The sequence below is a fragment of the Olea europaea genome, chromosome 10 (genome assembly GCF_002742605.1).
Source record: "Olea europaea var. sylvestris chromosome 10, O_europaea_v1, whole genome shotgun sequence".
NCBI classification, from domain to species: Eukaryota; Viridiplantae; Streptophyta; class Magnoliopsida; order Lamiales; family Oleaceae; genus Olea; species Olea europaea.
The window spans coordinates 2955763-3027851 of NC_036246.1; the positions used below are offsets into that span (position 1 = coordinate 2955763).

Here is a 72089-nt window from a genome sequence, read left to right on the forward strand (position 1 = left end):
AAAAATTTGTTCACGAGCTATTGAATCAAGTGATGGGTCACATGTCAAATGAATAGGTTACAGGTCATGGATTCAAGAGATTTGATCAAAAACCATTGGCTTAGGACATGTCACATATTTAAGAGATTTGGTCTCGAGCCATTGGTTCAAGTTACAGGTTATATGTCAAAGTGCATAGGTCACATGTCACAGATTTAGTAGATCTGATCAAAGTCGGTGATTTCTTTGACCTCGGCTATTCGAATTGGTCACAAATTCAGTTAAACAGATTTCAACGTTAAGAATTGAAATTATTTGCTTTGATAAGTACTTTGTAAATTATATCAGGGGATTGTTTTTCAATTTTCAATTTTCAATTTTAAAAAATTGTTTTAAATTGTGTTTCTCCCTCTATCTATACTGATTGAGTCAGTGATGCTCATGTTCGTAGCTGAAGAAGTCGCTGGTGAGGTAGATGTCAACGGACGGATGTCGATGACTGTAAGAGGGATGGCAACGGGCGAGCGCATGAGTGTGGAGGTGGTGTTGGTAAATTAATTTAATTTGATAATATTATTGTTTAAAATTAAAATAGAATACCTGACTTTTGCGTTTTTAAAGTTAATGTTTGGAAATTGATTTGATGCATACTTAATACCTTATGATTTTTTTCCATTAGTAATACCAAGTCCAACTCGTTTATCTAATATGCCCAAAGTTTAATATTCAAATATAGGACTACATAAGCCCACAAGCCCAATTTCAAATTATAGCCCGAACCCATTTCGTAATTTGCACGTGTAGTACAATTCGTAAGACCCAGGCCCAATTCATTAATTCTCTGTGTTTTGTACCCGAGAGCTTTAGAACATCGCAGTTAATCTCATCTCAAAAATCAGTTTTGTCACTTCAATAAATAAGTTTGTCCAATACGTGACAATCAGGGCATGTTCGGTGTACATAATCGAGGACAGACCGACAGTACAATACACAAATTTTAGCTTCATTTTCTTTCATAATTCCATCTCATATTGTCTAATCGTGTTCCACCTTATCGATTCTCTTAACTGTTAATTGTAGACAACTCTTTCTTTTATACACACATACATATCAACTCTTTCTGGACAAAAAATATGAAATTGGGACTCCATAGATTTGACATTTACCTGAAAAAAATGTACATGTACCTAAAGGATTGCTCCCTCCATACTCGATGCCTAACATGAGAGCACATGATAAAATATTAAGCATGGTTTAGGCACAACACAATCTTCTGTGTTCTGGCTTTCTTCTTTCTCGATTACGGAAGGAGTTCCCACACGTTACATTTGAGAGAAATTACAGGCCAAAATGCCAGTCGAGAGTGGCCTTTAGTATGAGATTTTAGCTTCTTTTTGATTTTTGTGGACTCAAGTACCAAACAGTAACATACTGTTACTCTTGTTGCGATAAGGGATTTTAGCTCAGTAGCTCCCAATGGAGAGTCTTAGTTCTATATCAACTTTTAAAATAAATACAAAAAAATTATTTGTGCATTTAATTAAAAAGCTAGTTAATTAATTTAGGCCTTTTCTTTACCTGCGGTCTTCTTGAATTTTCTTGGTTTCCTTACCAGTCATTTCCTTATGAGCCAAACCCTTGTCTGAAAACAGCTAGTAAAAATATTTCAAACTTGGATTAATTAATGTATAATAATTGTTGATAATAAATGTTATTTACTTCTGTCTTGAATTATACAGACACACTGCATGGTAATTTCGAAAATAATAATAATAATGCAATAGAAAAATCATACATGTCTTAATTTTCTTTGTGAGGGAAGAAATCAACAATGAAATAGAAGAATCAGACAATTCTAAAGAATGCAAGCCGAAGAACAGACTAATATTTTCTAATGAATCGAAAACCAACTGCACATCATTTTAACGTTACAAAATCATCATAGGATGTTCATCAAACATAGTATTAAAATCATACAACAATTCAATATGCATAAACAAACAAAACAAATAATTCAAAGGCCTAATTTTGATCACAGTACCTGATCATCACACACAGAGACGAAAACGAACAAAAATACAAACATAAACTCGAACACTGATAATTAATCTATGAGTTATTTGTAGAAGAACAGTCACAGACTACTTCATTTTGTACCTCCCTGCGGTGGAAGCTCCGGTGGCAACCACAGGCGGCGCAAGTGAGTGCACCCTCGGTTCCTTCCCCGCCACAAGGCATGAATTCTCGGCAGCCGTCGACGGCATATCCTCCAACACTCGCTGCGTGATTTTTTTGACACTCTGCATATCTCACAGTCCTAGAAGTAAGCGACGAATTCACTGAATAACTTGAAGAGTCGTTCCTCTTCAGCACAACTTGAAGCTTTTTCATCGCTTTTGATCAGAAGATTACTGACACTTTTGAAGAAATTACAGTACGAAAATTCAAATTTTCAGACGAGAAGGATGTGAAGAGGAAAGAGGAAGAGGGCTAGGTTATTTTTGGTGCCGAGAGAAACCCTAACCCTAGAAGGCATATTTATACAGCTAGCCACTGAACCTTTATTAGTGGTTAATACTCGAATATTAACTTTTCAAAGCGCCGCTATATTTAAATCATGCTACAATTAATGGTTAGATTGGCCAAATTTAGGTTATGTTATTGTGTCCCTTCAATTATCCTAGAGATTTGAATTCTCGACCTTTATACATTTTGATATTATGTAACTTTAAACTGTTACAAGGTAATTTCTGAACTTTTGATAAAATTGAAATGGTACAAAGACGATTAACATGGATTTTGCGCAAGGATGATATTGGAGGAAGTTTTTTATTTGGACTAATTGGTTTCATTTATATAGAATGACCGTGTAATTACTTCCTATAGAACCTAATATTCTTATGTGGCCCTAAACTAATTAAGGGTCCATTCGACAAGATTTTCAAAAAGTCAAGAGCTACTTCTTAGATTTTTCTGAAATGATTTTTGGAAGAAGTTGGAATAAAGTAACTTTATAAAGAAGTTCCTCTACTAGAAGCAGAAATAAAAGCAAAAACTTCGTCAAAAGGGCCCCAAGTTAAAGTGCTAAAGGATGGTTAATTATGGGGGATGAACGTGGATTCGATAGTTGAACCTTCCAAGTTTGTGTGGACAAAGTCAAAGGTCTCTTTGTTTATTTACATGCAAATAGTTTTAACTGATGTCAGTCATTATAAATAATATTGATAGGTTTACACTTTCAAACACACACACCACTAAGCTAAGAGAGTAATGCATTTTTTATAAGAATTAAATTAACGAACAATTAGTGTCAATAAATCTTAATTAGCAGTAAAAAGGAGACATCTCAACAGGGAATTATTAATTATAATTAATACATAATCACTCCTTCAGCATCAGTAATTCCTAATTCCATTCTAATTGATTGCCTGGTTTTACATCTCAATTTCTACGGTAGGATTATTTCTAAATTCAATTTTAAGCTCCTGTTTGGTTTTCATTCTTTCTCCATTAAAATGAAAAATATGACCGTTATCCATCACATTAAACTATCAAATTTGAATTTCTATCTCTTGTGTGGGTCCATAACGGCTATATTTTTCATTTTCATTCTTACAAAAATGAGAGACAAACACCCTCTAAGAGTAGAATTCCGTGGAAAAAGTGTAATCTTCATTTGATAAACGTGTTGTACTTCTTAACTAAAAATAAAATTAATTTGTGTATTAGTAACTTTCATGAATATTTGATCATTATTTTATGAATATTTCGTACAAAAACGGGAAATATTAAAACACCCGTGACCAGCCCTTTTTTCTGCCTACTTTTAAAAAGATTTAGGTAAAGAAATGTGGAAGATTCTCCCTCTTATTTACGATAAATTATTTAACTAAAAAAGTACTACTGCACAAATGATATAAGAAATTATGCTATTTAGAAAGAACGACAAGTTAATCAAATTGAGATCCCAATTTTTTTTTTTTTTTCTATATACCTCGTTCCTTATTATTTTATTTTTCTAAACGTTAATAAAAGTTGATATTATCCAAAGGGCCTAACATGGATGTCGAAGAAATATTCCCTATAAAGGGGGAATATAAATTAGGCATTTGGTTTGGTAACGTGGTGACGTGGCTAGACTTTTTGTATGTTTGTTGTATAAAAGCCTTTTTGCTTCTATACTTGTGCTGCCCAATAGTTTGGTCTAAAATGTTTTGGTCCATCCATCACTTCTTACCAAACTCAAGTTGCTATCACCAACTAAAAGAACTTATGTCATGTACCACGAAGGCTGATCTACAAGACAATCTATTTAGTGACTAAGTTCAGCAATTCAGGGATAATGCTTTCGAAAATTGTGAATCGAGTTAGAAATTGATCGATCTTTAGCTAAGAAACTGTGTAGTGAAAAGTAGGAGATAAACACGATCAAGAACATGGTAGAATTACATAGATTTACAGGAGATCCCAGAGAGATGCAAGGAGTTAGTATTTGGAAGAGAGACATAGGTGAATGAACAATATGAAACAGAACCACATATGAGTTTATAATACAAGAGGGAAAAAAAAAACATATTTTACAATTGACAATTATAGCACAATGACATTTTGTCCTCGTTTGGAGTAGTTAAAAATCGGACTGTTAGTAGATTTTGGTAAAAGTTAATGAAATGTAAGGTTAAAAAATTGATAAAAAATTACGAATCCCATAAAATGTGGTTGAAAATGAGTTTGATGAAAATGAATCTTAGAAATGAGGGCCAAAACAAGGGCTTTATCTATTTCAACCATATATTTTTATCAATTCATATTTTTTTTTTCATAAATAAAAATCTACTAAAATTTAATTTTAATTGAATTTGATTCCTTGTTCATAACATATTCGTATTATTTATGTGTAAATTATTGTAACAGTCATAATTACATAAATCTTTAACTTTTCATGCTCTACTTTTTGATGACTCGAGTTGAAGTATTTTGCCTCAATAATATTTAAACAATTATCTTAACCTTTTATCAAGTTAAATTACTAAGTATTTTGTATCTTCAGCAAAATTTTGAGTTCAACGGTTAAAAGTAAAATATCTATGCAACGAGAGACTTCATGAATCATGATAATGGCTTTTGAACATTTTTCTAGTCAACAAAAGGGCAAGGCAACTGAAGGAGGTAGCAAACATAATTATGTTGGAGAAATGGAAGCTGTCAAATGCTTAATATTCACAATTTGTTAACATAAATAGTATTTCAATATAAATTAGTAAGTAATAAGTATCAATTAAATTACTCAATCTAACTATATATATACATTACAATTAGTTTTACAATCAAAATAAGTCAAGCTGATTAACTCGAAATACTTTAAGACCCTTTTGTTTAGATAAAAATTCGATAAAAATTTAAGTTAAAATCAATGATTATTTTTGCCAAACGTTTCATCGACAGTTTTTATAAACTTCTTAACCACACTATATTTTTAGCTAAACCAAACAGGGGCTACTAGTATTCTTGATACGTATAACATAATACACAATAAGCCCTAGTTTGTTTAAGCTAAAAATTAAATCCGTAGCACATTTTGATAAAAATGGTGAATTGCGTAGTTGTGAAGTTGATAAAAATTGTGGATCTTATAAAATGTGTGATTGAAAATAAATTTGGGAAAAAATAAGATTTAAAACATGGAAGCCAAACTGGCGTAAATAAGACTCAAATTAGTTTTTCTGTATTATTGAGCTAGCTTACATTCTACCTTCCAAATAAGTCGCAAGAGTATGTTATATATAATATTTGATATGACTAGAGAGTACGAAAATAATTCTTTATCATATTTTTAATATTGTTCAACACTATCTAATCTAGCCTATCAAACAAGTCTCGAAAGTACTCATTGCAATTAAGTGTTTTTTATTTTCTTTTAAATGCTCTTTAATCTAGCTTATCCATCAAGTCGCAGGATTACTCATTAGGATTAAGTGGAATCAAGTAGTTAGTAAGGACTGATGAGGGGTTGATGGAGACGTAAAGATAGGGATGACTGTGCTTTGAGGGAGATAATGAAAGATGAAGCACTTTGCTTCTTACCAACCCGACCCATCTTTTTTGATGCTTAATAAATCTTGGGGCCATTAATAGAGCATCTTAGGCTTCTAACCAAGCTTTTTCTTGCTCTTTTGGTTTGTGGAGATAATGGGCATTAATAATACCCATAACAAGGTGATACTTATATATAGTCTTATTTATCAAAAATAGAAAGTGGTATGTTAAAGAGGAAAGTTGGCATTGATTGATGAAACGGGCAATTAGGAATCTTATCTTGAATATTTAATGCTCATATAGTACTACGTACAAATATTGGGTTCATGTCATTAAAACAGTGTGACGGGTCCATTATGTAAGCTAATTAGTATAGAGGTGTAAAAAGGGATCCGGACATGTCATGAACAAGTCAAGATGATACTTTATTGTCTTAATTGTGGAAATTAGGACATAGATATGTTTATTTTAATGAGGAAAGTTGATGTTAATTGATGAGATGGGTGACTAGGAATCTAATCTTGAATATTTAACGTCATATAGTACCGTGTACGAATATCAAATTCATTTCATTAAAACAGTGTAAAGGGTGTCAGCTAACTAGTGTAGAGGTGTAAAAGGGGATACAGTCGTGTCATGAACTGGTCGTACTAAGTCTAGTTATAGAAAGTCTTGGTTGGTCGGCCATGACAATGACATGAACCAATGGGTAATGTCGAGCAAATTGAAAGACGACACTTCATTTTATGCATTCTGAGTATGAGGGTAAAAAACAAGGTAATTTTGAAATTGCAATCAAAGTTAGATTTGCTAGATTGGTAAAGACCGGGAGAAGTAGTCGATATGACAAATTTATGAACTTATCTTTGTCCAGCATAATCCAATACAAATACAATAAACATGTCTCAAAAATTTCACTAAAATAAATTCATTTTACAAATTTCTCTTGTTGAAAACATTCAAATTTATCAAATCTATTCACATAGTATATTGAAACGAAGATGAGTCCTAACTCTTGGTCTGACATTCAATGACGTTAGGGTACTCAACTTCAATAAGAGAAGGGTACAAATAATGCGGGTAGATGGACATTTAACCAAAGAACACAATCTTTGCTACCTATACCTCAGTTCTCTTCTTTCATTCCCATATCTCACATGTCCAAATATTTTCCACAAGTTTTTGGTTTTTGCTCCAATTATACTTCTTTGTTGAAACTTAAAGCAGCTTCAAGAGATTATTAAATGCAAAACACTTCACTTCTTTTATTATTGTAATTATATTTGAGTAAATTAACTATTGACATCTGTGAATATATGTACTAATAAAAAAAAAAAGAAAAAAACCATAAATGATAATTGGAAAAATGAAATAAAGAGCTAAAAATCAAGAGCCCATTGAAATGTGTTACTCCTCATACATAAAGCTCCCAATGGAAGCCACGTGAGGCACTACGTGCAAACATCTAGTAGTCAATCAAGTCAAAATAAAGAAAAGGCAAGAGTTGCTCTACAGCCGAAGCGCTATCTCTAATCGGGGTTCTTTTGCCAAAGCACCTCCTCCTTCATTCGAATCTCTATGCATCCGAAGTCCCCTCTTCAAGCTGAAGCACTCGCTGCCTTTGAAGCTAATATGAAGAGTATCTTTAGGATTGATTAATGTAATGTTTTTTAATAAGTGTCTAACATGTCAGTCTAGGAGTGTAAGGCGATTGACCTCTTGCCAATGTAATTACTGTACGACAGAGTGATGTGAAATTACGGTTAATTAGATGAAATCATGTGGATTTGATCCAACGGTGACCACGTCGACCTCAACTCTATAAATAGTAACTTTTGTGACATGAAAAGAAATTGGTAAACATATATACAAACTTTATATGCATAATATCACATTTAACTTCCCTTCTTGATCATTTGATATTAGTTTGCTCAAGTTTGTATCCATCTTGTACTGGCGATAGCGTATAAGATTGTTTGTTTGCTTATAACTGTTTTTGATCTTTGTCGATGTTCGAACACTTGCGTCTCACGTTATAAAATATCTTCCATGTCCACTATCGCCGTTTAATACTAATCGTATCTCCGATCAAAACGTGCCGAAATTTACTTGCGTGGACACGAGTGAACTTGACAACTGTTGACCACGTGGCCATTGCAAAAAATGGGGGCAACAAAATATATTTAAACAAAATTATTCTTTAAATTTATATATTATTTTATCATGTACAGTATGTTTTTTATAGATTTAAAAAGACTTAAAAATGCTCTTAGTGCATGATAATAAACTATCAATTTTATTAAAGTTCGTTGGAGTGCTTTTCTCCATCTAATCAACAATTTTCACATTTTATCATAATAATTTCACTATTATATATCGTAAAGTTGTTTTTGTGTTATAATATTAAGTGAAAAAAATTCTTTCGGAATTATTTCAATATCAAAAAAAAAAAAAAAACCTTTGTTAGGCCATTTCCAACCTTGTACTAAAAATTGAGATAAGTTTTGCACCATTTTGCATTAAATCTTGTACAAAATTGAAAATTTCCTGTAACCCAATATATCAAAAGTTACACCAAATAAATAATGTTTCATCATTTTCTCCATTCTTTTTTTCATTCTTAACAATTTATTTATCTCAGAAAATTATTTATTTATTTATTTAATATGACATAAATTACTAAATAAATAATTATTTTAACGAAAAAAATTGAATTCATTAATAAATTAAAAAAATGTATTACAATTAATATAAATACTACAACTACGAAACTATTAAATCATAATTTTAAAATAGAGTTTAATATGTTTGAATCTCGATGTCACGATATATTACGAAGTCTAATTAATATTGTCATTAGATTCTCGAAATTCATATATTTATCCCAAAAATGATCTATTAATGAATTTTGAAATGTACTGTGAGTATCTTCATCTTTGATTTGTCTATGACGAGTAAGAAATTCTTGGAAGCGATGAATTTCATCTCAATTTTAAATAATCATGGTTGTTACATTTTAAAACTTCTTTTCTTTGAATTCATTCCTTAATTATTATTAATTACATGATTAAAATTTATTACAAACGTACCTAATAATAATAATAATAATAATAATTTATCGTATAACAAAAAAGGACACAAATACCTTAACAAATATTTGATGCAAAATGAAAAAGAAGGCAAAAAGGACATTAACCATTTTGTTGCAAAATAATGCAAATGAATAGAGTTGGGTTGCAAATAAATAGTGTTGGGTTGGAATTGTCTGTACAAAATTTTTGTGGCAAAATGGTAAAATATAGTGTTTTGATGCAACGGTTGAAATTGCCTCAAGTAAAACAGGGAGTTTTGTCTATTCCTATTATTCTTTCTATATTTCCTCGACCAATGATTATATTTTATTAGAACTAAATTTTTTCTTCATGAGTAATATTTTAAATAAATTCATTTACTATACACAATGAAGTTATTCTCAATACAAAACTGAAGGCGCATGATTTTATCTTAAATTTTTTTTTGAAATAATAAATGAAGTAATTAATTTAAAATAACAACATGATTTGCACATTATAATTCGAACAAAAATAATAAATTTAGTGAGGCAAATAACAGTCTGTTTGAAATGAATTTATAAATGATTTAATTTAAAAATAAATAGAAATAAAATGATGAATAAGTGAATAATACATATAAGTTTTGTGAAATATATGGTCAAAAATAAAATTTAATCAATTTATAAATGATTTATAAAGGGAGTTATTATGTAGATCCACCATTTTTATATATACATACATTTTAAAAATGATAATTATATTGTATTTTAAATCCTTCTAAATTTTTTCACGAATATTTCTTTTCATTAAATTCTATTGGATCTTTTTAGAAATTGTGTTTAACTAAAACCCTAATAATCATGAAATATTCTATTCGACTAAAATAAAAAAAAATGAGCAGATTTCTAAGTGTTAGCACTAATCATTAATTACATGCTTAAATTCTGTATCAAATTTGACATGGCATAAACTAACGACCCGCAACGGAGAAGATGCAAAGTAAAGCAAGATCAAGGAACAAAATTTGAAAATGGAAAAGGAGAAAAGAACAGATAAATAGAGGGAGGTAACTACTTTGGAGGACAGAGATAAAAAAGGGAATATATGGAAAAGTAAAAACGGATGATGCAAAGAACTTGTTACTTTTCCTTAATTCATGACAATTAACATACTAATGGCAATCCCAAATGGATAAATCTGCTTGTACAGTCCACCTCGAACTGTACAAGCTTACATCCCATCACAGCTCGCCAATTTTTCGTCATTTTTTATTGAGTGTGGACCCTCCGAACTGTGAGGAGAGTGTCAACCGAGCTGTCAAACTAATTGTTTGTGCAGCTCGGTTGATCCCAAATAGAGTCAGACAGAATAAACATTATTTTATGATTTAGAATAATGTCTAAAGAGGAGAAAAGAAAGAAACTCATACGGCACCACCAGCTATCGGAGTCGGACCAACTGATTTAGAAAGAGACATAGCAACATATTCAAGGGAGTCCTAGGTTAGCCACATGAGCTACAATTTACATACGTTTTGTGATATATAAGAGCTAATCTATGATTTTTGGTTTGATATTTGATTGCAGTCGTGATATCCGTGACAAAGGAGGGTGTGAAATTATCGACAATAGGTTACATTGGGATTGCAAACGTTGTTTGTCGTCAAAATATAGCGAGGGATGAATATTGTAATTTTTTAAAATTTTGAAATTATATTAGGGATGTATTTAAAGTGTGATGAATAATGAATTTAATAAGGACAATATTAGAATGTGACGTGGATGAAAATAATATTTTTTTTCAAAATTTTAATATTTTTATAAGGATAGATATTGAATGGGGTGAATATATAAAAATCATAGATGTAAATAAGGGCCCCAAGTTATAACAATCAAAATGATAAACATGGTTTGGTGTATTAATAAAGAAAAAAAAGATACTTGGATCATTTGGGCCTTATATAATGGGCTTCAAAGTATGAAACCCATATTCTTCCTGTTTAAGTAGTTTGGGCTTCAAATGGCATAGTAAATCAATTAACATTTTTATTTTTGATAATGGGAAAATTTCATAAGTACGAGATTAATTATGACATATTTCAAAATTAAGAAAACAGATTTCAAACTTCAAAAATCAGATTTTTATTAAAATTTATTTATGATTTAATTAATTAATTTATTATATTTATATCACATATCTATACAATTTGATCACAAATGAACAATTTAATTAGTCACTTATTATTTTTTGGTCACAAATTAGAAATTTTATGTTACAAATTATTTTACGATCATAATTCAAAAATTTTGTAGGTCACAGTTTGTTCATCAATTATAAATAAAAAATTAATTAGTTACGGATTAATTTTTAGTCATGACTTATCAAATTATTGGTCACAACTTATTTTTTGGTCACAAATCAAAATTTTATAGGTCATATATTATTTTTTGATCATGAATAATTTTTTTATAAATCACGGATCACAAATATTATATATCACAACTTATTAGACAGTCATAACTTATTAATTTTTTAGGTTATATATTATTTCTTGGTCACAATTTATCATTTTCATTGATCACATATTTTTTATTGGTCACAAATTAACCAATTCACTGGTTACAATCAACCAAACAATTTGTGACAATCACTAACACTTACGACCACCACTTCAACATTACCTCCAATAGCACCACCACCACCGTCACCGCCAAAACCACCGCCACATTGGTCACAAATTAACCAGTTTATTGGTCACAACTTTCAGTCAACCAATAAAATCATCACATACACCCACACCACACCCCATCCCGCCACCAACCACCAGCGACACCGCCCACCGCCGCCGCCACCACCACCACCACTGTCAACATCACCATCACTACATCACCAATAGCACCCACGCCCCATGCCACCACTCCAAAGCACCGCACCACCGCCAACGACCATATCGTGTCACCAATGTCATTCCCACACACAAATCACCCACCACAAAAACCACCACTGTCGACCACCGCTAAGTAGATCGAATAAAAAACAAAAATTGTAGATTCGGGCACCCACCATCGCAAGATCTACCAAAAAATAAAAAAACTGTAAAATCTACCAACAAAACTGCCAACACCCCACAATCACCATCGCCTCACTACCGTCATCGCCACTTCTAACACCAAATAAAATCGCCGCCACCAACAACAAACAAAATCACCAAACGCCTCTACCAAATTTGTCGAATCTGAGCATCGCTGCCAAGCACCACTTACAACATTGCTAATCGCAACGAACGACGTTTCATAACTACGGGTGTCGCAAAGCGCCTCTATGTGCGATTTTATTGGAGATAACAACGCTGCTTGGTGGTGGCTTTGGCAGTCGGAGAGGGAAATGGTGGAAATATGGAGAGGATAGAGAAAAAGGGTAGAAGAAAGTAAGAGGAGAGTCGTAAGAAGGTTGGATCGTCGCCGGAGAAAAGAGCGAGTGATGGAGAGGGAGACGAGCAAGGGAGAGGGAAGAGATGGGTCACTGGTAGTGAGGACTGGATAGTGGATAGGGTTTTTATTTTTTTGGTATTTAGTTTATTTAAATAATTAATAAAAAATCTTGTTTTTGAAATATCATTTAGGAATTTTGAATAATTAAAGTATGATTTTGCGTAATTTCCACTTTGATAATTATATTCACAAAATAATTTTTATTTGTTGTGCAATATTTTCATTATACTTAAGGTTCTCAATATTTTCCATTGTAATAACTACGTTCCTAACTTTTTTATCGTGGCGGGGTTCATGTTCACCTTTCAACCTTTACAGGCTAAAAGCTTGACATACCTCACATGTTAGCATTTAAGGCAATATTGCAAGTTTCCAAAGCAAAGTTTCTATCCACATACTATTTTTGAATAATGCTCTGAGTACAAGACACTATTCATACTGGCCTCTCCCTGTTGAAGGTAGGTCGACGGGTCCGACCAGCATTAAAAACAAAAAAGATTCGCACGGACCCTGCTCTAAGTCTGTCCTGACAGAGGCTCACTCGAAGCTGGATTGTACTTTTTTTTTTACAAAATTTCCTGTACAATTTTGACGGGAAATCGTAGCTATTTAATCCAATAAATGCAGAAAGGTGAATGATCAGCCACCTTTTAATGGGTCAGTTCATTGCCACGTGGTTCCATTCCATCTTTCATCAATTGATTAAGAAAATAGATATTTTAAGCGAAAAAAAATAAATAAATTCAAACTTTGCTGTAAAATTGAACTATTGAAGCTTTACATGTGTACGTAGAATTTAACTATCAACTCGAACAAATATCATTATCTAATGAGCTGTAAATTTCAAGATCTATATAGTAAATAAGCGCCTCTACTAACACGAGTGAGGTTGCAGAAGTGGACCTCAATCCAATAGAAGAACAATTGCGTAAAAAAAGAAACTTTCGAGCGAGCGCATTCAATTCTAAAGTCGTTTCATAAACGATTTCTTGTTCAGCTACTGAAAGATAGAGATGAGGCATTGTAATTGAGTCAAGATAAATTGAAAGTAGAAAATGATATGATTGATCGATAATTGAAAACATTGCGACGTTAGTCAAAATTCAATTTTGGCTATTGGAAATAATGGGAAATAAATAAGAATTAGGCTTTGTTTGTCTACCATTTTTTCATATTCTACCACATTATTTTTTAGTACTCATTTTCAACCACACATTTTTCATTAAAATAATGTTACACGTACATAAAATTTTTTTCGTTCTTTTTCAATTACACATTTCAATATCAATCACTATTTCATAATACATTACTCACAAATAATGAGGCACAAACAAGCACTTATAATGAAGTTCATAACACTTCCCGAATAGCATTCATTATAAATAATGGCGAATGAAATTATTAGACTGGGACTAAACAGTAAAAATTGCTTAATGTGAGGGCCTAGAACAAAAAATAAAAAATAAAACCATTCTAAAATAAATCCAGACTTTCATCAAATACGCATTCCTTCCATTGGTCATCAAGTAGCAGATTTTCCAGAGTTGACAAATGGGTCGGACCCAGTGCAGTCGGGTCAAGTTTGCTTTCCCCATGGAGAAAACCAGCTTCAGGAGAACCGGTTCCGGAAAATTCAATTTCAGAGTTTGAAGAATCAAATGATGCGGATCCAAACCAGAATAGTGATTCAGATAACGTATTTCCACTTTTTCTCTCGGTGCATGGACTAGGAATGGATTCACGAGCGCTGCAATCGACTGAATTTTGAGTAATTGAAGATTTTGGTCTATTTATCGCCCATTGTTTAAGTAATCTGGCAATATTTTCAGTGCTGGACGCATATGTAAATTCTTTTCCAGATTTTGTATCAGGCGGTTTGAATTCTGGGATTAATTCAGTGAAATTGCTTGTATTTTGATATGATAATGCATCATGGAGTGCTTGTTTTGCCATGTTGATATCTGTTTGTAGCTTCATTTCCCATTGACCTCTCGTAATTGAGTGAGCTTCGAAGTTTGAAGATGGAAGATTTTTTACCTTCTTCTTCAAATGTGTATTCCAATAGTTTTTTATGTCATTATCTGTTCGTTCCGGGAGATAAGAAGCTATGGAAGCCCATCTGCAATTAGATTCACACTCTTTTAGCCATTGTTGTTGGACTGATGCTACTTGTGCATATTAGTTTATATATAGATGAGGAGGGTGGAGAAGTAAGTTTTTTATTTTATTTTTGTTTTTATTAATAAAATTTGGTCGAAGAAATTCTGACATAATCATATCTTACTATATCACGTGTATGTAAACCTATTATTATATACATGCAGCACAATCAACAGATTTAGGGCTTCTGAAAATGCAAAAATTGTTTCTGACATTAATAAGCTATTATTGAATATATTCAGATAATTTTTTGAAAAGTGTTTTGTCCAACTAGAAGACTTTTAAAGAAAGCTAACTTTAAGGTTTCATTTAGCATGACTTTTACTTTTACTTTATGTAGAAAAACTTTTGAAAGAAGTTATTTTAATTTTTATATGAAAATTACTTTTTAAAAGAGTTTTTTATTTCATAAGTACTTTTAGATGAAATTACATTGAATCAATTTCTTTTAAAAGTTATTTTGACTAGAAGCTTTTCATAAAATTAGTCAAACAGGTCTAAAAGCAACTTTTGATTGCCAAAAGCTTTTTTTGACTTTTCAAAAGCCATATCAAATGAGCACTTAGCTTCCTCGAAAAATTATTTTACAAAAAACAGAAGTAATAATAGAAGCTCTATCAAGCGATACGTATAACGATGAGAGGGGATGAGAATATACTTGTTGCCCAAAAGAGCTTGAAGCTGAATGATAATCTTCTCTTCATGTACAGTGAAATTCCCCCTTTTGATCCCTGGCCGAAGATAATTAGCCCATCTTAGCCTGCAACTCTTACTGCATCTACGCAAACCTGAAAAAACGAACATCGATCACTTGACACCGTCTAGCTAACTAATTAACATTGTTTTTCAGAAAATCGAGGAAATTGTATAACCTGCATTTGTAGGTACAGCCCTCCAATTTCCAGGACCATGTTCTTTAACATAAGACACCAATTTTATGTCTTCTTCAGGAGTCCACGGCCCTTTCTTCACACCAACTTTATCATAACAAGGTGGTCTGCCCATATCTACTTCTCCTTTGTACTTTTGCTCAAAACGTCCAGGTCAAAATATTTATATATATGGCTGAGATTGGAATTAGTGGTGATGGTCTGGGATTGTTTGATCTTCATATATAGAGAATGAATTGAAGAGACAATAATTGACCTAGAGGAAATTATGTAAAAGTTGACAGCAAAATTAATGCTTTTCTCAGCCATGGACTCACTAAAGTCAGCTCCATCTGTCTTTTGCCTCAGCAAAACCGCGTTTCATTCAATGTGCTTTGCCTCTTGTATATTGAAAACCCTAATTTAGGCTTACTATAGTATTCTTTACATCTGTTTTATTTTTATTATTATTTTCTAATATCTATATCTATTCTATCCATTTTATTATAAAGCTCACACTTGGTAAGATAATGCAATTTAACTTCAAGAATAAGATTGCTTAATAATATTTCTTCTGACACTTTGCTCTTGTCCATTGCCCTTTCCACACGCACAGTATTTTTCGACATTTGACTAACTTGAACGTCAGAGAGTCCATGACTGTCTTCTCAACCGTCAGAGAAGTTCAGGTGCTCCTAACATTTTTCCAAGTATGCAAGAACTTAACAAGTTGACACGAATGAATTTGGGATCTCTTGACCATGTGTTCCTGTCCGATTCCTAAGTTAACTCGTATGTTTCATGTCCTTGTTCTTTGTATTCAAATGTATATGAGCAAACTTTATAAATCAGATTCCATTTTGAAAAAATCGTTTGTTATCTTCAATTCCCTCTAAAGTTGTTAAGAGTTCCAGCACAAAAAATAAAATAATAATAATAATATTTAGATGAAAAAAGAAAAAAAAATTGAAATTTGAAATCCAAAAAGAAATTCGATATTCTTCATGTAAAGTGCAACAAACAATAACTTTAGTCACAATTAGAATTAAAAAGTCAAGACTCTGTGGTCAGGAGATGGAGGCTGATCAGAGCAAGAAATGGCTAATAAATAGTCTCACGTTGCATTTTTCTCTTCAAAAATTCAGCATGTGAGAGCAATAAATGGGAAATTATGAGATGGGACCATCTACCCTTTTCACTTTTCTTTTTCATCGCACTATACTTATATACCATCTTTATATATAATTACTCCAATTTATAATTAGGAGTATATATCTATAAATTATGAGGTAAGAATTGCTGTAAGATACGTAATAATTATTATATCTATAAATTTGTATGTGTTTTTTTATATTAATTGTTTGTGCAAGATAGTTTGCATTTGTTTATTAATTTTATATGGTTTATATTAGGTGAAATGTATAGAAAATGAAGCATGTTTGGGATGTTCAATTACTATAACCATATCCGATAAGTGTTCCATTTCATGCAACGACGAGCCTATTCACTTCGACTAACGTGAAAAAGCTTTTGGTAATTTGGCCAAGCTGGAAAACTTATGTAGATTCATTGATGCATGTGTTTTATTTAACACTGTTCAATTCATGTTATATATCGAATGTAGCGCTAAGGGGTCTTATTTTTAGATATTTACTTAAAGTCGCATAATATAAACTTTTAATATTACCCAAAATATCCAACAGCTTTTGTGTTTAGATACAATATGTTTACCTTTGACGATTTTCATACTGTCGAGATGAGTATGTATCTCATCAGCCATTATTTCAACTTGTCACAATGGTATTTCAGATGTTCAACTACTACTAAAATTCCACACAATGAGAACAAAATGGGGAGTGTAGGGTTTGCCCCGTTTATTATTGTTATTTTATTTTATTTTTTAAATTTCGAGTTATGCTATTATTAGGGAATAAAATACAAATTCTAAATAGGTTTTTAATGAATGAATTGTTTAGAAATAAAATTATTTTTAATTTTTTTTCTCTTCACGAGGTGGGTTTTTTATGTCATCACTATCCAAAGCCAATTAATCCGCGGAAAAAACTAAAATTCCCGGTGGGCTTAAAGACCCATTTTCTATTAAGCTCACTACCGCTTAGTCCAGAAAATCCACTTTTGCAAAATTAAATTAAAAAAAAAATGTCATTCCACCTAATTGGGCTCCTTGTAAAAAACTATCGATCTGATGTCAATGTTTTTTATGCTACTTTTCTGTAATTAATATTTTTCTTGTACTTTTTTTTTTCTTTGTAAGTTGCTACATGTACACAGCCGTGTGTATAAGGGTGTTCAAAATGGACACCCGGTGCCCCCTATTGGAGGGTGTGCCTAGCCCACCGGCGCCCTTTCCAATAGGGGCCACCGTGTGTTCAAAAATGGACACCCAACAAAAATAATCCTTCGAAATTATATATAAAGATTGGAAAAATAAAACAATAGTTGGTTTAGAGGGGGTCAATCAATTAACAAGCACTAAAAGTAAAAACCATCAATTTATTTAATTGATACGTGTCACAAATATTGGGGGAAGTAATTAAGGGGCATCGTCCTTGTGTCCAAACCTATGAATAATGCTGGGCCTAAAATATACTGTTTGATGTAGCACCGGGTCCGGATCCTGGTCTATTAGAGGTTCAAAAATTTATGTACCACAAATTATTAATTACATTGATATCAGCCTCCTCCGGTCCCCTATCCCTAATACTGTGCAACAATATAATTACAACCAAGAAGAAACAAATAAAAGAAAATAATATGAGAAAAATGAAAATTAGGAACCCACTTTGCCAAAACATTAATTTAGGTGACTATATTTGACAAGTTAAATTAAAAAATAATGCTATTTGCAGTCGTTCACTACAGCAATCGCTCTACGTGACATACACATGACATGTGGTTATTTAATACATTAATGAATAAAAAAATTACCACATTAATGTATCAAATAATCACCTGCCATGTATATGTCACGTAAGACGACTGCGACAGTAAGCGACTACGAATAACATTACTCTAAATTAAATGAGTAATGTAATGCGTGTGTGATAACAAAAGAAATTTATTAAGATTTATGATTTGACAACCTTGAAAATCTAGGATTAAAAATCTTAATCCTCCGAAAACATTGATTTGCAATATTGCACACGTTTTTTAATTAAGCCTTTTAATTATAACAAGATTGTTAAATGGACCAAGTCAAGTTGGCTCGCGACCCACCAATTTATTTTCTTAATTGAAAATTGCACTTTTCACTTCCCCAAAAAAAATATATCACAAACTAAATTGTAAAAAAAAAAAAAAAAATCAACATGAAAAATTATATTTTTTTAAAAGATTAATGAAGTTGTAAAAAATATGAGCCACTTAAGAGTAATTGACGTGCGACTCACACAAGTTTTTTGCTATTCGATAGCAAGAAACACCCCATTTGTCACCCCCAATCATGCACCAAACGTGGTAAACCTACTCAAGAACATTACACATCGCTAATAACTTATGCATGTAGTGAGTGAATAAGATACAAAAGATAAAGGAGGATAAGCAAAATTCATACTATTAATCTTGTTCTAAGCATTTATATTATCTCCATCATCGAGAATAACATGTTAAAAGATTTATTCGAAACAACACAATACATCCTTAACACTCGTTTATTTAGCTAATTACTCTCACGAATAGTTTTCTTTCTTTTTCAATTAAAAATAATTAATTAGGAAATTCGCATATAATAGTGGGACCATTCCATATTCTCCCCCAAAATTTCTCACACTCAATTATCTCGAGTTGACGTACAATTTCATTATAATGTTATAATTACTTATCTGGAAAGAATTGTAAACTTTCGATTTCATTTCATTTTCACCCTTCCGGCAGAACAAATAGACCTCTCAACTGATAATTCTGATAGACTCACCCCGGACCTCTCTGTGATTTTACACGTAAAAATATATATATTATTTGTGCATGGTTTTATGTAATAGAGAAGAGGATACCTAGGCTCTAAGCAATGAGGCTAATTAGCTTTGGTCCGGTCGCTGACAGGTACCTATCTCCCCTTGAAACTCTCCATTTAGGTCGGATTTCAATTTCTTCCGAGTCAGTTTATCATTAATCGATCTGTTTACAGGTGAAAGGTCCAATCCGAGTTTGAAATATTCAAAGAAGCCATAAATTCTTCAACTGCCCTGTTGCCCTGTTCTCTGTTTCTTGCTTCCAACTGAATTTTTTCAGGCCGATAAAAATTAATGGATATGCCCAAAAGGTGTCTGTGTTTGCTCACTTCTTCAGTTTTATGAACATGGGTTCTTCTGTTATTCAGTTCCTGGTCCATAAACTAGTTTCTATTTTACATGCTCTGTTGAGTTTCATCTCCACAGTAATCTTCAGGTACGTATATTTTTAATTTAAGAAGATTCCTTTTCTTAAAGAAATTCTGGGTTTATCTGTTTTACATTCAAATTTTATTTGCTTACAGGCTGCCAAAAGATGGGAGTTCTGTAAAGGGTAATGTAAATTATTACAATGTGAAAGGAAAAAAAAATGTTTCAGAAACAGAGTCTAAATCGGAAAAAGATCCTGCCGAGTTTAGAGGTGTTGAAAATGAGGTTGAGGAAGAGAAATCAGAGGGCTTTCTGAATTTCAAGTTTCCAACTTTTGAAGATTTTGGTAGAAGCAAGAAAGAAACGAGTAATTTATTTAATTCTGAATTGGTTCCTTTTGTAGATGAAGAGGCAATTTTTACAGCGAAGGAAATTAGGAATAAAGACAGATATCAGGATTGTTATGAAAATGATGAAATTATTGTTGATGAGTGTTTGCATGAGAAAACCTCGGAGAAAGTTCATAATGAATCGGCTGATATTCTTGTGGAAGGAAATGAAAATAATGTTGATGAGAGAATTGAATTTTCTGTAGAGGAAGAACGAGTGGTTGAAGAGGAAAACTATTTTGGAAGTGCTCGTGGATTTTTGGATGAAGGCCAATCCCATTTGGAGAAAAATTCCGTGGTTATTGATTCTGATTCTGAATCAACGAGTTTTGAGCACATTCGTGATGTCATGAATAGCTCAGCTTATTCATACAGCGAGGGCTTCCTTTCGGATGGAGAGTTTGATTTTGATGCTTCGATGGATACTGATGGTGAAAAGGAGAATTTGGATTCAGAAGGTGAATTGTCAAATGAACTTGATGGTGAAGACATTGATGTAATGGAAGATCTTAGGAAATTAGGAGAGGATAATTTACAGAATCGAGATAGGTTAACCTCAAATTTTCTGTCTGAGAGCGATTTTATTGTAGATTCAGAGAAGAAAACAATGGAGCAATTTGTGGATAAAAATGGTGCAGATGATTTTGAAAACCAGAAGTCAAAAGATTCATCAAAATCGAACTCTGAGGATGCAAACAAATTAGAGTCATTGTGGGAACATCAAGAATTGATTGAGCAGTTGAAAATGGAACTTAGAAAGGTTAGGGCCACAGGGTTGCCCACCATTTTAGAAGAATCCGAGTCTCCTAAGATGATGGATGACTTGAAACCATGGAAAATTGACGAGAAATTCCAGCTTGAAGATTGCATCGATGAGCTTCACAAATTCTCCAAGTGCTACAGAGAAAGGATGCGAAAATTTGATATCTTGAATTACCAGAAGATGTATGCAATAGGTCAGTCATGTATTCGATTTATTCATCATCTTTCATTTACGACTTTGGAACACTTCTTCGTTCTTTATCTCGATTAAATTTGTAGATAATGATGCTTTTATTCTTTTTGTCTGTATATTAATTATCATATTTTTACTTGTTAAGAACCATAATCCATGGACATGAATGAAGCAACCTACTTTTAATACTTTAGGCGTTGAAGATAGGACCACAGTATCTGTTAGTTGGGTTCTGCAGAAACAGGAATAACATGAACCTTCGCTGGTACGAGGCATTAAAAGCATTTTTCCTAACACTACTAGATAACACGGGACGAGTTTTTAACTTCATACTTTTCTTTCATACAATCCGTGTTATCCAGTCCAACATATTAAATACTATATAAAAACACGGTGGACGACAGAACATACTGAGGTGTGGCTGAGAAGGAGAATTCATAGTTTGTTGCATTAAAATTCTTGTCCAAATGTTATGTTGTCCCATTGAATTCCTTCTTTAAATTCTTTACCAAACTCTCATATTTCCAAGACATAACAGAATTTATCCCAATTTGCAATAACTCTTGAGTTTTTAGGTCAGCTGCTCCTCGAGTCCCTAAAGTTTTTGAACTGTCCTATTGCAATTGTATTCACAGGTTTTTTGCAGCTAAAGGATCCTCTTCAGTCAATTTCAAGGCGCAGACCATCAGTTCCAATGCTCAAATCCCTTTTTCCGTTTAATCTTTCGCTATTCAAGCATGGAAGCCGTGACAGTGATCCAATGCAGAATTTCTTTAAAGAATTGCGCGGTGATCTTGAAGTGGTATATGTTGGACAGATGTGTCTTTCTTGGGAATTCTTACATTGGCAGTATGAAAAGGCCTTAGACTTATGGGATTCCGATCCTCGTGGAATCCATCGCTATAATGAAGTTGCTGGTGAATTTCAGCAGTTTCAAGTGCTCATGCAAAGATTTATTGAAGACGAACCTTTCCAAGGGCCAAGAGTTGAAAACTACATCAAGAGTCGATGTGTCCTTCGAACTCTTCTTCAAGTTCCTGTCATAAAAGGTGAATTTTCATCAAATTCACAACCCGAGTAATCTTACAAGATGAACTATTTCGTCCTCAAAAACTAAAAGCACTGATTTACGTAATTTGGCTACTTGCAGTGGATAGCTTCAGAGACAAAAAGAAGGCAAGAAAGAAAGACAGAGACGAATACATTATCACGACTGACATGCTGGTGGAGATTGTAGAAGAGTCGATACGAATATTTTGGCGATTTGTTCGAGCTGATAGGGGTTGCGCCAGTACAAGTGCAAAGGAAACACCTGTGCTTCACAATCCTGAAGACCTTGAGCTTTTGATGGAAGTCAGAAAGACACTTCAAAAGGTTGCTTCATGAGACTAAATTGATGAATCTTGTTTAAATTATAAACTTTCTAGTAATTTTCTCTTGATAAATGCAGAAAGAGAGAAAGCTCAAAGACATTTTGAGAAGTGAAAACTGTATACTGAGGAGAATCCGACGTTATAGAGATGATGATTCAGACCAAGTGCTCTTTTTTTTCGCTCAAGTCGATGTGAAATTGGTGTCTAGAGTTTTACGTATGTCGAGAATAAGCAAAGACCAGTTGATCTGGTGTCGTAACAAGCTAACTAGAATTAGTCTTTCGAACAGGAAAATAAATGTGCAACCCTCGTTTTTGCTTTTCCCATGTTAATGCTAGTAGTTATTTTCTAATCCTAGCTCGAGAAATCTTATATGGTTCTATCGATCTTGAAATTTTTGTTAGTAGTTTTGTATTTGAATAGAAAATTATCCGTTCATTTTGTCTTGATGTTTCATATTTTTTATTGTTATTCGCTCACTTGATTCTTGATTTCACTCGGCAATTGTACCTATATTTACAAGTATGAAACAAGATTACAATGTTTTATCCTAAAAACCACCCTCAACATATGTCGTCTAATCAAATGATAAAATTCTCATCCTTCAAAATTTACCATTATCTAGTAAGTGGTAATTCAAGTCCAATTTCCGTTTTTATTATTATGATGATGAAAAAAATTCATTTATTCTCTTTTCCTTAATAAAAAAATTCTAAATTTTAAAAGTGTCATTGGAAATGTACTCTGAAAAAGAATGTTTGAAATCTAATATAGAAGGAGGGCAATGGATCGAGCAAGCATTTTTCTTTTTTTTTTTTCTTTTTTTCCTTTTTTTGGTCGTTTTTTAAAATTAATAAAATAAATAAAAAAATTAATCGATTCACGAGCTCAAGACAAGCCGCCACGACTGATGAATCAAAATACTTTCAAGTCCAGCTCTTGCTCGGCCAATAACTTAAATAAGATCTCGAAGCAAATCTAAGCCCATCTTTGACAATTATTATTTGAAAACTCTTTTTTCTCTTTACTCATATTTAACAACACATTCATATAATAAAATATTCTACACCTAAACTCTTTTTTTGTTTTTTTAAGGCACACATCCTCCTAAAAATCACTATTCAAAATAGTATTTTGACCAAATAAGATCATCTCCAATATACTCTCTAGTCTCTATTAAGAGCCTATTATATAATTTAGAGAACATCTATAAGTTTAGAAAGTAAAAATTTTGAAGTAGTCCAACATACACTTTATATCTAACACTAAATTTTACTACTCCCAAAAAATATTTATCATTTTTCTCTATATTTTACTTTAACTAATTTTCTTTAGATTATTTTATTATTTTCTTACATTGAAAATTGAAATTTTTTGAATGCATTTAATTATAAAAGTATTTCCAAGTGACTCTTTAAATATGAGTCAAACGACTCAAACCCACTCTCTTTAATTAAACACACTCAAAGTGTTTCAATTTTCTATATAGGAAAATAATAAAATAATTTAGAGAAATGCTAGTTTAAAAAAAAAAAGATAAAGAAAAATAATAAATATTTTTTGTGAGTAGTAAAATTAAGTGTTAAATATAAAAAGTTTGTTAGAATACTTCAAAATCTTAACTCTATAAATTTATAGATGCTATTTAAATGATAGAATATACTCTTTAAAACTATAGAATCTTGAAGATGCTCTTAAATTTTGAATTTAAATAGTTTTTTGGAGCATTAAAGAATCTATTGTAGATGCTTTAAGGTCATCAAACAAGCCAAATTTTAATTTGTTGAGAATATTTTCAACCACTTCACAAATTGATTTTTCTAAAATTCGTCTAATCTTAATTATGCTATATTCTTGTTAATGTATTGCCAGTCTTTGTGATATATTACTTCTATCATTAGCCATAGATTTCTGCGTGAATTCTCTTCAGGAAAATATAGCTGCACCCTATTGGTAAGACTTTGAGAAGTCAAAAGCTCCTTATGAAATTAGGAAGATGCTTTTGAACCTGTTTAGATAATATTTTGAAAGTATTTTGTGTGGTTAAAAGAGCTTTTAGAAGATAATCCCTAGTCGGAATTACTAGATGGTCTATCTCATGAGCCTGGGAATAATAAAGAAAGAACGACGTGAAGGTAAAGTGAATAAAGAAACTAAATTGATCCTTTGTATTTGTTTTGATTGTGAAATATGTAATGCTTTTTCCAATGTACAAAAATTCATGGAAACAAATGTAAATACTCAAAGAGGACCATTCCTTGCCTATATAAGTGCTATCCATAACTCACAAATGGAACAAGGAAGGCAAAATGCCCCTGCCCCATCCTTGACCTGGGGCACCAACAAAATGGGTGAATCACTCCCCAATTCAAGGCAAGGCAAGGCATGGCATGGCAGGGAAGGGCATTTTTCCATCGCTAGAACAGAAAAGTATTAAATTATGTATCATTTGTACTTTTAAATTGTTTTGCACAACATCCACAGGATATGTCGCGGCAGAATGTATCGTTTCTCCAAAGCACCACATTCACAACTACAACATGAACCATCAGTACATAATCATCATTATTTATTATCCACTCAATTAACTTTTGAGATAAAGATAAGTAGAATGAAATTACAGAGCAATACTCAACCTTTCAACACCCTATAGGTAAGCAAAAATGATAGAGCTATATGGCTATAGATGCCTGGACATAGAAAATAAGAATAGCATGATTAAAACATACAGTGGTGTGCCAAAAGTAAACCAGTCTTTTCAGATATACGCTGCCCGATCATTCCTAAGAATCTACCAAGAGGCATGCATTTAGATCATAAGTTGATGCCAGAAACCACAGTATAAAGACGTGAATAAAAATAATAATAATAATTCTAATATCAAGCTTCAGCTGAAACTAAATTAATCAGTCATATACGAAAAATACACCACGTTCTGTGCACCACATTCACACATCATTTTTGCATACATTCAATAAACATCAATAGCATCAAAACTTATTATTATAAGAACCATAACAAAAGAACATGGATTTACAGAGAGCAGATACCAACTATAGCGAAGACCATCCGTGGTAATAAATACTGACAAAATTTTGGGAGGAGAAATATTCAGTTTTAACCCAGAAAATAATCGTAGTTGATACTTGATGATGTCCAACACCAGGAAGAGAAAACAATGTCATATATCTAATAACCACTTACATGGTACAAAGATGTCGATACCAAAGTTTCATAGGGCTCATTAAGAGTAATCACACCTCCAACTCCAAGCTGCTTCAGCCGAGGCACATCCTTTGGAAATGGAACAGCTCCCAACAAGAGAAACTGCATAAACATAATGAATTCAACATATTAAGAATCCACTCTTCATTAAAACTTATTGTAGAAATGAGAAGCAATCGAACCCTTTTCCTCACATCTATAGCATAGTCCAGCAAACAAGGTTATAGCCAGATTAAGAAGCATATCCAAATATCCACTATAAACTCAACTTGTACTTACTTGCAAGATCCAAAAATAATTCCACAGTATATTAATCCTTTTCAAATTATAGATCAAAAGTGGTAGCTTTGTTAAGACGATATGTTAAATTTACTTGACATCCACATTGGGTGCCACTGAGTTTGACAATGAGGGTGTGTTATATTAATACTAAAAAAAAAGTGTTTTTTTTTTCAAAACATTTCTTCCACAAGCAGTTGTTTGAGTTCAACATATTCAAAGGACAATCTAATTTATGTTAACCTTACCCCTTTCATCTTGAAAGAAATGTGTTTACAAGTTTTCCTTTCTGTGCTTAAAAAAAATAAAATGCATTTACGTTTTTCCACCATCCACTAAATCGCAACTTAGATGAGTGAAATTTGATTCCAGGAAAGTATATCACATGCTAATAGGCTTACTATTCTGCCTTCCATACTATATTGATGTTCTTGCAAACAATTGACACTCACAGAAAACATAAAAAATTAAAAATTCCCCATTAATAAGTGTAGTATAAAAAAGAGTTAATTGTTCCAATGGTCACTAAACTTATGTATATGTTTTCAATTACTCGCTAAAGTTTAAGATGTTGAGTTTTGACCACTAAACTTTGAAAAATGTTGGTTGTTACTAACTAGTATAACATTTGTTTGAAACCTCTTAACGAAATTGGTGACGTGATTAACGGAATGCACATGGAGCACCTCGTCACATCATTAAAACATTGAGATGGTCGAATTTTGATACCTATACTTTGGAAAACGTTTTCAATTGCTCACTAAACTTTTAAAAATGTCTTTCATTGCTCACTAAACTCTAAGGTAGTCACTTTGAAAAATGTCTTCTGTTGCTTACAATAATTTGGATTCAATTAAAATTCGTTGTTAAAATTTGGATTTAATTTAATTCTAACGACAAATCTAACCCTGTTCGAAAGAAATTAAACTTAATTTTTTATCAAACTCAAAGTCAATAATTAATTTTAACCACATATTTCATAGGACCTATGATAAAACTTTAATCTTGATTGTATATTCAATAATGAGTTACAATACAGCAATAATTTTTTACAGAAGAATCATATGCTCTATATATACAAAGATTGCAAAACTATTATAGGAAGGCAATATTGTTTTAGGGAAGCTAGCTAGAATTGTGGCCATGAGATTAGTGACTGATGCAGGGCTTGATTTTTGTGATTGACTGGTTGTTATACCCTTGAATCTCGCCTAATTATCTTTGTTATGATCTGTTGCTTGATTTGTGGCATGATCTTTGATACGCCCCCACAAGATAAGGTTGCCATCCGCAAGTCCAATCGTGGTTCTTAGTTGGTCCGTTTGTTGCTTTGGCAAAGGATTTGTGAGAAGATCTGCAAGCTGATCTTGGGCATTTACATGATGAACTTTCAGCATACCTTTTAGAACTATATCTCTAACAAAATGCAAATCTATTTGAATATGCTTCATCCAGGAATGTTGAACAGGGTTAACGCTGAGTTTCAGCGTTGTACCCAAGTTGCCATAAAGCAATTTTGGTGGGGAAGAAATGTTTAAGCTAAGTTCCTAAAACAACGACAATAATCAAATGGTTTCTGATATTGCAGTTGCTAGAGCTCTATACTTCGCTTCAGTAGATGATTTTGCAATGGCTCGTTGTTTTTTGAGCTCCAGGAGGTCAGATTTTGATCGAGAAAGCATATGCAGGCAGATGTAGAACTTCCATCATCATAGTTCTCGGCCCAATCAACATCGGCATAGGTGGTTATGGTTGAGCTTGAGCCTTTACGTATGTGAATGCCATGATAAATTGTTTATTTCAAGTATCTTAGATTAACTTAGAACCAAGTCACTACTTAGTTCATGGTTTATGATTGAACTTAATTGAGACATTTCTCAACGTCAATCATCTTCAGTGTCTAAGTATCAATTGAAGATTACTCTGTCATTTTGCATCGGTATAGTTGTTTGGAAGTCTCATATCCTTCCACACATGATTATTATCATACAACTCTTTGTAATGAAAAATTATGTGTTAACATCTATACTCTCAAGTTGCATTTGTAACTCAGTGACATAGTTGCAAGCATCCCATGCGTGCAATACTGTCTCATCACTGTGTTTACTACAGTAGCCACCTCTTCTTTAATCGAGTCATCAGCAGGTGTCTCTGGAAAGGGCTATTCAAGGACGTGACCAATTTTCTCATGCATGAGAACAATTTTCAAATTGCGGTGTCAATTAAGAAAATATAGTTTAGTTGTTGGCATCTAGTATGCCATTCAGATACATATGGTTACTCACGATTCAATAAATATAAATGACGAAAAAGGAAAGAATAATATATAAAATGCATCAATTAATTTAACATGGACTTTTATTAAATTGATTATGCTCCCACTGTTTAAATAAAATTTATGACCCTCTTACATAAATCTATGGAGTTCGAACTTGACTCCCAGTGGGCTGGGATCCCATCTATTATATTAAGACCTCGAGTGTACTCAACAAACCTTGGTATAACATTTGGGTAGATACTATTATCAATTGTATCTCCATACAACTCCCAGATCATTAAACTGACAACTCTTTGTTTTCACACATCTTATGTGTTAGCTTAATACGCCTCTAAAATTTATCTCCTTGAGGGTACTCAACAAAAGATAAATTTTAGTTACGTCAAACCCGTCATTCAGAAATATCAAATATTTCATAGTGTCAAACATATCCCTAATGGATCAGCTTTGAGTGTACTCAACAAGTTAAGACGATTTGAGACTTTGATTTTTCACTATAATGATGGAAGACGATTATAAATGTGACCTAATATTTTATGGAGGGATTTTGCATTTAAAGGTCTCATTGTAACAATAATATATATTTTATTATGCATCTACTATGCAAATAAATATATATAACATAATATAATAGTGTGGATGATAATGAACTTTTACTATTTAGTCTTCTCGAGCCATAAGAAAAATTAGTTGGTCAATTTCTAGGGGGTATGGCATTGAACAGTATCAATGCGCCATCTCCATGATCTCCTCCTCTTCTTGTTCCTTCAATTAGTCCAATTGCAACATGTATCCTATACTAGTTGGCACGTGGGTCTAAATGAAATTAGACTCGCAGGCCCATAGCAACAATAATAATAACAATGATAACGGGCTCGCAGGCCCAAAACAAGTAAGAGCTCTCAGGCCCAGAAAACAACAAGAATAAAAATTAACCATTCAACACATCCATATGATCGAGTCCATAATCGTCCACTAATAATACATTCATCACATAAATGTATACCTATATAATATCTAATATTATATGTAAATAAGTTTCAAGTTTCTAGCAATTAAGTCGTCTAAACTCTTTTAGACAAAAGGATCGGAACAATTAAATAATTAATTAATCACATTAACCAATTATTTAATTAGCAGGCATATTTAATTAAAATCTAATTTTAATTAAATATCAAATTAGAGTCCAACTCTAATTCAACAATTATATGGCGAGATTATCCAATTAAAATCAAATTTTAATTAAAAATCAAATTAGAGTCAAACTCTAATTCACAATTTAAGGCGGTGGAATTTAATTAAAATCAAATTTTAATTAAATAACAAAATTAGAGTCTAACTCTAATTCCAATAATTAAGGGCGAATTAGTTTAATTAAAATCAAATTTTAATTAAATAACAAAATTAGAGTCTAACTCTAATTCCAATAATTAAGGGCGAATTAGTTTAATTAAAATCAAAATTTTAATTAAATACCAAATTAGAGTCCAACTCTAACTCTAAGAAGAAATTTCGGTCGAGTTAATTTAATTAAAATCAAAATTTTAATTAAATACCAAATTAGAGTCCAACTCTAATTTCAAGAAGAAATTTAGGACGAGACAATTTAATTAAAATCAAATTTTAATTAAATGTGAAATTAGAATCCAATTCTAATTACAAGAATATATTCGAGTGAATAACCAATTAAAATCAAATTTTAATTAAGTATTAAATTAAAGTCAAACTTTAATTTAAATTGAATTAATATTTTAATATAGGATAACACTCCTAAATAAAATAAAAATTCAATTGGGTCAAAGTTTAACGTTTAAGTCAAAATCCAATTTTAACGAAAATATAAAATGTCGTCAATTTTTAAATAAGATTTTAATTTTGAGTCAAAATTAGGAGTCTAGTCAAAATAGGTCAAAACTCATTTAAAAATAATTTAAAATCGTTTTAAATCTCAAATTCAAAACCATTTTAAAATTGCAATTTGACCCAACTTTTAAATTAATAACAGGGCCCTCGAAATTACAAAATTGCACAGCAGCCCTTAATTCGATAATTACAGATTGACCCCGACTTTATAATTGCAGCCGGGGTCTGCAATATTAACTTCTTGCGAAATGACCCTTTTTTTAAAGTTTGCAAGTTGATCCTCCCTTTTAATTACAGGCCGCCCCCTTGAATTTCTAAAATTACAAAGCAAGCCCCCTCTCCCCAACTAACTGAAAACCCTAAACAAAATTTTATTTTATTTTATTTTCTTTCGCTTTTGGGACGCCGCTGCTGCCGCTTTTGGCAGCGGCGGTCGCTGCAGCACCGGCAGCCAGCAGCTGCGTTGCCGTCGTCGGTAGCAACTATTGCTGCCGGCATCCCACGCCTTTTTCCTTCCCTTTTTTTTGTTCTAATTATATATATTCCAATTCTAAAATATTATTTTCTTTCTCAAAACCAATTTTGAATACGAAAATTAATTTTCTTAATTGTTAGAAACATGAAAAACAATAACAATCAAAGATCAATTCCTAACAAACACAAAGTAGGCTCTGATACCACTGTAGGGAATCTACTTATACATGCACAGAGGAATTTAAAATAATTTTCGATTCCCACAAAAAATCGTCTTTGTGTTTAGATAGAAATTGTGATAAAATTGTACCTTTTTCAGATTTGCAAACTTCTTTGCTATTCTTTTCGTTCCAGCAATCTTGATTCGCCATCCACAGCTGTCCAATTGTCCAGCCTCCAACGGTAATCCACACAGAGAACAAGATTGCAGCTACCAGGGTTTTCTCTCTTGTGCCAGCAAGAATAATGAAAATCATATGGATATCAAACCCTAGCCATGTATTTATATAAACCCAAACGGGATCGGCCCGGTCCGGTTCAATATTTAATTAATCCAATTAATTAAATCCGGTCCGTGAATTAATTAATCCAATTAATTAATTCGGGAATATAAATAATAAATTCAATTAATTAATTTATCCAACGATTGTTAAATTAACCAATTGGCAATTTGCAATCTTCCAATTCTCTTTTGTGTGCGACCCATTAGGTTCCCGACCACGATGCCTAACGACGTGAAATATTATTTTGATCTAATCAAAATTGATAAATTAAAACACTCTTTTAATTTATCGTCAATTCACACTCGCCGTCCCTGATTGACATCTAGCAATGTGTCAGAGCAATACATGTGACGAGAAATGTCACGTGGTATGACAAAACCAAATTCGTTCGTTTACCGTAAAACTATAATCCCTTCGTCAATATGATCCGATCAATTACGAGATATGAAATTGTGCCAATCTCGATCATCGATCATATCTTTCACTCCACTATTAAGTGAATATAAGTCGAAAACTCCTTTTCGACTTATGAGTACATCTTGGCCAAGGATTTCATCATCGACTTAATTGAATGAAACACAGATCATAATCTCCTACTATCTAAGAGTGACGAATCCTTTATTGACCAATCACAACCTTGATACGATTCTTGACATACCCGAACGATGTCGTATTAGCGGCCCTTTTCAAAGCAACATCCAACACCGCCAAAGTATGACTGTCCTCATATAAGGTACCATGATGACCTCAAGTCAATGGACAAATTCCACTACCGAACGTTAAAGATTAATCACTGACACTCATATAGTTATCCATGTGGAATCTCTCGACGGGTCTCCAATGTTTTGTTCTATAACAAAACATCCACGTGTTCATTTAAGTGTCACCACACTTTAACTTGTGAGATCAGCTACTTACTTCACAAGTAAGAAATACCACACGTGATGGTCTATCCGTAATAACGATATCCGTATCTCGTTATTACTTACGACCACGGACGATTTAAAATTCAATCAGATGTAATTTGTATCTCACAATCACAACTCTTTATGATTAACAAATTACGAAAATTTGAATCTATGGACTCTATTATTTATTTAATTGTCTATTAATTAAATAATAGATCTGTCATTTTATTGCATTAATTATATATATAAAAGTATTTATATCTAAAGTTGATTGAACCTAGAGCATAATACTTACAAATGCTAGTGGTTATTTTCTAATCCTAGCTTGAGAAATCTTATATGGTTCTATCGATCTTGAAATTTTTGTTAGTACTTCTGTATTTGAATAGAAAATTATCCATTCGCTTTGTCTGGATATTTCATTTTTTTTTATTGTTATTCGCTTACTTAAGTCTGGATTTCACTCAACAATTGTACATATATTTACGAGTATGAAACAAGATTACAATGTTTTATCCTAAAAACCACCCTCAACATATTTTGTCTAATCAAATGATAAAATTCTCATCCTTCAAAATTTACCATTATCTAGTAAGTGGCAATTCAAGTCCAATTTCCGTTTTTATTATTATGATGAAAAAAAATTCATTTATTCTCTTTTCCTTAATAAAAAAATTCTAAGTTTGAAATCTAATATAGGAGGAGGGCAATGGATCGAGCAAGCATTTTTCTTTTTTCTTTTTTTCCTTTTTTGGTCGTTTTTTAAAATTAATAAAATAAATAAAAAATTAATCGATTCACGAGCTCAAGACAAGCCGCCACGACTGATGAATCAAAATACTTTCAAGTCCAGCTCTTGCTCGGCCAATAACTTAATAAGATCTCGAGGCAAATCTAAGCCCCTATTTGACAATTATTATTTGAAAACTCTTTTTTCTCTTTACTCATTTTTAACAACACATTCACATAATAAAATATTCTGCATCTAAACCATTTTTTTTAAGGCACACATCCTCTTAAAAATCACTATTCAAAATAGTATTTTGACCAAATAAGATCATCTCTAATATACTCTCTATTAAGAGCATATTATATAATTTAGAGAACATCTATAAGTTTAGAAAGTAAAGATTTTGAAGTAGTCCAACATACACTTTATATCTAACACTAAATTTTACTACTCCCAAAAAATATTTATCATTTTTCTCTATATTTTCTTTTAACTAATTTTATTTAGATTATTTTATTATTTTCCTACATTGAAATTTGAGAAATTTTGAATGCATTTAATTATAAAAGTATTTCCAAGAGACTTTTTAAATATGAGTCAAACCCACTCTCTATAATTAAACACGCTCAAAAGTGTTTCAATTTTCTATATAGGAAAATAATAAAATAATTTAGAGAAAAGCCAGTTAAAAAAAAAATAAAGAAAAATAATAAAGATTTTTTGGGAGTAGTAAAATTAAGTGTTAAATATAAAAAGTTTGTTAGAATACTTCAAAATCTTAACTCTGTAAATTTATAGATGCTCTTTAAATGATAGAATATACTCTTTAAAACTATAGAATCTTGAAGATGCTCTTAAATTTTGAATTTAAATAGTTTTTTGGAGCATTAAAGAATCTATTGTAGATGCTTTAAGGTCATCAAACAAGCCAAATTTTAATTTGTTGAGAATATTTTCAACCACTTCACAAATTAGGAAGATGCTTTTGAACCTGTTTAGATAATATTTTGAAAGTATCTTGTGTGGTTAGAAGAGCTTTTAGAAGATGTTTCCCTAACTTCCTTAGAAAATTTTTCTACAAGATGCAAAAACAATAGCGGAAGTCTCGCCAAACGACCCATAAAGATTTTCCCCATCTTCTGATAATGTAGAAAATAAGGGTGCGTTTGATTACAAGTAGGAAAATTACATGGAAAGAAAATGAATTCCAAGGAATTGAATTACCTAGAAATTGTTTTCATGGAAATTGTAAATTATTGTGTTTGATTGTATAAATTTTTCAAGTGGAAAATGTTGAAGTAAAAGTATTTTTTGATGTTCGTTTGACTTTGTTTTACGTGGAAATTATCAATTTCAGGGATATCCTCTTTTACAATTATTCCTAAAATTTGTTCCCATTGCCAACAATTAAAAAAAATAATAAAAAAAGCAAAAAAATAAAATAAAAAAAAGGTGGAAAACCAAAAACCACCTATCCCCTAGGAAAAAAAAAGGTGGAAAATCACGCTTTAAGGTGTTGTACCTAGAAATTCGTGGAAAATCAATTTCCTGGAAAATTTTGTCAATCAAACAGGCCAAAAGTGGAAGTTGGAATTCGAATTCCAAGTTCCATGGAAAATTTCGTGCAATCAAACGGGGCCTAAATTATAAAGTACCAAACGGTCCAAACCCCTTATCGTTTTACTATCAAAACACGTCTACTAATTTTAAAAGTGGTTAAGTTGGTTTTTTAATTAACTAAAATAAAGAATAATCTGAATGGCAAATTCATAAGAACGTGAAAATTGGTTTAAAAACTGGAGAATGGTGTACTTTTAGGCCTTTTATATGTGAAGCAGCAGTTTATAATTTTGCACCAGTCCTTGCAGTTATTTTAGGCAGCAAGGGGGTATCAGGGAAACATTAAGCCTCCACTTGGCAATTAATTTATAAATCCAGTTCAAGTTAAACATTAATTACAATGACACATATATGAATAGAATATACAGGAATAACTGTGCAGTGGTACTGAATGGAATACAGTTTGTACAAGGCTTTGCTTGCTCAAGACAAAGCTAAAAAGAAGACTATCGCCCTTTCTTTGTAATGGGACTATGTATAACAATTGTTTGTAGAATAAGAAGCAGAGAATTCACTAGGACAGGGGGGAGAATCCCATGGCAAATTAGACTTCAATTCATCTGGTACAGTAGATGGCAAATTGAACGGAAACGCAACCGTTCTTCTCAGACCCCATTCATCATCTTCCAAGCTTATAGTTTCTTGCATCTCTTGTGATGAAATCATTGGGAAGATATTAAACTGATGTTGTGGTCCTTCAAAGTCGATACACTCTGATGTTTTACCGACAAAAGCAGGTGAAGAATTGAAAATCGTGGAAGTCAAATCAAATGTACTCTTGTTCGTTGGTCCTGACTCTTCGTCAGGAGATAAGAACATGAAGTTACTGAGGAAGTCCCCATTTGAGGTTGCAGAAATAGATGGTCTACTAATTATTGGTTTATACGAGGGATAGCTGAGATCGGAAAAGTTAGATGGAGAACCTTGATTGCTGCTACACAACTGAATGCTTGATTTGGTATTAGTGGTTGAAGAGATATTCTCTGAAGTAAATTGAGCATAGTGTCCACCTTGAATAATTGAATCTGGTGATGTTTCAGATAATGAAGTTACCCAAGAGTTATTGAGAGCTCTTTGTGCAATTGAATTCGTCTTTTTGAAAATCCTACAAATGGCCCAAGAATCCTGCAGTCAATAGAGAACACTGCAATCAAATCTGTCATAATAGCAGTGCATATATGGTGAATACTAGAAATCCTTGTAACGGACTAACATTTGGAGGAAGATTCTTGTCTGAGAGCTTCTTGGGTAGTCCAGTTTCAGGGGTCGATGGAAGTCGGAATTCGTGCATCATCCAGTCAGTTTTTATTCCTTTTGCAGCTCTTCCTCTATAGAACACCAGGGACTTCTTCAAACCAATGCATTTGGTATCATAAGATGAATATATAGGCCTGTCAGTTCCGGTGGCTTTCCAAAATCCAGATCCTGTAACACGGTTTGGCCGTGTACTGTTCCGGTATTTCCGATCCCTTGGACAGTAGAAGTACCATTCCTTCTCCCCAGTAGATGCCAGGGCTGCTTCAAAAATTATAATAAGTACTAATTCAGGAGAATAAAATGAATTGGGACAGATACTGTTTTTTGTCATATAACGACCACTTTAGGAAACAAACACTGAAAACATCTGAACTTTGTACAGAATATGAAGGCAAAGAAGGTTGTCTTACTTGGAAGGTCCCATGGATCGTATTTGTATATGTCGACTTGCTTAATCAGCTCAATAGGAAGAGTCCGGTGCTGAAGTTTTATCTTCAGGTAAAACCCAACAAGCTCCTCGTCTGTGGGATGAAACCGAAAACCAGGCAACATAACATCGTCAATCTTATCACCCATATTTCTGTTTCTTGAAAGCGCCCACAGTTAAATCCAAATATATGTTTCTTAAAAGGGTTCTTCCTCTGAGCGTTCGACTACTCTTTCCAGGTGAAGCAGCTTCTGTGGAAACTCTTTTAATATAGTTTTTACCAAAGAACTTAAGTCAAGACCATGGACTCGTAATGAAACCTACTTCCCCTTGGTGAACCATTTGGCTTAATGAAGTCCAAATTTGTGATCTGAAAGAGACTGTGTTTTCAAAATTTCCTTGCTTCTCTTTTATCTTTTTGCAATCAAGATTAGAGACAAAGCAATAGTCTCATGGCATTAGTTTATAGTCTCTTAAAATATATAATTGTATGAACACTATCTTGTTAACCATGCGCAGATAGATGCAATTCATATTTTCTCAATGCTATAATTTATTTATTGAAATCTTGTTATCGTCTTGTGACGATTCTTGTTATGTAGTGATCATCTAGAAAAGAAACAAGCATCAATGAAATCTCGATTACATCATACTTTTTGCAATCAATCTTATTCCTATAAGATGGTAAACCCTGTTTGTTGTGGATTAAAAAGTCAATACAATTCTATATCAAAGTCAACAATTAATTTTAGTCAAATATTTCATAAAATTCATAACTTTTATCAACTTTTCAGTTGGATATTTAATTAACTTTTATCAAAATCTATTAAAAAATTTGATATTTGGCAACACCAAACATGAAGTAATACGTTATTGTTGTCTTAATTTCATGATGTCAAAATGTATATATTAAGTCCAATAAGGTTAACCATCTTAATTCCAAAAGAACTTGATTGTTTAAATGCTAAGCCATTATTCAAGCCTTATCTTTAGATTATCAATGACAAAGTGATGTTAATCCATGATCATGACTTAGATGGGAAATTAATGAATTAAAGTTACCAATTGAATGTGAAAGTTTGACATAATTGTATATGTGGAATAGAAATCAAAGAGCAAGACACATTAAAATTGAATCTAACGAGGTTGACAATTATATCCTGACTCAATATTTAAGTATTAGCATTAAACAATTCCACTGTATGTATGTGTATAATAGAATATAATAAATTTTTGGTCTGATTAATTTGGATTAGCCAACCCTCATCAGTTGATTGGTTTGTAATTAAAAGGAAATTAACGACACCATTAACAACATTAAGGTCTAATCATGAAATGCTGATGGGATCTTGGAAACAAATTATTTTTCTTTGTCATCATTTCTCAGGGGTGTTTAGGAGTGATTTTTCACTCAAAAAAATTGATTTTTTGACCGTTATTTCACTATTCCAACCATAAAATTTAACTTCTTCTCTCACATGTGGCCCTTACTTTTCTTCTAATAGTTAAAAAATCAATTCTTAAAATCACTCCCAAACGAAGCCTTAGTATTCGTTTGACAAGACTTAAAAAAAAAACAGAGAACTTTTTAAAACTAAGAAACTATTTTCGAATGTGTCTGAATAACTTTTGGAAATGGCAAAATGGTTTGTCCAGCTAGAAATTTTTGTATCTTCCCTAAAAAGCCATTCTACAAAATACGCAAGTTATTGCCAAACGAGCCCATAATTGGTCGTGGTCATGTTGAGCCCCTAATTAGAGTACAATAAATAAGACAAGAATACTTTGACTTTTAATGTGAACATAATAATTAAATATCAATTCCCATTCATATTTATCCACATGAAGACACGTAATTAGGCTTATTACTTCATGTTAACTGCCTTAAGAGATATACAAGTAACAAACTTTTTGTACCATCTGAATTTGGGAATTGCACTTGCCTAATAATCCAATAAACAAATCATATTCAAATTATACGTATCATATTGGTTGTTTGCATGCAAGTATTGCAATTATTGTGAAATATTTTATAAAATTAAAAAATAAAAAATTTATTAGGTAAATGAAAAAAATTACATCACTGACATATCACCTCTAAATTGATGAACTTTGGACCATAGTAACCTTAAATTGGGGGAAATGAGTTGGTTTCACAAAATTTGTCGTCTCATTTACTAAAACTAACGTATAATGTACTGCGTATGCACAGAGCATACCAGAAGAACTTACAAACTAGGGGGCCCGCCTGGGCGCATGTTTATACAGAATCGAATTGTTTCTTGAGAAACGCGTAAAGCATGCTAGTACCTTTTTATACAAGAAATTCTTTGAGGTAGACCTCAATGGCTAGCTGGCATCTTGAAGAAAAGTTTACTCTACTCTCTTTCCTCTAAAACTATGGGGACCTCCAAGTTTTCAACGCCCCTCTGGATTTTTAGTATCACTTTTTCCCCAATATTGTACTCATCCAGTATTTTACTAAGTTCTGATCTACTCCTTACCTGCAACAGAAAAATAATGGTCAATGTTGCTAATGAAGATATCACTCGTTCCATGTTGAGTAATCAAGAATCATAGCAAGAGTTTGTTTAAAATTGATATATCAACCACTTAGGCAGGTGAAAGAAACACAGGAGACGCAAATAGACAGATAATCAACTCGATTTCTCCACCACAATGCTTAAAATGTCTTTAACACATACTATCTGATAATGCAATGAGAAAGTAGTAGCTAACTATGTGATGCAACTAGATGCGTGAAGAGGGCCAGTTTGGCAAGGTTTTGAAAAGTCAAACCAGTTTATCAGACCGAGAAGCTGTTTTTGAACTTGTTTCGATAATTTTTTGAAAGTACTTGGTTTGGTTAGAAGAGCTTTTAGCGGAAGATGAAAGCCTCCTTGGGAACCTCTTCTACAAGAAGCAGAAGCCTGCAAACAGGCGTGTGTTTTCTATAAGCATGACACGAATATCTGTGCTGAAAATGGAATTTTCCACCACCGTGCTTGAAAACTTTTAAGACTAACATCTGCGCCCCACAGCACTGGGCTGTATACTATATACTAATAGCTATAAAACCCAGTTCTATCAGGTGTAACACAAATATAAAGCAGGCAAACGACATTTATTACAATAATTAGCACATCGTATCTAAATAGTAAATAACATGTGATTGCATAAAACAAGAAGATAGGGAGACGTGAATTAAACAAATAAAAATAATATAAGGGAAGTGCTATGTATACACAATGGTATACACGCGACATTACACCCCCTCACATGGAGGGGGGCCCACATACAATAAAATATTCATGGGCCCCCCTCTATGTTTGGGGGGTGTGTGTGTGTGTGTAATTTATTGTAGAATTATCCATAATATAATGCTCACAGGTTTGCCATCCACTGCCACAATAACATCACCGAGTACAATGTTACCAGCAAAGCCCCTTGTAGTTGGAAGTAGCCCGGCCTTGGCAGCTAGACTATTCCTAGGGACCTATAAAAATTGCATCAAATGAATTGAGATATTAATTATTTTACCAGCAGTCAAAAGAAAAGTTTTAGCATGGATAGAATGATATTTGACACGTTGAAGACCAAAGAGGTTTACCTGCAAAATGAGCGCTCCATTTCGAACATTGAGTTGATTTGCAATGGGGTCCAGAGCAAATTCAACATTTAAAGCAGCTCGAACAGCCTGGAGAGTGACGAATTGCATATAAAATTCAGAAAATCATTAATCTAAGAAAAAAATATTGTCTTTGGCCAACAATCCGCCCAAGCGGAATCGGAAGAGGCATAAGCATTTTCAATATAGCCCCTATTTAACAACCATTAAAATGAGTTTTTAGGGAAAAATGAGTCCTGAAATAGTAAATTTTTTGAGAATGTGTAATTAAAAAATAGGAAAAAGTCTTGAATTTATGTGCAAAATATTTTATTATAAGAATGTGTGGTTGAAAATGAGTTTGAGAAAAAAAGAATTTTGTTTTAATGGTTGTCAAACAGAGGCTTATACAGGGGTGTTACAATTAGGTGCTTGATGAAAATTTTATTCCACATGTCCAACTTTAGAATATTGATTTTACTTGCAAAAACATCTATGATGAACAAACAGCAGAGAATTTGAATATGTGTATTTAATACAAAATAAACATTGAGGGCCTCGGAACAAAAAATATATAAAGAAAGAAGCAAAGATTTGAAGGCATGATTGCAGAATAAAAATGAACAGCAATTTAAAGGGAACATACTTTTCCAAACTGGATCAGCTGGGGCACTATCTTTACCACGGTTGATGAAGGGATTGCAAACCCGACTCCTGCTGATGTTCCTGTCTTGTAGAAAAAACGGAAAATGATTTGTACGAGCGCCAGTTGTAAGGAAAGATTAACTCTGTTTCATTTCATAATCGGAAGTAGATCTGTACAATTCTTTTATTCCATATTTATTCTGCAATAAATGAAGCGGAGAAGACTCACCCGTCTGAGTAAATATTGCAGTGTTTATTCCAATCAAATTTCCCTTGGAATCCAATAATGGACCTCCACTGTAACATCACAGGGAATCAGATAGTTATGGCTAAGACAGTTTATATAAAGGTCGACATACATGATAAGAATCAAACCTGTTTCCAGGATTGATGGCAGCATCAGTTTGAATTCCTCCACCTACTGTGACTCCAGTTTGACTATTAATGTCTCGATTCAATCCGCTAATGACCCCAACAGTGAGCGTGTGATCAAAACCAAACGGATTTCCAATCGCTAAGCACTGCTGTCCCACTTTCAGAAAAGATGACAAACCCACCTTAATTGGCCTCAATAGTTCTTCAGGGGCTTCGACCTGGCATGTCGAAGATATAATCAGGTAAAACAGCAAACATGATGCATCCTACATGCCATCACACTAATGGATCCTTGCATCACAGTTTTCCCAGTCTATATTTCATTCATATAGTTATCAAATAAAATTCATGAGCCTGACAAAAAATTGAATGTATGATTAGATTTGTAGATGTTCTTTGCTTCTGAATTAGTTTGTGGTGCCGAATATTCTCGATTATCACAGTATTCAGACTCCTAATGTACAGAAAACAGTCTCCAAGAAGTGGCTGCATCTTAAGTAAATGTACCAGCAAAGCAGAAAGACACTACTAAAACAAGTAGAAAGACTAGTAGCCTTTGTATGCCCATGAATTTGAAAAGCTGAAATTGCGATAATTTTGATAAATCAGTTGAAGGTTATCTTACAGAACTCTAGGAAAAACATAATGTAAGCATTTCTCATATAGAACAGACGATTAGGCAACATGGAGAAGCTTAGATTCCCATATGCGAAGAAGAATTTCTTCGAGCATACATGCAATGTTACTAGAGGTTCATTACCTAGCATCGAAAAATAACCAACCCAAGAATGATGAATAAACCCATTATATTATTAATTTTAACAACTTCAAATTTGAAAATTTACATGTTCGAGAAATAAAATAACCTTCAAGACAGCAAGATCCTTGGTACGATCTGCACCGATCAACTTACCCTCAAAGTTCTTTTGCACTCTTCACAACAAGGAAACATGGGAAAGTCAACACGAAACCAGATGAGAATAAATTTGAGTACACTGAATATTAATGAACGTGATTAAGGTGACACAATGGACAAGACTAAACAAACAGTAAGCCTTACCCTTCTGAAGCAACAATATTAACTCGAGCAACAACTTGCCCACGGCTTGGATTTCTTGAAAGAGAATTACCGATCACTGGTCAACAAAGACAAGACAATCAACATAAAATCTGAAGCTGTTCATTATATCCTCAGTGAATCACATTTATAAGACAAATTACAGGATCATCTGGCACTATGCTTAAAAGATTAACAAAAAGATAAAAAAGTTATAGAGAGAAAAACAAGAGTCAAGCAACAAGATACACATAAATTCAAGCAAGTTGCTATCAACAGGCATAAATGATCGTGAAGACTGCAAAACAAGGACTTTAATAAAATTCAAAATAAAAGATCTTGGATAAACTTGTAGATAGTGTGCAATCCTTCCACCTAAAGAAATACATCGTTTACTTAAACATGATAGAGCACCAACAGATTTAATTGTAAACCAAAATTCAATGAGGGGAAATGTGAGAAATTATTTTTTGTGCAGTGAAATTGTTTTCATTTTGGGCAGAAGTGCATACCATGATAGTTTGTCACAATATGACCTTGATCATCCCAGACAACCCCCGAACCATTTCCTTCAGGAACCTGTTATTATGTATAAACTGTGAATCTGTATTTATAGTCTTTTCATTATTTATTATAGCTTCAAGAAGAAAATGGTGTGAAATGAGAGACTCCTTTTCCAGTAATTGCAGTGTAGAGATTATTAGTCTGCTCCAAGCATGGATAAAGTGAATCAATAAAGAGTTCTTGCATGAAAAGAAAGAAACAAAATCATACCTCAACCGCACCAGTGATGTTAAGTTGAGGTCTCAAAGTTACATCAAATATGTTGACAACGGAATAAGTATTCTTCTCAAAAAGTTGGACAATTCTTTCCTGCCATTAAGATACATATCAATTCACCTGCAATAAACAAACCCCATCTAAGGGGAAAAAACTTACACAAACCAATTAACAAGACGGAAAAATGTCAAAAAAAAAAAAAAAAAAAAAAATCATTCAGATCATAAACTAAAACGAAAGATGTCTGTTTGAAATGATAAGACATGAAATGCTGTGATTTTGCACATCTTATGTATCGATGAATGATATATGTACTATTTTTGAATTGCTAATAGAGATAGCTAATATAGTTAAAGGGAAAATTACAATTGAGTGTATGTGTGTGTGTATTTGCATATGAAATGGAAATATTGAATAAACGAAAATATAATGATATGATTACAATAATACTTTTTAGTACACAAAACTAATATGAAAACAAATTTAAGATATGACAACAGAAATATATATTAACAATTAACAAAACAAAAATAGCTATTATTTTTCAAATTAAAAAAAAAAAAAAAAAAAAAAAAAAAAAAAAAGAGAGAGCTAACAACTTAAATAGGTGTGTATAAGAACGGACCTCGATAGGGAAAAGTGGCCCGGAAGGAAAAACTGGAGGAGTAACTTGTTCAACTGTCACGGATGGATCCCCCAAAGCATATGCTGTGAAGCACATTCATATTTAACGAACAATTACTAAAGCTTTTTACTAAAAGATATATCATTAACCAACAATTACAAAGACTCTTCATATTATACAGATTTTCAAGTAGAAATAAGTCGAATCAAGTTAAAAGGATATGCATTACAACAATAGAAAGCTGGGGGGGGAGCGCGAACCTGGAATGCACCTTGAAGGAAGAAGATAACAACACGAGCACATTAACAAACTGGTGAAAAACATACGACGCGTTGTCATAAGAAAGTTTTCTCGTAGAAGCCCGAAATCTTCTGTACAAAAGCTGGTAATAGAATCTTTATCATCGGCCCTATAAAGCAAAAGTAAAAGAAATGGATCGAGATTAAGCATTTACACTTGCATTCACATGTATCTATGTAAATTTCTTACCTTGGAATAGGAGAGAGAGTGTCAAGAAGAGAAACAACGTCGAAGCAGAGTTTGCGGCGGCCCAGCAAATGGAGGTGTCTACTTGTGAAAAATGTAGCGGCTGCATTTCGATTTGGACGACGGTGGTGGGATTGAAGCGGAATCGTAGGATTGCACGCTATTATTTCTTGCATTTTATCTCTTATTCTATATGGACAAAGGGCAAAAAAAAAAAAAAATGAAAAATCGAAGTGTACTGGATGAAATGCAGGGTCGAATTAGAGGGTTGAATGATGCAGTGTAGAAGACGAATACGGGAGTGGTGGGAAACAGAGGATAAAATCGCTGTTTGGTAAACGCGACTTTTAGGACGTTCGGTCTCAGACCCAGATGGCCCAAACTGTTTGGGCCCACTGTTTCCAAGCCTGAACCAGAAATTTCTTTTGGCCCGTACGGTTTGGGAAATTTCTTTGGGACCTCATTCTTTACTATTTCCAAAAGTCTCGCCTCTCCTTTTTCTTTTTCATTTTTTGTTTCTGATGATTTATTTAGGGGAAAATTGCAGCTGAGATACCAAACCTTTCATTTATTAGCAGACTTTGAACCAGAAATTTCTTTTGGCCCGTACGGTTTGGGAAATTTCTTTGGGACCTCATTCTTTACTATTTCCAAAAATCTCGCCTCTCCTTTTTCTTTTTCATTTTTTGTTTCTGATGATTTATTTAGGGGAAAATTGCAACTGAGGTACCAAACCTTTCATTTATTAGCAGACTTTGTCCAAACCTTTAGTTTGTGCCACCGGAGGTACCAAACTTTTAAAAAATGTGTGGGGCCAGTCCAAAATGACGGTTTCTGTCTGTTTGACCGCCAAAACCATCAATTGACCCCTTTAATGATATTTTCAAGAATTTTCCCCAAATAAGTGAAGGGCAACATGGATATTACACACATTTCCCTCCTCAACATCAAACACGTCAGTTACAATTTCATTCCACTCACCATCCACTATGGAACCTGCGAAAAGCCACGAAGAAGACGAAACGGACGTCGAAGAAGACGAACATCCAGTGGACATTGCAGCCCACATTCGAGGCTCTCTTCCCCAACCCGTGTACGGTAAGTGTGTTCCCCTTTTTCGGTTTACGGTGTGAAGTTGTATGTTTATGAAGTTCCCCTGTTCGATTGTCTTCACGTACTAGAAAATTCAAAAATTTTAAGTGATTTGGTGTATTAGAGCGTAATGCTTGTGTACTATCTTTTCTGCACATGTTCGTTGCTCGAACTGAAAAGGGCTAGGGCTTAATTTCCTTTTTTTCGGTGTTTTTTCAGGGAAAAATTCAAAATACTTCAGTATACGGCTTCATCATGGTGGAATTTTATTTCAAAAGATGAGAAATTTTGTGTATGAGCATGGGAAGATAAGTTATATAGACTATATCGACCCTGATTTCTTCAATAGATTTCTTTTGGACAATGTCGTGAAGATGTTAGGATATTCTGATAGAATTAGATATCTATACAAAATGGAGAAGAAAAGAATGAGTGAATGTTCATTTTAGTTGGTTAAAGACTCAGATTTCATGAATTTAGTGAAGTGGCTTGGTGATAATAGGACATCAGAACTGTATTGCTTGCCTGTAGTTGAGGTTTTGGAGTTGTCTTGGGATGAAACAGAACAGAAGGATGTTCAAGTGTTTGATTATTGAAATTTATGACAAATGAGTAGAAGGTGATGACATGTATGTAGTTGATGAAGTGGATGACATGGAAGCAGATGAAGAGGAAGTTTATACAGTGCATGGAACAGAGCATGAGCATAGAGAAGTTGATTTTATAGGGGCTGAAGTAGACTCACATGAATCAAAAGTGCATGCTGCTGAACCAGAGAAACCACATGATGTTGAACCACAGTTGAGGTCTGAACATGAGTTGCATGATGCTGAAGCATAGTACAAGCTACTGAAACTGACGCGCATGCTTCTGAACTACAGCAGCAGGCTCAGCAGGAGTTGCATGCTGCTGAACAAGAGGCGCAGGCTTCTGAACATGATGCCGAAGCAGAGGTGCAGCCTGCTGAAATTGATACGCATGCTTCTGGACCACAGCAGCAGGCTCAGCAGGAGATGCATGCTGTTGAACAGAGGCATAGGCTGTTGAACATGATGCCGAAGCAGAGGTGCAGTCTGCTGAAATTGATGTGCACGTTTCTGGACCACAGCAGCAGGCTGCTGAATATGTGTTGCATGATGCTGAACCAGAGGTACAGGCTGCTGAAACTGATGTGGAGTTTGATGAACCGCAAGTTGACGTACCGGTTACTGAAACTGGTGTGGAGCATGATGTGGAACATGATGATCCTGAGCTGGATGATAAATATGAGGAGGGTATTTTGGGAGAGGAATTTAACGACTCAGAGTACGAGCAAGAAGAAAATATTGCTGTGGAGGATAATGATGAAAACACATATTTCAGGTTGAGTGAAAGTTTTGATATTGGTATAAGTGGTGAGCAGGAAGGTGTAAGGGATAAGCAGGAAGATGAGGCAGCTGCCGAGGAAGAATCTGGAACAGAATACGAAGACTCCAATGAGCTTAGAAGCTTACCCAGTGATACAGAGGCTGAGGGATCATCTGCCAGAAGGAATAATGTGTGTTGGTTTAACCCTGCAACTGATATGGAAGATCTACAGTTCAAGCTAGGTAATGCATTTGTTTGTGTAATTCATTTCTGGTTTAATTCATTTGGATGATAATGCATTCTGGTTTAATTCATTTCTGTCAGGGATGAAATTCAACAACGTCAAGATTCTAAGGAATGCAATAGTTCAATACTCCGTCAAAAATTCCAGGCAACTGAGATAAGTGAAAAATATGAGGACACAGTTAAGAGTTTGGTGTCAAGATAATTGCCCTTGGGTTCTGTATGCATACCAACAACCCGACAAGAGTATTAGAATTAACACATTTGTAGGTGAGCACACATGTACCATGGTGTTGCAAAATAAAAGGGTTAATTCAGGTTTTCTGGTAAAGAAATATGTGAGAAAATTTAGGTTTGATCCCAACATTCCAATGAGTAGTTTTATGGAGACTGTGAAAGAGGACTGCATGTATGAGATTTCAAAGCATCAGTTCTACAGGACAAGATCAAAATGTGCATAAGTTATTAATGGAATTGTAGCTGAGCAGTACAAAATTTTATCGGATTACGGTGAGGAATTGAAGAGAACAAATCCAGGCAGTACAGTGCAAATCGAAGGTTCGGGACATACTTTTAAGAGATTGTACACCTGCATAGGGTGCTTGTAAGGAAGGGTTTAAGGCTGGGTGCAGGCCAGTTGTTGGGTTGGATGGATGCTTCCTAAAATCTGCAGAAGGTGGATAGTTGTTGGCAGTTGTTGGGATCGATGGTGAGAACTGTATGTTCCCGTTAGCATGGGCAGTTGTGGATGCAGAGAACAAAACAAACTGGCAATTGTTCATAGAATTGTTGGTTCATGACATAGGGATGCATAACCCTCGAGCTTGGACATTCATTTCCGACAAACAAAAGGGTTTGGTGGATTCCATAAGTCAATACTGTGAAGGAGCGGAGCATAGGTGTTATGCTAGACATCTTTATAGTAATTTCACCTTGGCACACAAAGGTCGGCACTTAAGAACCTATTTTGGACTGCAGCAAGGGCAACAACAGTGCCAGATTGGAAGAGTGCAATGAATGAATTAAAAGACATAAGTGAAGAGGCTTACAATTGGTTCCTTGAAAAACCTCCTTCCCAATGGATCAGATCCCATTTTGAAGAGCATTCGAGATGTGAAATTCTTCTTAATAATTTGTGTGAGACATTCAATTCTTCCATTGTTGTTGCCAGAGACAGGCCCATCATCTCCATGCTAGAGAAAATTCAACATCAACAAATGATAAGGATGAATGCAAAAAGGGAAGCGGCACAGAGGTGAGATCATGCATTCGGGCTAAGAATTGTAAAAATCATTGAGAAGGCTAAGTCTGAGGAAGGTACTTGAAGGCAGACTATGTAGGCAACCATAAATTTAAGATAAGCAGCTGAGACGGTTTGAGGTAGAGTGTTGACTTGACAGAACATGCATGTGCTTGTAGAAAATTGCAGCTCACTGGAATACCATGTCCCCATGCAATATCAGGCATGCTTTCAAGGGATATTGGCATATATGAGTACATCGACCTATGGTATAGCAAAGAGACATACCTCAAATGTTACTCCCCAATGATCTACCCGATGTCAAGGCCTGAACTGTGGCCAGAATTGGGAAAGCATCCTCTCAATCAACCTCGGAAGAGAAAACAGGCTGGCAGACCCAAACAAGTGAGGAAGAGGTCATAGACAGAGCCACCTGCAGACGTTAAGATGGGAAGGACTGTCATGAAGATGACGTGTAAACGCTGTGGAGGGTCTGGACATAACAAAAGAAGCTGTAAGGAGGCACTGCCTGGTGAAGATAGTTCACAGCAACAGTCTCAACCAACCACACAAGAAGATACACATACCAGATCAGCGAAGGGGAAGAGAAAAGCACATTCAACGCAAACCTCCAAGTCACAGACAAAGAAGTCCAACAATAGAGGATCGCAATCTTGAACATCATGTGGTTTCTCTTGTATAGTTACCTTTTTGGGAAAATACTGTGGTTTTTTGTAAATTGAACTGGAAATATGTGCTTCCAATGCTGTTATTTTGTAGATGTAACTGGAATTTTTGATGAAATTGTTCAATGTGATGATAATGTTGATGTCGAATATCTTGCATTATGTTTCTGCTGTTTGTCATTGGTTTCTGAAATTATATTCGTAAGATCTGATGTGCAGGCGATTAGGAAATATATGAGAATGTTTGATACTTTCTCTGAAAGTATTATCAAACGTTTGGTATCTTTATTGCAATGTTTTTAAAGGTTTGGTACTCTGTATGAAACCATTAGAAAAGGTTTGGTACTGATTTTGCTACTCGTTATAAGGTTTGGTACCTATGCTGCACCTTCTTCAGATAAGTTTGAAGTGTAATCTGCTCTTTTAATTTCGCATTTTACATAGAGGCCAAGAAAAGATCGTTAAATTTTAAGTCAAAAGGTACACCACAATTTTTCCTTTTTACATATGCATTTCACAACATCTAGCACATGGCTCCATTTCGAAACCCTAAACTCAAATTTCTAGAACAAAAAACTAAAATCCTACAATCTGACCCTACATACCTAGGAACAAACCCATTTTGAAAACACTCCACACACAAAGCCGAAGAGTCAGATCTTCCACACATTTGGTCTTGTTGTTTGAAGGGTATCGATTTCAGCTTCCATTTCCCTCCTAGCTCGTAATAGACCAGGAATTAGTTTCTTCGATCTTTCACACATCGGAGGGTTACATCACATAAAGAAGGTGCATCCACCCACATCTTGGCTTCGAGGACAAGTGAGAAATCTTCTTCCCGGGTTCAAGTTCGTCCACGAGGTCTTCATCCGCACTGGGGAACCACATCTGCATACATTCCCCGCCATGTGCGTGCTGATTTTTTTGACTACCTGTGAGAGAGAAGGTAGGTAATATATAGTGATAAAGAAATGGAGGGAAATAAACAGTGAAGTATATAATAGGAGGGAAATGTGTGTAATGCCCATGTTGCCCTTCACTTATTTGGGAAAAATTCTTGAAAATATCATTAAAGGGGTCAACTGACGATTTTGGCGATTAAACAGACGGAAACCATCATTTTGGACTGGCCCCATACATTTTTTTAAAGGTTTGGTATCTCTGGTGGCACAAACTAAAGGTTTGGGCAAAGTCTGCTAATAAACGAAAGGTTTGGTACTTCGGCTGCAATTTTTCCTTTATTTAAAGACTATACTTGAATAAATGTATCGATTCTTTAGCAACTGAAGTTTTTATACAAAGTAGTTCAATCTCAATGTATAATGCAATTTTGCTACCATGCAACCAGACAACTCCTGCAAGACAACCTTTGAGTTGGCATGAATTTAGCCTTCGGATTGATAATTGCTAGAAGTAGTACATATTAAGTCCTTGTGTTGGCTGCCATTTGCAAAAACTTATTTTTCCTTTAGACTCATTTCAATTACAAATTTAATGAAATTCACAATTTTTATCAATTTTTCAACCGTACTTCATCAATTTTTATCAAAATCTACTATAAATTGAAATTTTAGCTAAACCAAACAGGGCTAAGGATGCAAGAGTAACTGCCGTGTCGTGTTAGAGTCCATTTGTCACAATTCTTTTATTTATTTATTCCCCATTTGCTAACTGAAAGTAAGCAGTATCATTTACAAATGCCTTATAGGAACAAAACTGAGTGTAACAGATGATTCACACTCCATTACTCTTTCTCAATAAAGGTAACTAAATGACATTTTCAATTAACCACTTGTGATGTCATTTTTGTTCACAATTATCCATCCCCAGCTATAAATACCCCCACCCTTGAACCCATTATCCATCATCCAGAAAAGCACTTGACTGAGTAGAGAAGATAAGAAAAAAATGAAGGGATTTGCAGTGATTTTGTTAGTGGTTGTAGCCATGGTTCAGCTGTTCATGGCTAAACCAGGAGCAGCCATTTCTTGTGGCCAAGTTGAATCTCAAATTTCTCCATGTTTGACATATCTGAGTGAAGGAGGAACTCCATCTCCATCATGCTGAAGCGGCGTTAAGACTCTGAGTCAGTCTCTTCAAACTACACAAGATAGGCAGACCGCATGTGGCTGTTTAAAGACGGCAGCCTCACACTACACTAACCTTAAGCCGGATGCTGCCTCCCAGCTCCCGACTAAATGTGGTGTTTCCATTGGCGTCCCAATTTCTCCTACAGTCGACTGCAGAGAGTAAGTTAATGTTTGTCCGTGCTTAAAATCCGTTCTTTATTTATTTTTTTCAATGTGAAGCATTTGTCATTACATTAAATTGCGTTTTTAATTTGTTGCAGGATTCACTGAGAAGGATAGTTCATTTGAGGGAATAAATTGAGAGGAAGTTTTGGTTATAGCCAGCTATGCTATTATGTTTACTTTACTACTGGGTTGTTGCCTACCAGTGATGTCCTCGGTTGTTGAATACGTTTATTGAATAAAATTAGCTTTATAATGACTCAGTAACATAATCGACAGTTTTCTCAAGGCCTATAGATCTCATTTTTACAATTGGAACTATTTTCTTACAATACTCGATCATTAAACTTGATTTATTTACAAAATTTGACTAGCTTGAGTACAAGTTCTCGACAATTATCAAGATATCATATCATGGAAGTTTTCTAATTTTATTTAGAAATTTCATTAAACAAAGAAATTTTTGGAATAGTGGAAACTTGACTATAAAAAATAAGGCTTTTGGTAACAAATTTTAAAGAATGTTCTCATTCTCCCTTAGTGCTCGTGTTCTTAAGAGATTGTCTTAATCTTAGCTAGCTATTTATTAGATTTCTTTTTCTTGAAGCAATTCATTAATAATTGTTGTGTACAGAAATTTGGTTGATAAAACCTCTAGTAATAAATTAACTATTTGGAAAATATTCCACTAAACGCAGAGCAAAACAAAACATGAAAAATGAAACCCGAATTAAACGCGATATAACAAATCATCGACGATCACAAAAAAGACGAGATTTTATTAGATGAGAAAACTACACATTACAATGTTTTCCTCACTCTCACGATTTCTACCTACACAAAGCTAAGTCAATCCACTTACAACTCAAAAAATCTTGTATATTGAACAAAACGAGCTTTTTAATGACTCGATAACATAATTGTCAGTTTTCTCAAGGTCTATAGATTTTATTTATAATTGGAACTATTTTCTTACAATACTTGATCATTAAAGTTGAGTTGTTTACAAAGATCCGAGTAAAAGTTCTCGACGATTATCAAGAAGATATTGTATCATGAAGTTTTCCAATTTCATTTCGAAATATAATATACAAAGAAAATCTTGGAATAGTGGAAAATTGACGATTGAAAATAAGGCTTCTGGTAACAAGTTTTAAAGAATGTTCTCATTCGCCCTTAGTGCCCGTGTTCTTAAGACATTGTCTTAATCTTAGCTTGCTACTTCAATAGTTTTCTATTTCTTGAGTCAATTCATTAATAATTGTTGTGGACAAAAATATGGTTCATAAAACCTCTAGTAATAAATTAACTGTTTGGAAAAAATTACAACAAACACAAATCAAAAACAAAAATATAAGAAAAATGAACACAAATTAAATGCAATCTAACAAATCATCGGTGATCACGAGTGAGACTTTATTAGATGAGAAAAACTACATAGTAAAATATTTTCCTCACTCTCATGATTTCTACCAACACAAAGCTAAGTCAATCAGGGTACAAATAAAATAAAAAACCTTGTAATAACTAAATTCTTGTCCTTGAATTCTTTAGTTAGTTTTAAATTTTGATAACTGAAGTTATTTTATGTATGTACGTGATGAAAAATTTGTGAGCACATATATGATTTTGATACAAGTTGAATTCATGTAGATTTTGATGCGTATTGTTCACATAATTAACATGCCGAACGTGTGCTGCGTCATTTCCACTTAGGCACTCAGTTTGCCGTGAGGAGTTGATCTTGATATAGAGATGTTCGTATGAGATTTTACTGGATGGGCTAAAGTTCATGTACCGTAAATAATACTCAAAACCTAATAAACTGAGAAGATTTAGCCCTTCTTTGAGCCCAATTTTTGTCAAAAAAATGTATTTTTGAATAGTGCACTGATGTAAAATATGTGGTTTGAAAATAAAGAAAAGTTTTTAATTTGCGTGTAATATTATTTTATTGAAGTATGTGTAGTTGAAGTGCGGTCAAATCACTATTGAAAAATAAATTTTGATGGGAAAAATGGAGATCAAACAAGGGTTTTATTTTTTCGTATGAGCCTGCACAATAAATGAGGAGAAAATAAACATAAATAGATCTTGTAGACTTTTACGGCATGGTGTTTCCTGTCATCCATTCGCAGCTTATATACAATGGAACTAAGGAATAAACCTCATATTAGTTAAATATCAAAATATAGACCAAGCCCTTATCAAGAGGAGTAGTACAAACCCTTATACGTTGATCTTTATTTCGACATTGAATCGATATGAAATTTATCCCTTAACAGAATGCCCTCGCTAGAATGCAAGTTGAGGAAACATGACCAGGAAAAAGACTCAGGCAGATGTCCCTTGGAGCCAGGATCAAGCTTTTGAATGGCTCTTTCAAGACTGAGTTAAACTAATCTTCGAAACGATCTCAATCTCAACTAGAAAATAAGGATTTAATACATCTCCAAATTACTTTTGTACATACTAAAAGTCAGTTAACTAGAAAATAAGGATCAAATTCATCCCAAATAGAACCATCTTCCACTTTTGGGTCCCAAAAAATTCGTCATGACTTTACTACTAACAAATAAATGTTATAAACTAAGGGATGAATACCTTCTCCGAGTTCAAGAACCTCAGAAAGCAACCAAATCAAAATCACCCTTGTATGAAGTTTTCCTTACCATATCATAAAACTTAACTGTACAATCCGCAATGGAAGTCTCATGAAAAATACCTTCCGCGCGAAACACAAAATCTTTTCCCCTTCCTATTCTCCCCACCATACTCCTCGCAGAGCTACCTATAGGCTAGAGCAATCCCCAATCAAACTCTGAAAATTCTTACATTTCGCCAAAGCAGAAGCTAAAGTAAGGAACCGAATTTTCAAGAAAAATGTATCTGTAAATAAAACTTCGCAGCGCGGGAAATTAACTTTTCATCAGAATTCGGGTTTGATAACAAGTTCGAAAAAGCTGATGCAAATTTTTTTGCGCTGCTGCGAGTAAGTGAAGGGAATTGAGGTGTTTCAGTTCAACGAAGAAGGATGAGTCAACATTTGATTGATTCAATGCCCGAATGAAGTATGGAGGGACAAGTTTGCCCTGATCTATTTAAATATTTGTCAACGGTAATATGAATTTCTTTTGTCAAAATTCAAAATGAAGACTCGGAGAAGAAGTGGAAATCTGTTGGAAATTATGTATAAAACAAATGGAATTTTTCCTAATGCAAAGATGCAATCTGGAAAGAAAGATAAGGAAACACCTGATGAAAAATTGGAAGAAAGTTACCCACATCTTTGCAAACAATCTATTTAAAGAAGAGGAATTTGGCCTATTAGCCTAACTAGACAATGTATATGGTTAAATAGCATTTGACTCATAATAAAATTAAATAGAAAAATGCAAATTATTATAATCGGCAAAATAATAAAAATCTCCTTTAGTTGTAAACTTAACATCTTCCAATTTTTTCACTTCATCCCGTCATTTTTCCTCCACCTTCCTAATTTCTTCTTTTTTTTTTTCCTCTCTCTTTTGTGTGTGTGTGTGTGTGAATATAACATCTTCTTCCCCCTTTCACCTTCTTCAATTTTAAGTCCTCAAAATTACAATAACCTATTTTCTTCTCTTTAATCACCATTCTTGCTATCGTAAAATTATGTTTTTTTATTATATTCTTCACTTGTTTTGGGTATCTTTTGAGTATTTGAACAAGAATTTGGTTATCATATCATTTACAGTGAAAAATCACATTTACATTTGAAGAAAGAAGAAAGATGCTCTTAGAAATTGCATCTATGTTGTATTTTTATTATTAAATATAGTATCAAAAAATATTTAGTTAGTATTGTTTTCGTATTTAATATGCTTTTTGTATTATTTACAACTATTGGGTATAATAATACTCTAACTACTATCTGAAATATAGAACATCACTCCAACCGTTATCTGTAAAGTAAAACGACATTACAGTCGTTATTTGCTGTAATTTGATTTTTTTTTTCAATGAAATGACTTTAATAATGGACTCACTAACGTATATATCACAAAAAGATTCACTAGTCACAAAAAAACAATTGAAATGACATAGATTTTATATTATTGAGATGGTAAAAGTACAAGTTATCACAATTATATATGTCGATTAAATTAATGGACATATCTATAAACTGTTGTAAGTGTCATGTAAATATTACAATATAAATAAGTTCTGTTCCTTATTTTGTAGGGAACGAATGGACTGCGACTGCTTATACTCGTATTTATATACGTAATAGTACAAGTGTTGTTTTCATGTCTAGTAACGACACTTGTGTCGTTCTGAAATTCACCTATATCCAATACTTTCAACAAAACAATATTTAATAATGGACTCCTTAACATATATGACATAGAAAGTTTGACAATATCATAAATAATATAAATGAGTTCCATTATTGGTTCTCGAGGCATAGATAAGACTTAGCTGCTTTTACTCGTGTTTACACATATAGCCTTGTTTGATTCTTATTTTTCATCAAAATGCATCCTTGAACAGTAATTTGATATCATTTTAACCACACGTTTTTCAATAAAATAATATTACATGTAAACTCAAAAATATTTTCTTATTTTTTAGCCACACATTCTCCATCATAACACTGTTATAAAATTTATTTTTTTTTTTAAAAAAAAGAGGGGGCTCAAACAATCCCCATAACGGCACAATGGTCATTTTCATATTAATAACGACACTTGTGCTGTTCTGTTGATTTTTTCCTACATTTTTGTTAATGTCTTTTAAGACAAATGAAAATGGTACAACTTAGGATGTCCAATTCTAAAGGTCGTTGCGCTGGAAACAAATAAAAATAAAGGAGAAATCAACAGAACATCTCAAGTGTCGTTACTAATTATAAAACGACAATTGTATCGTTCTATCTAGGAACACGAGTTTAAGCAGCCACGACTCTTCCATGCATTGAGAAATAATAAGTTGAACTCATTTAAGTTGTAAAGTTGACATGCCATTTAAAAAAATTGTGAAATATGCTCATTACTTATATTTCGTTGAAAATAATAGAATTACTTGTGTTTTCATCAACTTTATATCAAATAATCTATGTCATTTCAATTGTTCTTTGTCACGTGATCTACTTTTCTTAAGTACTTTAGGATTTCAATGCTTGAGGATGAAAATGTCATTAAGAATGACACTTGTGCTTATATTGAGATGAAAAATTCTAAGAGAATGACACAAGTGCTGTTTAGAGGATGACAATGTCATTAAGAACGGCACTTGTGCCGATACTGATGTGAAAAGTTCTAAAAGAACGACATAAGTGTCGTTATTGAAATATAGCTTATCCATGAGAACGTTACTTGTGCCGTACCTATAAAGAAAATGCCACTTGTGCCGTTCCGTCTATAAATATGAGTATAAGTAGCCACAACCCATCCAGGTCTTGAAAATCAATAAGTTAAATTCCTTTCAATTGCAAGATGAACATGCCATCTAAAAAAGCTTAGAGATGTACTCATTAATTATATTTCTAACATATCAATACATTGACTTGTGATTTTACCAACTCAATAATACATAATTTATATCAATTCAACTGTTCTTTATCACGTAATCAACATTTTTGACTTTCTTAAGTTAGAAGATTCAATGTTTAAGGTCGTTGAGTTGGAAAAGAAGCAAAATATTTGAAAAATCAACAAAACGGCACAAGAGTTATTAAACGACACTTGTGTCGTTCTGTCTATAAACACGAGTATACATAGCTACGACCCATTCATGCCCCAAGAATTAATAAGTTGTACTCATTTCAGTTGTAAAATGGATATGTTGTTTCTAAAAGTTGAGAGATGTACTCATTTCTGTTGCACAAGTGACGTTTTAACAATATACAAACTATTTCATGAGAACAACACAAGAGAAGTTAGGGGATCCAATACATGTGGTCGTTGCGGTGAAAATGAAGCAAAGTATTGGATAAATCAACAGAACGATATAAGTGCTATCAGATGACACTCGTGTTGATCTCTCTATAAACAAAAGTATAAGCAAGCACAACCCGTCAGAATCCCAATAATCGATAATCTGAACTCATTTATATGGTAAGATGGACATGTCATTTATAAAATTGGAAAGATATGCTCATTAATTATATTTATTAACAAATGTAGATCATGATTTGTGATATCACCGACTCGATATCATATAACCTATATCAATTCTATCGATATTTGTAACATAACTAACATTTTCGACTTTCTTAAGTTAAGGGGTGCAATTGTTGAGGTTGTTGCAGTGAAAAAGAAGTAAAATATTGGAGAAATTATCATAACGGCACAAATGCCATTAAACGTCACTTGTGTCGTTCTATCTATAAACGAGATTATAAGCAGCCACGACCCATCCGAGTCCAAATAATTGATACACTGAACTCATTTAAGTTACAAGATAGATATGCCGTTTACAAAATTTGGGAGATATGCACATTAATTATATTTTCTAACGAATGTAGATAATGACTTGTGATTTCACCAACTCGATATATATAATCTCTGTCAATTCTATCATTATTTGTCACATAATCAACATTCTGACTTTCTTAAGTTAAGGGGTTTAATGCTTGATGTCGTTGCTGTAAAAAAGAAATGAAATATTGGAGAAATTATCATAACGGCACAATTACCATTAAACGACACGTGTGCTATTTAATCTATAAACATGAGTATGAGCACCCACGACCCATTCAAGCCTAGCGCGATAATTGATAAACTGAACTCATTTAAGTTATAAGATGAATATGGCGTTCACAAAATTTGAGAGATGCTCATTAATTATATTTTCTAACGAATGTAGATAATACCTTGTGAGTTCTCTAACTTGATATCATACAATCCATGTTAATTCCACGAATACTTGTCATATAACTAACATTTTTTACCTTTTTAAGTTAGGGAATTCAATGCTTGAGGTCGTTATGGTGAAAATATTAGAGAAATCAATATAACGGCACAAGTGCCATTAAACAACACGTGTGCTGTTTAGTCTATAAAAAAAGTATGAGCACCCATGACCCATTCGAGCCTCGACAATCGGTAAATTGAACTCATTTAAGTTATAAAATGAACATGTCGTTCACAAAATTTGAGAGATGCTCATTAATTATATTTTCTAACGAATGTAGATAATGCCTTGTGATTTCTCCAACTCGATATCATACGATCTATGTCAATTCCACCTATATTTATCACATAACTAACATTTTCGACTTTCTTAAGTTAGAAAATTCAATACTGGAGGTCGTTATGGTGAAAACAAAGTAAAATATTGGAGAAATCAACATAACAATAAAAGTGCCGCTAAACGACACGTGTGTCGTTCTGTTTATAAATACAATTATGAGCACACACGACCCATCCGAGCCTTGATAATCGATAAGTTGAACTCATTTAAATTACAAGATGAATATGACGTTTACAAAATTTGAGAGATGCGCTCATTAATTATATTTTCTAACGAATATAGATAATGTTTTGTGATTTTTTTCAACTCGATATCATACCATTTATGTCAATTCTACCAATATTTGTCACATAACTAACATCTCCGACTTTCTTAAGTTATGGAGTCTAATGTTTGAGATCGTTGCGGTGAAAACGAAACAAAATGTTAGAGAAATCAACATAACGATAAAAGTGTCGTTAAACAACACGTGTGTCGTTCTGTTTATAAACACAAGTATGAGTACCTACTACCTATTCGAGCCTCGATAATCAATAAGTTGAACTCATTTAAGTTACAAGATAAGCATAACATTTACAAATTTTGAGAGATGCTCAAAAATTATATTTTCTAACTAAAGTTGATAATGTCTTGTGATTTCTCCAACTTGATATCATACAATCTATGTCAATTCTATCAATATTTGTCACATAACTTACTATTTTAAGTTAGGGAATCCAATGCTTGATGTCGTTTCAATGAAAAATGAGCAAAATAATAGAGAAATCAACATAAGGGCAAAGGTACTTTTAAACAACACGTGTATCATTCTGTCTAAGAACACGAGTATGAGTACCCACGACCCATTAAAACTTCGATAATTGATAATTTAAACTCATTTAAGTTGTAAGATGGACATGAAATTTATAAAATTTGAGAAATATGCTCGTTACTTAATCAATATGAAAAAAGAAAATAGAACAAGTGTTGTTACTGTTATGAAAACGATACAAATGTCGTTACGTATATAAATACAATATGAATAATTAATACCATGTATACTTTGAAATTAATTGCTATTAAATCAATAATATTTAATTTTTGAAGATCATTTTTATATTTTTAGGTAAAATATTTAAAACGACACCAGTGTTGTTTTATAATAACAAAATAAAAGTATATCTACCGTTATGGTTTCATCGATCTTAAGACAATGACAAAATCAATCGTTCCAAACATTATAAATAGTTTGCATTTCAAGATGACAAAAGCAGAACATCATAACATCACCATTATTTTTCAATATTACAAAAGCAGCACATCATAAACCACAAAAACTAGCAGATGTGTCGTTTTGTTTTCATCATTCATGCTGTACAAGTGATGTGGTTATGCCCAATTTTCAAATACCTATTACACTTATGGTTATATTGTTGCTTTATATGGACGATAACGACTGTAGTGTCGTTCTACACTACAGATAATGAATGGAATGTCGTTATCGTTCAATAGTTACGGACCGCCAAAATACACCAAATGAAAAAAAATCAACTAAAGTATCAATTCATACTATATTCAACAATAAAAGTACAAATGTGCACGACATTTTCTAAAAATACTTTTTTTTTCCTTCAAATATATTAGAGATTTCAATGTAAATGGTATAAAAACTAAAATTTTTATTCAAATGCTCAAAATATTGAAGAAGATGGGAGAAGTAATGGATAACAGGAACTTACAGTGGCAAGTACAGGGAGAGCAAGTCGATGATTTTTGAAGATGAAATGAGAAATTTGAATGGATTGAAAGGGGATTTGAGTCTTTTTCATGGTGAGGGCATTTTGGACTTTTAATATTATTTGTTTATTATATTTTGTAATTGAAGGCTATTATACCAACAAACATTGAAGTGGATTATTTAACTAAATACATTGTTTGAATGAGTTTTTTTTAACAAACTCCCCTTTTAAAGAAGGGGATTTTGTTAAAAAGTCCATTGTATTTGGTTAAATAACTTAGTGTTTGTTGGTATAATAGCTTTCAATTACAAAATACAATAAACAAATAACATCAAAGGTCCAAAATACCCTCACCATGAAAAAGACCCAAATATCTTTTTCAATCCATTCAAATTCCTCATTTCATTTCAAAAAATCATCGACTTGCTCTCCGTTTACTGACTACTGTAAATTCTTGTTATTCATTACTTCACCCATCTTGTTCCATATTTTGAGCATTTGAACAAAAATTTTGATTTTTATACCATTTAGATTGAAATCTCTACTATATTTGAAGAAAAAGAAAATTATTTTTAGAAATATCGTGCACATTGGTACTTTTATTGTTGAATACAGTATGAAATGATACTTTAGTTGATTTTTTTTTATATTCAATATATTTTGGTTGTCCGTAACTATTGGACGATAGCGACACTCCAGTCGTTATCTGTAGTGTAGAACGACACTATAACCGTTATTGTTCATGTAAGACGAAAGTACAACTATAAGTGTAATAGGTGTTTGAAAACTGGGTATAACCACATCATTTGTATGAATCATGTACTGCTCAGCAAGAGACACGAATGATGAAGACAAAATGACATCTCTACTAGTTTTTGTGGTTCATGATGTGCTGCTTTTGTAATATTGAAAAATAATGGTGATTTTATGATGTTCTGCTTTTGTCATTTTGAAATGCAAACTATTTATAATGTTTGGAACGATTGATTTTGTCATTATTTTAGAATCGATGAAACCATAATGATAGATATGCTGTTATTTTGTTATTATAAAACATCACTTGTGTCGTTTTAAATATTTCACCTAAAACATATAAAAATGATGTTCAAAAATTAAATATTATTGATTTAATAGCAACTAATTTCAAAGTATACATGATATCAATTATTCATATTTGTTTATATATGTAACGATACTTGTGCTGTTTTCATAACAGTAACGACACTTGTGCTGTTTTCTTTTTTATGTTGATTAAGTAACGAGCATATCTCTCAAATTTTATAAATAACATATCCATTTTACAACTTAAATGAATTCAAATTATCGATTATTGGAGCTTGAACGGGTCGTGGGGTAATTATACTCGTGTTTATAAACCGAATGACACGCGTCGTTTTAAAGAACCTTTGCCATTATGTTGATTTCTCTAATATTTTACTCTTTTTTCATCGAAATGATATCAAGCATTAAACTCCCTAACTTAAAAAGTCGAAAATGTTGGTTATGTAACAAATATTGGTAGAATTGAAATAGATTGTATGATATCGAGTTGGAGTAATCACAAGGCATTATCTATATTCGTTAGAAATATAATTAATGACTATCTCTCAAATTTTGTAAATGCCATACACATCTTACAACTTAAATGAGTTCAACTTATTGATTATCGAGGCTAAGATAGGTCGTAGATACTCATATTCGTGTTTATAGACAGAATGACACACATGTTTAACGACACTTTTGTCGTTATGTTGATTTTTCTAATATTTTGATTTGTTTTCATCACAACGACCTTAAACATTAGACTCCCTAACTTAAAAAAGTCAAAAATGTTAGTTATGTGACAAATATTGGTAGAATTGAAATAAATTGTATGATATCGAGTTGGAGAAATCACAAGACATTAGTTATATTCGTTAGAAAATAGAATTAATTAGCATATTCTCAAATTTTGTAAACTTCATGTCTATCTTGCAATTTAAATGAGTTCAACTTATCAATTATTGAGACTCAAATGGGTCGTAAGTGCTTATACTCGTGTTTATAAACAAGACGGCATACGTGTTGTTTAATGACAACTTTTGTCATTATGTTGATTTCTTCAATATTTAACTTCATTTTCACCATAAGGAACTCAACCATTGGATTTCATAACTTAAGAAAGTAAAAAACGTTAGTTATGTTACAAATATTGGTAGAATTGAAATAGATTATAAGATATCGAGTTGGAGAAATCACAAGGCATTATTTACATTATGTAGAAAATATAATTAATGAGCATTTCTCAAATTTTGTAAATGCCATGTCTATCTTGCAACTTAAATGAGTTCAACTTATCAATTATCGAGGTTCGAACGGGTCGTGGGTGCTCATACTTGTGTTTATAAATAGAATGACACACGAGTTGTTTTACGATACTTTTGTCGTTTTATTGATTTCTTCAATATTTTACTTCATTTTCATCATAACACCTCAAGCATTGGATTCCCTAACTTAAGAAAGTCAAAAACTTAGTTATGTGACAAATATCGGTAGAATTGACATAGATTGTATCATATCGAGTTGGAGAAATCACAAAACATTATCTACATTCGTTAGAAAATAAAATTAATGAGTATTTTTCAAATTTTGTGAATATCATGTCCATCTTGCAACTTAAATGAGTTCAGTTTATCAATTATCAAGGCTTAGATGTTCGTGGATGCTCATTTAACGGCACAAGTGTCGTATGATGATTTCTTCAATATTTTGCTTCTTTTTCACCGAAACGACATCAAGCATGTTGATTATGTGACAAATAATGATAGAATTGATTGAGATTATATGCTATCGAGTTGGTGAAATCACAAAGTCATTATCTACTTTCATCTGAAAATATAATTAATGTGCATATCTCTCAAAATTTGTAAAGGGCATGTCCATCTTGTAACTTAAATGAGTTCAACTTATCGATTATTGTGATTTAGATGGGTTGTGGCTGCTTATACTCTTGCTAATAGACAGAAACATCACTTGTGCCGTTATGATGATTTCTCCAATATTTTGCTTTTTTTTTTCATCGCAACAACCTCAAGCATTGGACCTTGTAACTTAAGAAAGTCGAGAATGTTAGTTATGTGACTAAAATCGGAAAAATTGATATAAGTTATATAATATCGAGTTGATGATATCACAAGTCATGATCTACATTTGTTAATAAATATAATTAATGAGCATATCTTTCAAATTTTATAAATGGCATGTCCATCTTGTCATATATATGAATTTAGCCTATTGATTATCGGGACTCGGACGGGTTGTTTCTGCCTATACTCTTGTTTATAGAGAGAACAACACAAGTATTGTTTAATGACACTTATGCCATTCTGTTGATTTCTTCAATACTTTGCTTTGTTTTCACCTCAACAATCAAATGTATTAGATCCCTTAACTTCTCTTATGTTGTTCTCACGAACAAGTTTGTATATCGTTAAAACGTTACTTGTGCAACTGAAATGTGCACATCTCTCAACTTTTAGAAACGACGTCCATTTTGCAACTAAAATGAGTACAACTTATTGGTTCTCGGAGTATGGATAGGTCGTAACTATGTATACTCGTATTTATAGACAATAACACAAGTGTCGTTTAACAACTCTTGTATCATTCTGTTAATTTTTCAAATATTTTGCTTATTTTCCGACTCAATGACCTCAAACATTGAATCTTTTAACTTAAGAAGGTAAAAAAGGTTGATAATGTGATAAAGGACAGTTGAATTGATATAGATTATGTCCCTATTTGTTTCTCATTCTTTCTTTATTAAAATGAAAAATATGATCGTTATCCATCACATCAAGTCACAAAATTTGAACTTCTATCTCTTGTGCGAAACCCATAATGGCTATATTTTTCATTTCCATTTTTATAAAAATGGGAAACAAACGCCCCCATATAATATTAAGTTGGAGATATCACTAGTCAATGTATTGATATGTTAGAAATATAATTATTGAGCATATCTCTCAACTTTTGGAAATGACATTTTCATCTTGCAATTGAAATGAATTTAACTTATTGTTTTTTGAGACTTGGATGGATTGTGGCTTCTTATACTCGTGTTTATGCACAAGTGACGTTTTCATCTCAATAACGACACAACAGTCGTTCTTAATGACCTTATCATCATCTAAAAGGCACTTGTGCCATTTTCATAGAACTTTTCATTTCAGTAATGGTGCAAGTGTCGTTCTTGATGACCTTTCATTCTCAAGCATTAGATCCTTAAAGTACGCAAGAAAAGTAGATTACGTGACAAAGAATGGTAGAAATGACATAGATTATTTGATATAAAGTTGATAAAAGCACAAGTGATTTTATTATTTTTAACAAAATACAAGTAATGAGCATATTTCTCAAATTTTTTTAAATGTCATGTTAACCTTACAATTTAAATGAGTTCAACTTATTATTTCTCAAGGCACAGAAGAGTCATCGTTGCTTAAACTTGTGTTCATAAACAGAACGATACAAGTGCCGTTTTATAATCAGTAACAACACTTGAGTTGTTTTGTTGATTTTTCCTTTATTTTCATTTGTTTCCAATGCAACGACCTTTAGAATTGCACATCCTAAGTTGTACCATTCTTATAGTAATAATAGAAGTTCATAAACATAACAATACAAGTGTCGTTCTAATGGATAAGTAAGTTTACAATCATAACGGCAGTTGTGTTATCATTGGGAGGCTAGACTGATAATTAATGAGCATATTTCTCACCTCATATTTATAGATAAAATGATGGAATGGTCATTTTCATTTCAGTAACGACTCTTGTGCCGTTCTATTGATTTTTCCTATATTTTGGTTTTATTCCAGTACAACGATCTCATATATTAGACCCCCTAACGAATCATAAACATTTTCATCTCAGTAATGATATTTGTACCGTTCTCATGAAAATTTGTAACAAACATAACACTTATATCGTTCTCATCTCCCTCTTATAAGTTCAGTAACGACACTTATGTCATTTTCATGGATGCTTATATTTCTAATAATGTAACATGTGTCATTGTCATAGAATAACAACAAACTAGAAAGAAATGTATAATTGAAACGCAAACATTTAATTCAAAAGACATTAACAAAAATGTAGAAAAATCAACAGAACAACCAAGTGTCATTATTAATATGAAAACGACCCTTGTGCCATTATGAGATTGTTTGAGCTCCCTCTTCTTTCTTTTCTTTTCTTTTCTTTTTTTTTTTTAAAAAAAATGAATTTTGTAATAGTGTTATGATGGAGAATGTGTAGTTAAAAAATAAGAAAAAGTTTTGAGTTTGCGTGTAATATTATTTTATTGAAGAATGTGTGGTTAAAATGAGATCAAAATACTGTTCAAGAATGTATTTTGATGAAAAAATAAGGCTCAAACAAGGGCTATATTTGTAAACACGAGTAAAAGCAACTATGTCTTATCTATTCCTCGGGAACCAATTGTAGAACTCATTTATGTCATTTATGATATTGTCAAACCTTCTATGTTACATATGCTAGGGAGTCCATTATTAAATGTTGTTTTGTTGAAAAAGTAAGATACAGGTAAATTTCGGAACGACACAAGTGTCATTATTGGACATGAAAATGCCACTTGTATTGTTGCTTGTATAAATACGAGTATAAGCAGTTACGATCCATTTATTCTGTGAAAAATAATAAGTAGAACTTATTTATATTGTAATAAATATATGACACGTACAAAATTTGATAGATATGTTTATTAACTTAATCTACATATATAATTGTGATGACTTGTATTTTTTTAAGTATGAACAAAAAAATTTATCTGCATGTATGAATTCTTTCAGACCAACAGTAACATCCAGCAGGCTGTAGTTTTATTTTAATATATTTCTGTTATCGGTTTGAACCAAATTTTTGACTATTTGTTCTTATAATTAAAATTCTATTTCGTCATACAGATGTAGTTGTAATCCCTATTTGTTACTTTGATAATTTCGATTTTAATGAAAATGATTGATAGGTATGAAAATAGATGAGTAATAAACATGGTGTTATTCCAATTTCTATAACGTGGAATACATTATACACAGGAATGTACTATAATTTACAAACCAAACTGAATGTAAATCCCTCTTAATACGATACGGAATTGAAATTTCAATTCACCGAGCATTCATCTATTCTTATTCCATGTATAAAGGTTAGTCCTAATGCTAAAGTGAATTATATATTTGAATTGAACAAAATGCACACAAATCCTCCTTGAGTGACTTCAGTGAAAGAGGATGCAGTTGAAAATGAACACGAAGATTCGATGGAGCGGATGACAATGCCAATGATTTTTCAGACACGGTGCACACAAATCCTCCCTGAGGATGATGTGGTTGTTCTCGAGGCAGTCGTTCATCATTGTGATCTCACTATCACACATAGAATTTCATCGGTAGTTCATGACAACGAGAATGAAAATGAATTTACAAATGATCATTTGATTGCTTTATCTCGTTAGAGATATGATCTAGGTAGAAGCTTAGGGACTGGATTGAGTGGACCGTCCTCTAATTTTTCACGTGTGGCTTTTGATAATGAGAATTTCCATGTCGAGCAACTGTTCGAAACAAAGAAAGACTTGTAGGAAAATGTGCACTGGATGATATTAAAATACAACTTTGAGTTCAAGGTAAAGAAATCAAACAAGTTATTGCTGACAATTGCCATTGGCATTTGCAAGTGACTTAGATGAACACAAATGAGTTATTTGTAGTTCACAAGTATACAAGGAAAAATATTTGTGAAGTGGGAATTCGTCGAAACGATCACAGGCAAGTTCGAGTATGGTTTATTAATTGATAGATAATGCACAAGTATCAGGATCCACAGACAATCTACAGGCCTTTACACATTATTAACGACGTCCGTTGAGAGTATGGAGTGGTCATGAACTACCAGAAGGCATTGGAGGCCAAAGAATGCCCGATGGAGGATTTAATTAGCTCGGCCAAGGAGAGCTATGCTAAATTGGCAGAGTATTGTCATCACATGGAGACAACTAATCCCGACTTGACATTTTTTATTGAGACAAAGGGCAAGAATTACTTTAAGTTTTTCTTCATGGCTTTTGGACAATGTATTTAGGGATTTCCAAATATGATACGACTCCGTAATTCTAGTCGATGGTACAACTCTGAAAGCTAAATAATAAGACAAGTTGATTATTGCTACATATCAAGATGTCAACATCGAAATTTACCATCTTGTATTCGACATAGTCGATAGCGAGAATGATATGTCAATGCATTGGTTCTTTACAAAGTTGAGAGAAGTAATCGAGAAAGTCGAAGGCCTTGCTTTTGTAACTAATCGGAGTTTGTCTATAATAAATGATATCACTGAAGTTTTTCCCGATGCACATCATAGGTATTACATGTAGCATATACAAGGCAATCTGAAGACTAGTTTTCGAAATAAAGACATCGTTTCATTGTTCAAGAAAGCGATCAAAGCTACTGTTTCAAGTAGCTTTCCCTGCCATCCGTCTCAACTCCGTTTCTAGACGGTACTTCATCCTGTAAAAATTCAAATGTTAAAACATTGAATAAGAAATTATATAATAAAACATAATCTCAGAAAAATAAGCGAACCAAATTGTAACTACTATACGCAAAACGTAGATTCATTTTACATTGATAATAATAAAAAAATAAAGATTTAACAAATTAAAGGAGAAAAAAAGAATTATAGACAAAAATAACAAAATAAAAATAAAGTTATTATAATTTTTAATTAAAATTGAAAAAATTAAAATTAAATTAATTATTGTTTAATTAAAATTGAAAAAATTAAATTTTATCATAAAAAGAAAAGAATTAAAAAGAATTTTAAATCGAAAAAATATTATTTATAATATGAAGAAAAAAGAAATTTTAAAACTATTTCAAAAAAAATTATAATAAAAACAAAACAAAATAAAAAATTAAATTATGAAAATTAAATAAAGAATATAATTATTATTTAATTAAAATTTAAAAAAATAAATTTTATCATAAAAAGAACTTTAAATCAAAAAAACTAATTTATAATATGAACAAATCAATTAAGAAATGAGTAAATATATTTTTAAAAAATATATAATAAAAACAAAACAAGTTAAGCTATAGAAAATTATAAAAACTAAATAAAGGATATAAATATTATTCAAATAAATTAAAAGAATTAAGTTTTATCATAAAAAGAAAAGAATTAAAAAGAATTTTAAATTGAACAAATAATTATTTATAATATGTAGAAAAAGAAAATTTAAAACTATTTCTAAAAAGAATTATAATAAAAAAATTAAACTGAAAAAATTGCGAAAATTGTATAAAGAATATAAGTATTATTTAATTAAAATTGAAAAAATTAAATTTTATCATAAAAAGAAGAGAATTAAGAAGAATTTTAAATCCAAAATAATTATTTATAATATGAGCAAACCAATTAAGAAATTTTAAAATTATTTCCATAAAAATATAATAAATAAAATAAATAAATAAAAGAAACGAGGAAAAAAATGGGCCAACCAAACTATCGGCTATACCGATGGTTTTTACAATTAGCTCAGATGAAGTCAACTGTAATTGTCGGCACATAATAGTTAGTCCAGTCGACTGTAAAAACAAGCGGCCCAATCCGACTATGAATGTTTTACAGTCGACAAGCCAACCGTGCTTACAGTTGACCTTGTCGACTATGCTTACAGCCAGCTTTCACAGTTGGCATTGTTGACTATGCTTACGATTAGCCTTGCTTGTAAAATTGTCGGTCCAATCTGGCTGTGATTGTTTTATAATCGTCGAGGCCGATTGAAAGCATAGTCAGCCTTGTTGACTGTGTCTCACCTTTCTAGGGACATAAAGTTTCTTTTTGTCAAAATCCATCATAAACTCAATAATCTATCTAAATAATTGAAAAAACATCATAAATAAGAATATAATACTCAAATTCACAAATATATAAAAATGAAAAATCAATCCCTTAATCCTAAAAGAAAAAACTAACATTGTTAAAGATAATGATCGAGTATTGTGGTCGTCGACGTTGGGTAGATTGTGAGGATGATAACTTCGATCGGATCTCGATTTCTATAAATAAGATCTCATACTTCTACATGTGGTCGGCTTGCTCTCTCTCTCACTTCCATTCTTCCTCAATTGACCACTGGTCGTACTGATTCGCTTCTTATTCTCTTTCGAGCAATCAAACTTCTCTCTCTATGACTTAGTGAGTCATACTGAACCATAAATAAGTTCTTCAACTCATTGCCATTGGCACACATTTATTCAAGAAACAATCTTTTTAGAGGCGAGGTTTGTTGAGAGAGATTCAAAGCTATCTGATAAAATGGTTGAGAGCACAAAAGGAGAATCAATGCTGGAGACAGAGAAGAAGAAAAAACAGAGCTTGCCATTTTATCAGCTTTTTTCATTTGCAGATAAATTTGATTGTATTCTTATGATCTCTGGCACTATAGGTGCCATAATTCATGGGTCTTCCATGTCTGTGTTTTTTCTTTTATTTGGTGGAATGGTTGATGATTTTGGTAAAAACCAAATGGATTTGTACAAAATGACCCATGAAGTATCCAAGGTACTTCACTTTCTTTAATTATTAAATAAAACCCACTTTCTGCATCTCCTATTTTGTGTCTTAGAGAGTGTATTCAATTGAGATTTTTAGTGGCTTTTTAGGATTTAAAAAGTTTAGGGGTATTTAATGTAGACGTTTTGAGAATTTTTAAAAGTATTGATGTATTCAATTAAGATTTTTATAAACTTTTAAGAAGTCTCCAAAAATTACGGTGTATTCAATTGAGACTTTTATATACTTTTAAAATGTCTTTAAAATTTACGGTGTATTCAATTAATTTTTTTTAGAAGTTTTAGGTATTCAAACTTTAATGACTTATAGATACTTTTAAGCATATAACACTCATATAAAATTTCAAAATTTTGTCTCTTATTAATCATGAGATTTTGGAAAACTTTCACAATTTTTATTCCAGTCTTTATTTCATTTTTCTTCTACGAATATTAGAAGTATGATTAAAATTTATTTATTTTCTATTAATTATATTTATTTTCATTTATCTCTATTTTTTATGAAAAATCAAATTGGGTTATTATAATTTTTTTCATTCATTTTTTGTTAAAAATATCTATTTTTTATTAAATTATAAAAGTTTATATGAAAAATTTATAATTAAATTTAAATACATTGATTTTCATTGATTTTGAAAAGTATATTATATTAATTATATTGAATATTAAATTTACCGTAAATTTTTTTTATTATATCTATTTCATTGATTTTGACATGTTATATTGAATGACAATTGTATATTATATTGAATATTATATTAAATTTACCGTAAATTTACCATAATTAAATTTTATTATATCACATGTCAAAAGCAAGGGAAAGAAAAGAGAAATTGTGGAAATCAACATGTCAAATTTCACACAATTGTATTATATTCATGTGAATTCTATCTCAAATGAAAGTCTTCAAAAAGTCTTTTGAAATTTACGAAAGTTCATAAAAATTTTAAAATAAAAGTCATAAAAGTCTACAAAAAACTTCCACTTAACTCCATACAAATTTATAAAAGATCCACGAAATTTACAGAAATTATCACTTAAAAAGAGCACATCAAAATCTTCAAGTCCCAATTAAATACACCACTTGAATTGATTTTTTAATTGAACGCAATATGCTCTGTACTTCATTTATTTTGGATTGGTGGTGTGTTTTTCTTCATAAGCAGGTAAGATTTGCTTCTGTTTCTGTTCAAATTATTCACTTCGGATCAATCGCACATTGTTCGTGGACTGTCTCTTCGTCTTCTTCCTCTTGGCTTGTCTTTTTCATATCCATCTTATTTTTTTTTACTATTATCCATTACACATCACTAGCATTGTTGATACCAATTATTTTGTGGAATAATTACTTATTTTTGGTATCTAGAATAATTAAACAGAGATTATACTGGGGAAAGGCAAGTGGGTGCACTACGGAAGAAAATATTTGAAGGTAGTATTGAAATAGGATGTTAGGTTCTTTGATACAAATGCATGAACTGGGGATATTGTTTTCAGTGTATCAACATACACTCTTCTTGTGGAAAATGCCATTAGTGAAAAGGTTTTCTCTCACTATTATGATGTTTTTCTCTCACACACTATTCACATTTGTGTGTGGGGTTTGTGAATGATTAACGGTGTATTTTGAGGTTGTTGGCGGCCATTAATTACTACTTTATCCTTGTAACGCCCCGAAATCTTGAAGTAAAAGGACATTGAAAGTCTCAATGTCCTAAGCTATTGAAGAAACAATAGCCTCACTCACAGTAGGGATCCTATCATCCTAATGGCCACCTAGTGACTCGTCTATACTTGGAGCTGCACCTTCCTCCAGTCCCATATTGACGAATTTGGCAGAGTAATTTTAGAAATTCTTAGCTAAACAGCCACATGCTATGTCAGCCTCCGCTCATATAGGTTTGTCATCATAGAGTCACTCAAGTATTTCTTCTTCATTGATCTTTGACTCAAGTGCTTCCAAACACATGTTGTCTAACTCAAAAGTCCTTAATGACTTGTAGCTTTCTAACTCGTTTATGTCTATTATGATTGCTGATGGCACACCATTATCTATACATAATTTATCACTTTCAGGTGTCTATTATGTTCCAGCTCTTACTTTGAATCTTATTTCTATTAGCCAATTGTGTGATTTTTGGTACTTAGTTCAGTTTTCTTCTACTGATTGTCATGTACAGGATCCTCAATCTCATAAGATGATTGAGATAGGCAGTAGACAAGATAATATATTCTAGACAATCTAAGACCACAAGTTGCAACCTCTTATGTTGATTTGTCATCTTTCTCTTCGAATTCATTATCTTCTAGTTTTTATTTGTGGCATCCCCACATTGAACATGTTTTCGTTAGTCGTTTGAAATTTTTAGTTTTTAAGGGTCAATTGGAAAATATACAAACTCATGACATTTCTGATTGTAGTGGTTGCAAATTAGCAAAATTTTTTCACTTTACGTTTTCCTCGAAGTATTTCTCATTTTGTCGCACTATTTGATCTTGTTCACTCTGATATGCGAGGACTTGCTTCTATTGCTAGAAAAGGAAGGTCTCGATATAATGTATCTTTTATTGATAATTATAGTTGTTATTGTCTGGTAAATCTTATGAAACAACGATCTGACTTTTTTTTTTCCTATTTATCAGTATTTTAGAGCACTTATTAAAAATCAATGTTCCATGAGCGCACGGAGCATAATCAGATTGATTGTTATTTGGTTTGTCATAATCTGTAGGCTAGCACCATTTCCCTATATTTTGTTTCTTCATTGTCGCTGCTTGCTGACTTCTTCACTAAGTCCCATCCGATTCATCATTTTTGTTTCTTGCGTGACAAACTCTCGTGGCTTCTTGC

The 72089-nt window shown here is 32.5% G+C and overlaps 5 protein-coding genes and 1 long non-coding RNA gene across 7 annotated transcripts; 2 read left to right on the forward strand and 4 right to left on the reverse strand.

Moving 5' to 3' along the window:
* Nucleotides 1-1839: 1839 nt before the first annotated feature.
* LOC111402591 (mini zinc finger protein 2-like) lies at nucleotides 1840-2546 on the reverse strand. Its single transcript, XM_023030974.1, has one exon. It carries the CDS (start codon nucleotides 2368-2370, stop codon nucleotides 2089-2091), a length of 282 nt encoding a protein of 93 aa, XP_022886742.1. The 5' UTR covers nucleotides 2371-2546; the 3' UTR covers nucleotides 1840-2088.
* An 11255-nt stretch (nucleotides 2547-13801) lies between these two features.
* Nucleotides 13802-15870, reverse strand: LOC111400894 (myb-related protein 306-like). The gene is made up of 3 exons (XM_023028346.1): nucleotides 15592-15870; nucleotides 15378-15507; nucleotides 13802-14678 (listed from the first exon to the last, which is right to left on the reverse strand). Exons 1-3 carry the CDS (start codon nucleotides 15722-15724, stop codon nucleotides 14033-14035), a joined length of 909 nt encoding a protein of 302 aa, XP_022884114.1. The 5' UTR covers nucleotides 15725-15870; the 3' UTR covers nucleotides 13802-14032.
* A 3572-nt stretch (nucleotides 15871-19442) lies between these two features.
* On the forward strand, nucleotides 19443-23101 carry LOC111400895. Its single transcript, XM_023028347.1, has 6 exons — nucleotides 19443-19650; nucleotides 19736-19995; nucleotides 20084-21273; nucleotides 21908-22321; nucleotides 22423-22646; nucleotides 22723-23101. Exons 2-6 carry the CDS (start codon nucleotides 19901-19903, stop codon nucleotides 22975-22977), a joined length of 2178 nt encoding a protein of 725 aa, XP_022884115.1. The 5' UTR covers nucleotides 19443-19650; nucleotides 19736-19900; the 3' UTR covers nucleotides 22978-23101.
* An 11787-nt stretch (nucleotides 23102-34888) lies between these two features.
* Nucleotides 34889-36662, reverse strand: LOC111400896 (putative NAC domain-containing protein 94). Its single transcript, XM_023028349.1, has 3 exons — nucleotides 36193-36662; nucleotides 35739-36040; nucleotides 34889-35650 (listed from the first exon to the last, which is right to left on the reverse strand). The coding sequence occupies exons 1-3, from the start codon at nucleotides 36356-36358 to the stop codon at nucleotides 34997-34999; spliced, it is 1122 nt and encodes a 373-aa protein (XP_022884117.1). The 5' UTR covers nucleotides 36359-36662; the 3' UTR covers nucleotides 34889-34996.
* Nucleotides 36663-38311: 1649 nt separating this feature from the next.
* On the reverse strand, nucleotides 38312-44079 carry LOC111400897 (protease Do-like 8, chloroplastic). 2 transcript variants are annotated; one of them, XM_023028350.1, is made up of 13 exons: nucleotides 43788-44079; nucleotides 43559-43707; nucleotides 43299-43381; nucleotides 42668-42766; nucleotides 42406-42472; nucleotides 41897-41972; nucleotides 41682-41769; nucleotides 40837-41054; nucleotides 40691-40758; nucleotides 40463-40542; nucleotides 39820-39906; nucleotides 39598-39705; nucleotides 38312-38713 (listed from the first exon to the last, which is right to left on the reverse strand). In XM_023028350.1, exons 1-13 carry the CDS (start codon nucleotides 43958-43960, stop codon nucleotides 38588-38590), a joined length of 1422 nt encoding a protein of 473 aa, XP_022884118.1. In that variant the 5' UTR covers nucleotides 43961-44079; the 3' UTR covers nucleotides 38312-38587. The 2 variants fall into 2 exon arrangements, with proteins under 2 accessions (XP_022884118.1, XP_022884119.1); XM_023028351.1 differs by having other exon boundaries at nucleotides 41703-41769; nucleotides 43788-44077.
* Nucleotides 44080-50255: 6176 nt separating this feature from the next.
* LOC111402592 lies at nucleotides 50256-50916 on the forward strand. Its single transcript, XR_002704306.1, has 2 exons — nucleotides 50256-50641; nucleotides 50743-50916. It is a non-coding gene; the product is annotated as an uncharacterized LOC111402592 (long non-coding RNA).
* The last annotated feature ends 21173 nt before the right edge of the window (nucleotides 50917-72089 follow it).

What these genes read in the sequence shown, in the direction of transcription:
- LOC111400895 (XM_023028347.1), top strand. Translation starts at nt 19,901, where the DNA reads ATGAACATGGGTTCTTCTGTTATTCAGTTCCTGGTCCATAAACTAGTT. An exon ending in TCAAGTTCCTGTCATAAAAG is followed by an intron (nt 22,322 to 22,422) that starts GTGAATTTTCAT and finishes GGCTACTTGCAG; the next exon opens with TGGATAGCTTCAGAGACAAA. An exon ending in TCAGAAAGACACTTCAAAAG is followed by an intron (nt 22,647 to 22,722) that starts GTTGCTTCATGA and finishes TGATAAATGCAG; the next exon opens with AAAGAGAGAAAGCTCAAAGA.
- LOC111400896 (XM_023028349.1), bottom strand. Translation starts at nt 36,358, where the DNA reads ATGGGTGATAAGATTGACGATGTTATGTTGCCTGGTTTTCGGTTTCAT. An exon ending in CGATCCATGGGACCTTCCAA is followed by an intron (nt 36,041 to 36,192) that starts GTAAGACAACCT and finishes TTTTTGAAGCAG; the next exon opens with CCCTGGCATCTACTGGGGAG. An exon ending in ACAAGAATCTTCCTCCAAAT is followed by an intron (nt 35,651 to 35,738) that starts GTTAGTCCGTTA and finishes TATTGACTGCAG; the next exon opens with GATTCTTGGGCCATTTGTAG.
- LOC111400897 (XM_023028350.1), bottom strand. Translation starts at nt 43,960, where the DNA reads ATGCAAGAAATAATAGCGTGCAATCCTACGATTCCGCTTCAATCCCAC. An exon ending in AGCTGATCCAGTTTGGAAAA is followed by an intron (nt 39,907 to 40,462) that starts GTATGTTCCCTT and finishes GTCACTCTCCAG; the next exon opens with GCTGTTCGAGCTGCTTTAAA. An exon ending in TGGCAGTGGATGGCAAACCT is followed by an intron (nt 38,714 to 39,597) that starts GTGAGCATTATA and finishes TTTCTGTTGCAG; the next exon opens with GTAAGGAGTAGATCAGAACT.
- LOC111400894 (XM_023028346.1), bottom strand. Translation starts at nt 15,724, where the DNA reads ATGGGCAGACCACCTTGTTATGATAAAGTTGGTGTGAAGAAAGGGCCG. An exon ending in GGCTGTACCTACAAATGCAG is followed by an intron (nt 15,508 to 15,591) that starts GTTATACAATTT and finishes TCGTTTTTTCAG; the next exon opens with GTTTGCGTAGATGCAGTAAG. An exon ending in CAAGCTCTTTTGGGCAACAA is followed by an intron (nt 14,679 to 15,377) that starts GTATATTCTCAT and finishes ATCTAATTGCAG; the next exon opens with ATGGGCTTCCATAGCTTCTT.
- LOC111402591 (XM_023030974.1), bottom strand. Translation starts at nt 2,370, where the DNA reads ATGAAAAAGCTTCAAGTTGTGCTGAAGAGGAACGACTCTTCAAGTTAT.